Source organism: Macadamia integrifolia, unplaced genomic scaffold (genome assembly GCF_013358625.1).
Source record: "Macadamia integrifolia cultivar HAES 741 unplaced genomic scaffold, SCU_Mint_v3 scaffold571, whole genome shotgun sequence".
NCBI classification, from domain to species: Eukaryota; Viridiplantae; Streptophyta; class Magnoliopsida; order Proteales; family Proteaceae; genus Macadamia; species Macadamia integrifolia.
The window spans coordinates 472,287-544,375 of record NW_024870489.1 but is presented as its reverse complement, the minus strand read 5'-3'; the positions used below and the strand labels follow the sequence as shown (position 1 = coordinate 544,375).

The following is a 72,089-nucleotide window of genomic DNA, read 5'->3' as shown; positions in this document are numbered from 1 at the left end:
ATCAGAGTTAAGATTCAAAATCAAATGATGAACAACCCTGATTTCGTTTTAGCCAGCGATGGGGCATTATTGTTTCGAGGTAGGTTGTGTGTGCCCGATGATTTAGAGATACAAGACAAGATAGTGCGGGAAGCAGATAGCTCCGAGTACTCACTCCACCCAAGAAGTATAAAGATGTATAAGGACCTTAAACAAAATTACTGGTGGCCAAGCATGAGAATCACAATAGCCCTGTATGTGGCGACTTGTCTTACATGCCAAAAAGTAAAAGCTGAGAGGAATCGACCTTATGGTACTCTTTAGCCACTCCCAGTACCAGATTGGAAGTGGGATAGGATTACAATGGACTTTGTCACCAGACTACCATGCACACCTTAGGGGATGGATGCGATATGGGTGATAGTTGATCGGCTTACTATGACTGCTCATTTCATTCCCATTAAGACCACGTTCTCTATGGCCAAGTTAGCACAACTTTATATGGATAACATAGTGCGCTTGCATGGAGTGCCAGTGAGCATTGTGTCAGATAGGGACCTAAGGTTCACTTCTAGATTTTGAAAAAGCTTCCAGCATGCTTTGGGATCACAATTGAATTTGAGTACTGCTTTCCACCCACAGACTGATGGTCAGTCAAAGCGAACCATAAAGATATTAGAGGACATGCTCAGGGCATGTGCAATGGAAATGTGTGGTAGTTGGGAAGAATATATACCCCTTATGGAGTTTGCCTATAACAACAGTTACCAAGCTACAATTGGGATGGCTCCATATGAGGCATTATATGGTAGGAAGTGTAGAACTCCTCTGTATTGGAATGAGGTAGGCGAATGCCGAATGTTAGGACCTGAAATGATACAGATGACTTGTGACAAGGTCGATGTTATTTGAGAGAGGAGTAAGGCAGCTCAGTCACATCAAAAGAGCTATGCAAACAACCGCAGGAAAGACATTGAGTTTCAAGTAGGAGAAAAGGCATTTCTCAAGATTTCTCCTACTAAAGGGTTGCAAAGATTCCATAGAAAGGGTAAGTTGAGCCCAAGATACATTGGCCCATTTGAGATTTTAACCCGGGTTGGCTCGGTAGCCTACATGCTTGCTCTGCCACCTTCACTCGGGAATGTTCATAATGTATTCCATGTATCCATGCTGAAGCGATACGTTCATGATCCATCGCATGTATTACTCGTGAAATCAGAATATCTAGAAGCTGATATGACCTATATAGAGCAGTCAGCGGAAATCTTGGACCGAAAAGTGAAAACCCTTCGCAACCGCTCCATTTCCTTCATGAAGGTGCGATGGGAAAATCATTCACTTGAAGAAGCATCTTGGGAGAAAGAGGATGAAATCCAAGCCAAGTATCCTTATCTGTTCGAACAACCAGGTACACCAATTTCGAGGATGAAATTTTCAAAAAGAGGGGGTAAATGTGATACCCTACTTTTTTAAACTGGTCTAAGTACACGGTTGACCTGGTTTAACCATGCAGGACCCGAACCAGAGAGGGTTAAGGCGGGTTCTTATGGACTATGATGGCAAGGGTGACTTTGAATATAGGTTGGCCAGACAAGTCCGAGTCAGTGCCAGAGGAGACAGGTGTACCCAAGCCATGAACATGCACGTATCATAAGGCCATGTATGGGTAATGCTGGTATGTAGCTGTATCCTAAAGTGCATACGTATAATATACCTTGTGCCGAGAGTCGAATTCCATTAAAATCCCACTTGTTGGCCAATTTTCGGCCCTCAGATGGGCGGTCACAGGTGGGTGCATCCGCCCACCTGAGTGACCCACCCATGTGGTTACTAGTTGTTTTAAAAAGTATAAATAGCATTATTGTGTTTTTCACTTTCTCATTTATTACATTAAGGAGTTTGGTGAGAAGAGTAAAGAGGAGAGAGAAGAAGGGAGAAAAGAGAATAGAGAAGAAAGGGGAAGGAAGAGGAGGAAGAAAAGGATTTAAGCGACGCCAAGGTTTGATCTCCTCATTCCGACGCTAGAAGAGTGATCCCCAATGCGAGAGCTACGATTGGAGGTGAGCAAAGGCTATGCTTCTTAAACTTTCACCAAACCCAAGTAAAACCCTTGATTTGGGTAGAGTTTCTTGAGATCTTGTAAATCCCACTTGGGATGATAAATCTAAGGTTTAATAGAGGGTCTATGTGTTGATTTTGAAGGATTTGAAGAAGTGTTTACCAGATTCGAGAAGCATTGGCGATTTCTTGAATAAGGAAGTGATTTTTGGGGTTTTGATAGAGTTCTTGAGCAAAGAAAGTAAGATGGCTTCTCAATCCTTAAATCTAACTTAGATCTAGGTTAGAATCATCTTATAAGACCTTGAATGTGTGGAAAATGTGATTGTAAAAGCCCCATTTGATATCCCAAAAGTTGGGAAAAGTTTCAAGGAAGAAGGCAAGTTTCTGCCCTTTCAGGTGGGCCGGGACCGGTGGGCCGAACAGCCAGCTTGAGAGCACCCGCCTGAGAGGGCAGGCCCTCGGTCCCCACCGGCAGGCTGACCTACCCGCCTGAGATGATCGGCGGGTCTACCGACGGGTCAACCTGCTCACCTGAGAGGACCGGCCCTCTGTCCCCACCGGTGGGCTGGGACCTGCGGGCTGACCGGGGGGCCGACCCACCCATCTGAGAAGACCGGTAGGCCCTGTCAGGTGGGCTGTCTAACCCACCCGAGAGGCCCCCAACATGATTTTTGTGTCCGAATAGACCCAAAACGGACGTGCAACCTTCTTTTGTGATTCTAAACATGATTTAACTATCAAATATTGTTAGTTTTGACCCTAAGGTAGTGAAATGCTAACCCCCTTCACTTATGATAGGTTCACAAAAATTTACGTTTCTTGCGTCGGATCTCACCCGTACCGGGCGTGAGTCTTTGTACACAACAAGTAAGTGGGGAGAGGACGTTTGACCTTATTTTAAGGCTTGTTTGGCATCATTCAATTGTATCTAGACTAGCCATGTCATCATGCAAATTATGTGTAGCTTAGTCATCCTCATATGATTATGACATGTGTGTTGTGTTTTACTTTCTCAATATTAAATGATTGATGTGCTTATGTGATGAATGATGGGATCACTGTGCATGATGCATTATTAGACTAGATGCCGTAGTCGGCTTAGAAATGAGTGCATTGGTAGCCTGTGGAATGGGACGCGGTGGTACTATGCAACCATACTATGTCATATAGGAGCATGCAGTTTAGGGTTATCATCTTCCCGTGCTACGACCCTTCCCAACAGGGGTTGAGGTGTTGGGTTATCACTTGGGGGAAAGCAGTGGTCACGGGTGTCGGATCACTGTGGCGGTTAGACATATGCCCGGCTGGTCATTAGGACAGTCGACAACCTCAGTGGTATATTCAAGAGGGCCAATCGTACTGCTTTTAAATTGCTGGAGTTAGCACCTTTACTTTCTGTCATTTACTTTTATGTTGAGAGCCGGTAGTCGGAATGCTTTACTTTTTCGAGTACTCATGGTGGGCCTTCTCCGACAGCCCTATGGGCGTATCGCAGGATGGAGTTCACTGCTCGTACCCGGAGCATACGCTCACTGTGGTTGTAGTAGCACCAAACCAAAGACTTAGTAATGTTGTTTAGGTGGATGAGATTTAAAATGAATTACATAGCATATAGTTCATATAGATGTGATTGTTGTGTGGATTGTTATGTGGTCATTCTTTTAACTTACTGAGCTAATGAGATCATCCCACGTGCGCACCTCTTTTAGATGATTTTGCAAGTCACCAGCCTAAAGATCAAGGGTCGGGCCCCACAGTTGAGTTTCCCGATGAGGATTGGTGGGTCTCCGAGGAGTATGAGCACGGTACGGATTGTAAGTACGAGGGCTATGCTGTGGGACCGCAGTATTGACGTCGTATAGAGTTTTACTTTTTGATTCTTTTGATGACCCCTTTTTGTGTACTTGATACGTGAATTGTTATTCTTTTGTGTAAATATTATGCCTGCGGGCCCACATATATTTATCTATATATTACAATTTGGGTATCAAGTATATTGGGGGTATTTACAGGTAAATTAAGTCTTTCGCTGGACTTTTGAACGTTTATCTTAGATGTGTGTATACTGTGGTTGGGTACTGTATCAGATGATCCTGGCAGGTTTGGGTTAACTGGAGTTAACCCGGTCACCGGTCCGGTTCTGTGTGAACGGGGTGTGACATATATGGTTCCTGGAAAAGAAAATAAAGTATGTAAGCTTGTTAAGTCTTTGTATGAACTAAAACAAACACCAAAGCAATGCCATGCAAAACTTGATATGGTGCTACTATCAAGTGGATTTGTTGTGAATGATGCTAAAAGATGTTTATACAATAAATTTCATCTTGGTAAAGGTGTTTTCATCTTACTTTATGTGGATGATATGTTACTAATGGGTACAAGTTTGGACATAGTAAATCAAACTAAAAAACTTCTTATGTCCAACTTTGATACAAAAGATATGGGTGAGGCTGATGTAATTCTTGGAATCAAGATTATCAGAAAAGGAAGGGAGATAATTTTCTCTCAGGCACATTATGTAGAGAACATGCTTAAAAAATATAGTTATTTAGACTCATCTATTATTAAAACACCTTTAGAGATGAGATGCCATTTACAAAAGTATTTGGGTGAACCTATAAATCAAAAGAAATATTCATAAATCATAGCTCTGTTTCATATTTAATGAATTGTACTTGGCCTGATAATGCATTAGCAGTTGAAAAACTAAGTCAACAAACTCACAATCCAAGCAAAGAGCATTGGCATGCCCTTGACAGGCTAATGAGATATTTAAAGAATACAATAAATTATGGACTTCACTATAGTGAAAATCCTACTGTTTTAGAAGGTCATTGTGATGCTAATTGGATATCAGGCACAAATGAATCCTTAGCAATTAGTGGATATGTGTTCACACTAGGAGGTGTAGTTGTTTCATGAAAATCAGTAAAACAATCATGTGGTACAGGATCTACCATGGAAGCTGAATTCATCGCTTTAGAAAAATCCAGAATTGAAGCTGAATGGCTTAGAAGTTTAATGGAAGATATTCCATTGTGGCCTAAACCAGTGCCTTCCATATCACTTCATTGTGATAGCCATACAACAATAGCTAAAGCAAAGAGCAGAGTATACAATGGAAAAATGAGATATATTCGTCTCAGGCATAACCTTGTAAGGCAACATATAAAAATGAAGGAATTATAGCTATAGATTTTGTGAAATTAGAAAGCAACTTAGCAGATATGTTCACAAATCTAATGCCTACAAAGGTTATTCATGATGCATCTAAAGGAATGAGCTTAAAGCCTGTGTCATAGGCCATGTGATGGACACCCAACCTATGTGAAGAGGAAAAATCCTGAATTAGGTTCAAAAGGTACAAACGAAGTCACTGGATGACCTATCTAGTACTACTAATTAAGTGCTCATTTTGGTTAGATAGGAAAGTAATACCACTATAAAGACAAATGGATGAGTTATACTCTTAATCAAGTGAAATCTCATAAATTGTGAGGGTGTGTTAACTGTGGTGCATACTATGCACTGACCTAAGTGGGTGTAAGAGATGTGGCCGCCTACCAGTGAGAATTTTAAAGACGAATTCTTTAAACATCCATGAGACCAAGATAAGGGATAAAGCCTGAAACAAATGTCTAATTTTTGTCATGAAAAGGGAATTACCGAACGTTGACTGGTAGGATATAGATGGTGATCTAGCCAGCTACGATGAATAGGAAAGGTTTAAGAAGTCTGACTTCACCCGTACTCTATAGCGTAATTCGTCAGACCTAGTGTAAGTTCAAGTTCTGAAGATACCTGCAACGATGTGTCCTACTATGTTTAATATACTTAGTGTTATGACTGTCTATCAATATTTTTCGAAACTTGTGGGGAGAATTGTTGGATTTTATATTATAAAGTATAAAATATTACTTTAGTATTCAAGTCTCAAATAATGTCAAAACCCTTTTCCCCCCTTTTTACTTTTTCAAAATTGTTTGTACACAGGTAAGAACAAGTTGAAAAGGAGCTAAAGTAACTTTTTACAAAGTTTAATCCCACATTTGTTTTGGATGAAAGGTGTGAGGGGTATATAAGAAGGATTGTTTCTTAAGGGTGCAAGCCCTTTGGAAAGGAACTCTCCCTTGTCATGTGTGTGTGGGGGTTTTTGGGTGCTTTTGAATCTCACGTGCGTGGATCTAGCTGGGTCGGGCCAGGGTCGGGGTCGGGGTCGGGGTCGGGTATGGGTATGGATATCAAGAGATATATCTTTTTACACCATTAAATTTCAAATTCCATGAAAGAACCCATTTACCATGTGTACATGAAAGTACCCATACATACCTATATGTTAGATTCATACACCCATTGGCGTTAGACATGCACTTGTATAAGTGCAGGCATGTACTTGTACGTATACAGACACCTTCTCCTCTATAATAAAAGAAGTCCAAAATGGAACTGCTCTCTGTTAATATTTTGGAATCCTCTCTGTTGGGTGAAAATGCTCTCTATCAACATTTTTACTTATTCTTCTACAAACAAACAACCTCTATTTTCCCAAAAAAACTCTGTTTTCTACTTTTTGTACATAGTACAAATATTGAGTATAACCTTCATTATTCTCTATTGCAATCACTTATTGGATTTGCACGTTAAGTAATTGGGGAGTTACTTTATCTTGGAGGTGACGACGTGTGGTCAACCTGGTTGCATTCAAATATGGGATGTTCAAATACCTTAAGGAGAGTATTTTAATACGACTCAACTCTACAAATTTTGGAGGTCTTTTGTTTACGTTTCTACATAATTATTGTAATCTGTAAGTGATACTTTCTTTCTTTATTTAATAACATTTATTAAGTGTTTTGTCAAAGTCTTATACCTATTGCCTATGTTCTATTTCTTACAAGGTATGCCTTTATAATTTTGAATTCGAATTGTGAACTTTTGGTTTTGGAGCAAAAAGTTACAACATGTAAAAAGTAAGTTCTCGGACTAACCAATATCCAACCCCAACCTTGGCTCAGTACTCACAATTAAAAGCACCCCAGGAGACCCCCACACATGCATGGGAAGGGAGAGTTCCTCTCCAAAGGGCTTTCACTCTTAAGAAATAATGCTATATATATGTTTAAGTTTTTTTCCCTCCCAAACCAATTTGGGACTAAACATTACGAGATGTCTTAGTTCTTTCAACTCCACAAGAGCTAATGAAAAAAATAGAAAAGACACTTTTGATGGGGAAAGAAAAATTCAAAAATAATGTTGTGAAAAACTATTTTGATCATAGTTTGAAACTTAAAATTCCAACAGTTTTTGTGTCCATTTCCATTTTAATCCAATTGGTTAACTATTCTCTTTTAATTTCAACATTGTTATTGCATAAAATTGTTATGCATCACCTATGATCCACTACTTTCATATGGAATCTCCACCTCGCCCTTCCCTCCTTCCCCCCTCCGCCTTTCCCTTTACCTCATCTCGGTTGAAATTCTACTTGATTAGCTTCTTTGTTCTTCCTTTTTGGACATTTTTTTAAATGATATATAAATGGTTTTCAACTAGAAAGAAAGAGAAAATCGAAGGGAAAGGTGTTGCAGGGATTAGAAAATAAAAAAAAGTATTCTTGAAGTGTGGTATCCCATTCATGGCAATGAAAATCAAGGTGCAAAGGGTAGGGTTGTGGAAAGCTGCAAAGACTGGAGTGACAGAGGGTAGGGTTGTGGAGAGCTGCAAAGACTGGAGAGACAGACTCGATCCAACCAACATAGGTGTTAGGTCGGAGAAGAGTGTGATCAAGTTGAGTCTTTTTCTGTTCAATTTCTTTGATGGTCCTTTCCAGAGGGCTCCAAGTGAAACAAAGAGGAAGGCGGCAATGGTGATGTAGTGACAACACCATTCCCTCCCCCACTCTCTCTCTCTCTCTCTCTCTCTCTCTCTCTAGCGTTATTTATTGCCTGCCCCCAGCCTACACTCCTAGTTGCCACCCCTGCCCCCGTCCCTCTACAACTCCATTCCCCCACTGTCCACACTACGCACCTGAGAAGGAAGGAGCTTGAAAAAGAGCCTAAAATTACGCTGACAAAGGTGGAAGAAGTAGCATTTTATTGTTTTTCTCATTGACTTACGAGTGAGATTTTGATTTTCAATACTACAACCCACTTTTTATTATTTATGTCAAAACCCTGAGTTTACTCTTTAATTTATTTTATTTCTTAAACAATGCGTTAAAAACCGAAGGCTACGAAAAGAAGGATATAAATTTATTTACACATATATAGGTGTCAATTAGAAAATCCTAATTGATAATATCTTTCGATAAACAAATCTGATGCTCAATCATTAAAAAGGGGGAAAAAAAGCTTCATACACGTTCTACCATGCAAACAACTATACTTTCCTTATGTTTAGTTAAAGTCCCGCGGCTTAACTTTTCTTTAAACTTTTACCTCTCATTTTTTCCTCCTATTTTAAAATTTCTCCCCTTGGTTCTTCCTTTTTTTGGGCCTTCTCCCTTTGGTTAACCTAGTGGCTTTGTCTTGTATTTTACCATTTTTATCTTTAATGTATTAAAAAAAAAAAAAAAAAAAAAAGAGAAACTAGATGTTCCACCTTTTTTTTTTTTCCTTGAGTTGCATATGCCACCGGGTTTTCTTCAACCTATGGTGTGTTTTTGGAGAAGAAGGAAAGGAATATTCCCCTCCTAATTCCTCCCATAAATTATTAAAAAAAATCTTATGAGAGAGGTATACATATTTTATTTACAATGGAAAATATGGCAGGGATTGGGGAAGTAAAGGATTTGAAACTGTGAAGGAGGGGATTCCGACAATTTTTTAGGTCAAAGACATGATTTATGAGGATGCAAATGAATTTTTCCGCAACTGTGTCCAATGTTAAAAGGTTGGAAATATGTCTCTACGAGACATGACGCCCTTTAATCCCATTTTAGTTGTTGAGATTTTTTTTTATGTTTGGGGCATAGATTTTATGGGATCCTTCCCTTCATTTTACGACTTCGAGTACATTCTTGTTGTAGTGGACTATGTGTCCAAATGGATTGAAATGGCCTCTAGAATCGATGATCACCAGGTGGTGGTTAAGTTTGTACAAAGTCATATTTTCAATTGCTTTGGATTTTCAAGTGCTATCATTAATGATGGTGGCTACCATTTTTAGCACTGGAATTTTGGAGTTTTACTGTGGAAGTATTCTATTACTAATAAGGTTGCCACACTCTATCATCTGCAGACTAGTGGTCAAATAGAGGTATCTAATAGAGAGATCAAGAGCATTATTGAGAAATGGTTAGGCCTGATAGGAAAGATTGATCTTTGAAACTCGATGAAGCATTGTGGGCCTACTGTACTACTTATAAGACTCCTGTTGGTATGTCCCCTTATCGATTGGTGTTTTAAAAAGCTTGTCACTTACTTGTTGAGTTGGAACATCGTGCTTAGTGGGCCATTAAAACATTTAATTTTGATATGGTCAAAGTTGGTTCCAACCTTGTCTTCAACTCTTAGAGTTAGAAGAAATGAGCAATGGTGCGTATGAGAGCACAAATGTTTATATGGCCTGAACCAAAGCATTTCATGACAAACATAATTGTTTGAAATTCCTTTGCTTTTAAATAGAAAGTGTGATTGTTTAATTCTAAATTACTCCTCTTTCCTGGTAAGCTTCATTCTCTTTGGGATGACCCCTTTGTGGTCACCTAAGTGTCGTCCTATGGTGCTATTACAATTCAAGATCCTAAAATAGGGCACACTTTTAAGGTTAATGGGCAGTGCCTTAAACCTTATGTGGATGGTATTACAGATGGCCAAGTTGTTGAGTCTGTTAACTTGATTAACTCGGTTTATAAGTTTTTTTGAGTTCCACTATTTGTCTGGCTGAAGACGGTAAACTTAGCGCTTATAGAAGGCAACCTACCATTTTACTTTATGTTTCCTTTTAATTTTTATTCAGGTTTAGTGTGGGAACATTGCTGTGGCACTGCCAATGGATAGGAGCAGCACTTCGGTCCATCAGTTGTATTATTCCTTCCTTTAACTTGGCTCTATTCTCCTTGTTTTATAATGATTTATTATTTTTACATACCATTGGGAACAATGTCATTTAAGTTGGGGAGGACCAATTTGTGAACAACCTCCAAAACTTTGAAATTTGATTTTTATGCGATTTTACAATTTGTTTTTCCAATCTAGTGCATTCAATGTCTTTATTAAGAGTATAATAGGTGATTCTAAAGTTGGTTGGTATTTTTAATAGTTAATTAAACTTAGAACACTATTTCTCTTCCACTGCTGGTCAAATTTTTCCTTCAGTCTTGAATTTTCGTCTTTGGTGAATGTTTATGATGATTCATGTGTAACTATGCAAGCATTATGTGGTTGAAAATTTTCAAAAATCATGTATTTATGACTTCCTCCTTAGTAACCAGGTCTCTTTTTTACAAGCATTGAGTTTCGTGTCAAACAGTTCAGATGTCTAAAAAAAATTCCTACTTAGTAACTAGGCCTCTTTGTGATAAACATTGAGCTTCACCTAAAATGGTTGGAAAGTTAAAATAATTTTAACTTTTTATAGCCTATTTGGGTTGAGTAAGTAATCCCAAGGGGTGTTTTACACCTAGTTCCTTAAAGCCCTCTGACTTGGGAGTAATTGAACCAAAGCTCATTGCATGATCCATCTAGAAATCTTAAGAGGCCAAGACATTGTATGAATTGAAGTAGTTGTGAAAAAGTAAAAGAAAAAAAAATAAAAGAAAATAAAGCATGATAATGAATAGTGGGCTTGTTATACCCGAACCCTAAAACTTCCTATTAATGTTTAGGTGCGACACCGGAGGACACCAGTACCAGTGAGTACTGGGTTGCATCTGTCTTTTGCCGAGGAAGGAAGGGCGACCCCACTTGCACCTGCTACCCATGCTTAAGTAATTGGAAGGGATTTCAGACCCGAAGGGAAAGGTCAGTTGAACCTCACACACACTAGAAACCCTGGAAAAGGGCCCACTCAGACAAAGGAGAGACCTCCATACAAAGTGACTAGTTCAGCCTTCAAAGGCTGATGGTCACTGGCGGATGGAGTATCCACCGGTGAACACCATACGGTGAGTGCACAGGCCAATTTTGGGTTATTTCGCCATGGGAACCGAGACCTCACGATCGTGCACCCCAAACCCATCCACATTAATGGAACAATGTGTTAGGAAGTTGATTAATGTGGCAGGACATCTCGAAGCGGGACCGTTAGTGCCGAATAGCGGAATAACCCGGTATTGGGTAAAAACCCATTAATTCTCCAAACAGCCCTTAGTGGGACTTAAGTGGCTATAAATAGGGCTCTTACCATTCATTTCTTCTCCTACCAAAATAGAAAGAAGGAAAGGGAGAAAGAAGAATAAGAAGAAGGAGAAGGAGAGCAAGGGAGGAAGGAAGGAAGAAGGCTAAGGCTCCATTCTTGAGGTAAGCCCATATGCTCATCTCTCCACACACACACACATAAATATCTCTCTCTCTCCCCCTCTCTTTCTCTACTTCTCATTTCTCTCTTTATTGGAAGTAATGGAGACCCAACCAAATTCTACTTACCCAACCATAAAGACTACATAATAGGAGGAGGAAATTAGAGTAAGAGACCTACATTGGCAAGGTTATTCACTCAACCTTGGGTCTAAGGATAAATCCCTATGAAACTCCTAACCAAAACCCTAGGATTTGGGAATTTGAGCAAATCCTCTATGACCTAACATCGTAACCTAATCCTAAGTCGGGGAAAATGAAATTAAACCTATGTATGGTGTGTGAGAGTGATTTCATGAGCCATTAACAACCATTCTATGAGCTCAACCTAAGTCTTCCTCAATTTAGCTTAACCTAGACTTGTGTACTGAGAAAATTGGGTGTATCTTGAAACCCTATGTTGATCCACTCACTAATTTCACTAAATCTAAGCTAAGTGAAGTGTGTGCCCTACATGAAAACCAACCCTAAAATCATAAAACCCAATTTGTAAACTATACAAAAGAGGGAGAAGGGAGGAATGGAGTTGGGAAATGACACCCCACTGAAAAATACGCATTTCCACCACCATACACAGAGGCCACAGGGCCAATAGGGCTGATCTGGGCAAGAAAACACTGATTTTAACTTCACCGATTGATGGTCGCTGACCAGCCAATGAGGGCAGGGACCATCCACCGGTGAAAATATTGTATGATGTGCATTCCTTTCGGATTTGTCCATCGGTGAACTCACCGACAGATGATCATCCACTAGTAAGCATCCACCGGTGAAAATATTACAGGATGTATATTCCTTTCGGATTTATCCACCGGTGAACCATTTAAAGCTAAATTTTTATCCTTTTATTGGGGCACGAGTCCTAGTGTCCCACTCCTCTTTAAATAACCGAATAACCTAAAAACATTATGTAACCTAGGAGTGGAACTGAGAAGTGATGAGAGCACGCAACACGAAACCGTCAACTATCTACTGCCACCTAGAACACGAGGTGAGGGGATTTTGTGTGTTTTTATGGAATGCTTGCATCATAATGCATATGTGGATGAATTTTATCACTTTGCATATTGTTATATTATTCCTTATGTAAAGTGTTGATGTGGATTATGACTATACACGTGTGCGTGTGTGTGTGACTGGGGTGCAGGGTGGCCAACGATTGGTGCCGACAGACTGTATGCTCAAGGTGAGTGTGCATGTGTGGTTGTGTGACTAGGGTGTAGGGTGGCCAATGGTTGGTGCCGACGGCACTGCATGCTCAGAGTGAGTGTGTGTGCTGGGCTGCAGGGAGGCCAATGGTTGGTGCCGATGGCACTGCATGCTCAGGGTGTGTGTGAGTGTGATTGAATTGTGTTGTGGCATATTAGAATGCATTGGGCTAGGATAACCACCTTGGTGCTACAACCCTTGCCTGTAGGGGTTTACGTATTGGCTAATCCTCTCATCCGACGGTCTGGGGTTGGGGATGATTTTTGGTGATTGAGATGCAGAGATGCTAGCGTCATGATAGACCCTCGCGTGATGTTTGATTCGGTGACTGGTATACCCTACATACGATGTTGGATTCGGTGTAGTGGTATTATGGGAGGGTTATTAATAGGGGTTTGTCGGGTAACGATGTGGTTTCGTAATCGGCACGCTCCTGACTCGCAACTAGCTAGTATCCTTGGGGACTGATAACGTACATTCATGACTGGGGATAACATCTACGTTGCGGTAGCACTTATACCCCCTTTGGACTTAGAAATTGTTGCTTTGAATTGCTTGATAATAAATGGATCATGTCATTGCACTCATATAATTGCATTCATATTAATGTGGTCGAGCATGAATATTTATACTATTGCACTTTCTTGGATTTTCATGACTGCTTGTGTGTGTTACCCCTCACTAGGCTTCGTGGAAGCTCACCCCCCATTGTTGCCCCTTTTTAGATGTTGATTCAGGAAATCCTTTGGAAACTGTGATCGAGGTCCCGGCTCTGTATGGAGGTGACCTCTGGGATGAGGAGCTGGTTGCGCACGAGGATGGATGTGTGTGCAATGATTGTGCATTTGGAGCATGCTGAGGATGGGAGTATCATCTTTTATTTTTGATTCTTTTTGTAATTAACAGTTGTAGCCCTATGGGGGCATAACTGTAATTATAATCAAGATGTGAAAACATTCTTTTGTGTAAATATGGTAAATATCAATAGAAATCACCAGTTGATATATTTTGTTTATATTATAAGTATGTGATTTTAGAATTCATTTCATAATCTTATGAACTTAAAGTATTGCATCGTGGATCCTGGTTGGATTGTGGACACGTGTGCGTGTCTATGTCACCGGCCTTCAGGTGGGTGGAGTGGGGGTGTGACAACGAGTGGTATCAGAGCACGATACTCTGCTTTAAGTTATAAACTTATGAAATGTTAGGACTACTGGTGATTAGGTTATAAATAAAAGCTTAAAGATAAGTACATAAATCATAGTTCACACATATGAGACAAGTTGAAGAATGAATCTGATAACACTGATAATTTCATTAATAACAATTTCAGCTTACAACTTTGAGAGAGGAGAATACAAGACTTAACTAGGAGCAAATTACATAGACGATAACTACCTGCTGAATAACTCTCAAGTTAATAACACTAATAACACAAGTAAAACATAAAAGGATCACAATCCTAAGAACAAGACTGAAAGATTGGAGGACCTAGGAAAAACTACTGCTGGTGTGGATCACTGGGTGGTACCGAAGAAACTGGAGTAGTATCTACTAGCCCGAAGTAAGTGTCCCACCTACGGGTCCATACCTCCAGATGACTGACCCTATCATCAATGCTATCCAGACGGGTATTCAGACCCCGAAAACCTATTTTCATAGCCTGCATCACCTGATCCCAACACACTGCATCACCTGGTGCGGTCAAAGAAGAAGCACCACCGGCATATTGAGATGAAGTGTAAGGAGGAGGTGGGGTAGTTCCCCTACGGCCTTGACGCAGTGGAGGTCCATCACCTTCACTATCCTCCCCATCTTCCTCACTCTCCTCGGCCTGCTCGTCGTTTTCCATATCCATATCTTGGTCACCTCCTATAGGGACCATTACCGGCACCCCCTCAGTATCACTACCATCATTAGGGTCAACCTTCATCTTCACTAAGGAGTGTAAAATGAAAGGATACCTCTTGGCTCCATCTGTAGGCTCGTTAGCATAGGGACCCCAAAGTGTACGAAAATATTAGTAAGAAGATTTTCATAAAGTAAATTTCCGTCCTTTGGGTACTTGGCCTGGTATGCCATATGCTGCATCAATAGGTATGGGAGGTTGATCTGGAGACCCACATACAAGCAAAGGGTAACATAGGCCTAGAGAAGAGAAACTTCATTGAAATGACCTCTAGTTGGTAATATGTTTAACTGAGCTACCCTACAAAGCACCTTAGGCATGGTCCTGAAGTGACTGAACCTAGTCCATCCACCGGTGGTTCCAGTCAACTACCGACACATCTCATCTAAACTATCTTGGGGCATGAAGGCTCCCCTTCTAGTCTTAGGAGCACAATATACACTCTCCCCGGCACTTGAAATCCCAGTAATAACACCAAACTCTACTGTGGTGAAGGAGAGGTCTACTCCCATAACTCGGCTCGTGAGACGATAATCATTCTCCTCGACTTCCTCACCCCTCAGATTGTAAAAGAACATTTGGATCAAGCGAGGATAACATCTGTCCCCTAGGTCCAAGAGGGGTGACCAACCCAGTGCTTGGAACTGCCTCGCTATACCAAAGGAAGGCATCTAACCATGCAATATTGCCTTCCCGGAATCCATAAGTTTACTTCCAAACACCCCCCATTTCTATGCACTTTCCACAGAGTTAAACCAAAATCTGTCAAAGTTGGGTTCTGGAGGAGCTGGAATTCGTCCGACAGCATTTCGACTACGTGTGTCTTTTCTAGAACTCATGGCTACATACAAACACAACAAATATACTTATCCAATTAAGTGTATACAAAAGGAAAGGCACATTTGGAAAGAATGCAAGAAATTTCACATAAATCCCTAGTTAGGGTTTCACAAAAAAGAAAATCTATCAAAATGGGAGGAAAACCTTACCTTTTGCACGAAATATGGTGTGGATTGGCGGAAAAAATCATCGAATGATGTTCTTCCAACCTTGGGAGAGCTCTCCGGTCATTCTTGGCAAGAAAAGGAAGAGGTTATGGTGAAAATGGGAGTTCTCGGTCAGCCCTTTTAAAATACAGTAAAAGTGTTCACCGGCTGGCCGGTGAAATAATTACCATCCACCAGTGAGCATCTACCAGTGAAGGTAAAAAGGAAGGTTCACATGGCTCCTAGAAAATCCCAAACACAGGTGGGACGGCTGCCTAAACAGCCACGCAGTGCTACTACATCTACTATGGGTCGGCCACCAACTTTGGAACCAAGTAGGGAAGAGGACAGTGGCACCTAGCAGGTTTGGTAAGGGGACATATTCTAGTGCACTCTCAGGTCAGTATAGAAGACCAGAAACAGGACAAGCACCACCACCACCTAGACCTGTGGCAGCACAGTCTCAGACGATCCCCTCAAGGTGTTTTACCTGTCAGCAAACGGGTCACTTTGCAAGGAATTGCTCATAGAGGAGACTGGGTGACCCCTATGTAGGACCTTCCAGATCAGTGCAGCCATTGTCCGCCACCCGTCTGGCTCAGGCACCATAGGGAGCTAGACTGCAAGGGAAAGTGTTTGCACTAACTACTAAGGAAGCGGAGGCATCGCCTGGAGTGGTCACAGGTACCTTGTTGATATTGATGACCCCTGCATATGTTTTGTTTGATACTGGTGCATCACATTCATTTGTATCCCCCACTTTTGTCGCCAAGATGAATATCAAGCCAAAAATGTTAGCACACAAGTTAGTAGTTAGCACACTGACTGGGAGTGAGGTAGGATTAGAGGAGATTTATGAGCCGTGTCCTATTCAAGTCTGTGGACGGGACATGATTGCTCATTTGATTAAATTGGAGATGCATGGCTTTGATGTTATCTTAGGTATGGATTGGTTATCCGCCTATAGGGCATGTGTTTTATGTTCTGAGAAGAAAATTGTATTCAAACTTCGAGAAGGAGGTGAGTTTGTTTACAAAGGGAGAAAAGTCAAGAAGTCCAAGAAACTAGTGATATCTACACTTGAAGTGAGAAGATTACTAGAGCAAGGATGTGAGCTTATTTGGCATCTGTGATTGACAGAACTAAGGAGGGCAAGTCGATAGATGAAATAGAAGTAGTGAGAGAATTCTCAGAAATCTTTCCTGACGACTTACCTAGACTACCCCCTGACCGGGAGACTGAATTCACTATTGATCTGATTCCTGGGGTAGCACCTGTATCACAAGCTCCATATAGAATGGCACTTTCAGAACTGAAGGAGTTGAAGGAACAATTACAAGATTTATTAGAGAAAGGGTTCGTCCAACCTAGTGTGTCCCCATGGGGAGCACCGATACTCTTTGCTAAGAAGAAGGATGGGAGTATGAGAATGTCCATAGACTACAGGGAACTCAATAAACTGACTATCAAGAATAGGTATCCGTTGGCCAGAATCGATGATCCTTTTGATCAATTGCAGGGTGCAACCACGTTCTCTAAAATTGAACTCAGATCTGGTTGTCATCAACTCAAGATCAGAGAGGATGACATCAGGAAGACAACTTTTAGGACCCGTTATGGACATTATGAGTTCCTAGTTATGCCATTATGACTACCCAATGCCCCTGCAGTGTTCATGGAGTTGGTGAATAGAGTATTCCATGATATGTTAGACAACTTTATCATCGTGTTCATCGATGACATTTTGATCTATTCGAAGAGCTGGGAGGAACATGCTACCCATTTGAGATTTTTCCTTTAGAGATTGAGAGAGAAGCAGTTGTATGCAAAATTCAGTAAATTTGAGTTTTGGCTTACACAAGTGCATTTCTTAGGGCATGTTGTCTCAGAGAAGGGCATTGAAGTTGATCCTGGAAAGGTAGAGGCTATGGTAGAATGGGAGACACCTAAGAATGTAGGTAAAATTCGTAGCTTTCTGGGGTTAGCGGGATACTATAGAAGGTTCATTGAAAATTTCTCACGCATTTCTGGACCTATGACTCGACTAACACGGAAGGGAGTGAAATTTGAATGGTCTAAGGAATGTGAAGAAAGTTTTCAGGAATTGAAGCGGAAATTAATAACAGCTCTAGTACTCACTATTCTAGAAGGCAACGCCGGAATGGTAGTATATATGATGCATCCAAGTTGGGCTTAGGCTATGTGTTGATGCAAAATGGCAAGGTTGTAGCGTACGCATCTCAATAGCTAAAGGACTATGAAGAGAATTACCCCACTCATGACTTGGAGTTAGCAGCGGTCATTTTTGCTTTAAAGATCTGGCGACACTATTTATATGGGAAAAAGAGTGAGATCTACAACGATCATAAGAGTTTGAAATGCTTTTTCACCCAAAGGGAGCTGAATATGAGACAAAGAAGATGGTTGGAACTGATGAAGGATTATGATTGCACTATCCATTACCATTCGGGGAAGGCCAACGTAGTGGCTGATGCATTGAGCAGGAAGTCTCAGACTCTATCCCTAGCAGCCTTGATGGTGAATGAACAGCTGATTGAGGAAGCTAGAAGAATGGATTTGGAACTACTAACGAATGAGGTGGTAGTGACCTTTCCTGCACTTATAATACAACCATCCTTAGTGGGGAAAATCCAAGCCGCCCAAGTACTGGATGAGGATCTTCAGAAAATAGTAAGTGATATCAAAGAAGGAAGACAAAAAGATTTAAATTTCAAGTTGACTAAAGATGGGGTCCTCAAGTTCAAAGATAGACTTTGCGTACCAAAGGATGAAGAGATGAGGGAATTAATATTGAAAGAAGCTCACAGTTCACCCTACTCCATCCATCCCGGTAGTAAAAAAACGTATAAGGATTTAAAAAGGTTCTATTGGTGGTGTGGCATGAAAACAGACATAGCACCCATGTAGTCAGGTGCTTGAATTGCCAACAGATCAAAGCAAAAAGGCAAAGGCCACATGGCTTATTACAAACCCTACCCGTACCAGAATGGAAGTGGAAAAACATTACCATGGATTTTATCACAGGATTGCCACGTACTCAGAAGGGGAATGACACAATTTGGGTAATTGTAGACCGACTGACCAAGGTGGCCCACTTTATCCCTATGAGAATTACTTACTCCATGGAAAAGTTGTTTCAACTGTATGTTGACAATATTATTCGATTACATGGTGTACCGGTAAGCATTGTCTCCGACCATGATGCCAGATTCACCTCCAACTTCTGGAAATGTCTACAGAAAGCAATGGGGACACAACTGAATTCCAGCATGGCATTCCATCCACAGATAGATGGGCAATCAAAGAGGACTATACAGACCCTAGAGGATATGTTGCAGGCGTGTGTGTTGGATATGAGCTATAGTTGGGATGAGCACTTGTCACTCATAGAGTTCTCCTATAATAATAGCTACCAAGCTACTATAGGCATGGCACCTTATGAAGCCCAGTATGGTAAGAAATGCAGAATGCCTTTGTATTGGGATGAAGTTGGAGAAAGGAGGATCCTAGGACCGGAACTAATCCAAGCCACTTGTGAGAAAGTGGATGTAATCAGGGAGAGAATTAAGGTGGCTCAATCAAGACAGAAAAACTATATAGATGTCAGACGAAAGCACCTAGAGTTTGAGGTGGGTGATTAATTTTTTTAAAAGTCTCCCCAGTGAGAGGAGTGAAGAGGTTTGGCAAGAAGGGGAAGCTAAGTCCTCGATACATGGGACCTTATGAGATATTGGGTCGAGTCAAAACAGTAGCTTATCGGGTCTCTATGCCACCTGAATTAGAAGAAGCTCATAATGTATTTCATGTTTCCATGCTCAAGAAGTACATTTCCGATCCAGCTCATATTTTGACATATGTACCCTCGGAACTTGACGCTGATTGGAAGTATGTAGAACAACCAGAAGAAATCATTGACCAAAGAGACCACATTCTCCTCAATCGGACTATTTCTTATGTACTAGTCAAGTGGAGAATCACTCTAGACAAGAAGCGTCTTGGGAACATGAGGAGGAAATGAAGAAGAAAAATCCTCAGTTATTTGGATCACCAGGTACGTCAAATTTCAAGGACAAAATTTCTTGTAAGGAGGGGGGAATGTTATACCCGAACCCTAAAACTTCCTATTTAAGGTTCAGGTGCGACATCGGAGGACACCAGTACCAGTGAGTACTGGGTTGCATTCGTCTTTTGTCGAGGAAGGAAGGGCGACCCCACTTGCACCTGCTACCTATGCTTAAGTAATTGGAAGGGATTACGGACCTGAAGGGAAAGGTCAGTTGAACCTCACACACACTAGAAACCTTGGAGAAGGCCCCACTTAGACAGAGGAGAGATCTCCATACAAAGTGACCAGTTCAGCCTTCACCGGCTAATAGTCATCGACGGATGGAGCATCCACCGGTGAACATCATACGGTGAGTGCACAGGCCAGTTTTGGGTTATTTCACTATGGGACCCAAGACCTCACGATCGTGCACCCCAAACCCATCCACATTAATGGAACAATGTGTTAGGAAGTTGATTAATGTGGCGGGACGTCTCCAAGCGGGCCCGTTAGTGCTGAATAGCAGAATAACCCGATATTGGTTAAAAACCCATTAATTCCCCAAACAGTACTTAGTGGGACTTAAGTGGCTATAAATAGGGCCTTACAATTCATTTCTTCTCCTACCAAAATAGAAAGAAGGAAAGGGGGAAAGAAGAAGAAGAAGAAGAAGAAGAAGAAGAAGGAGAGCAAGGGAGGAAGGCTAGGGCTCCATTATTGAGGTAAGCCCATATGCTCATCTCTCCACACACACACGCATAAATATCTTTCTCTCCCTCTCTCTCTCTCTCTCTCTCTCTCTCTCCTTCCCATTTCACTCTTTATTGGAAGTAATGGAGACCCAACCAAATTCCACTTATCCAACCATAAAGACTACATAATAGGAGTAGGAAATTAGAGTAAGAGACCTACATTGGAAAGGTTATTCACTCAACCTTGGGTCTAAGGACAAATCCCTATGAAACCCCTAACCAAAACCCTAAAATTTGGGAATTTGAGCAAATCCTCTATGACCTAACATCCTAACCTAATCCTAAGTTGGGGAAAATGAAATTAAACATATGTATGGTGTGTGAGAGTGATTTCATGAGCCATTAACAACCATTCCATGAGCTTAACCTAAGTCTTCCCCAATTTAGCTTAGCCTCGACTTGTGTACTGAGGAAATTGGGTATATCTTGAAACCCTATGTTGATCCACTCACTAATTTCACTAAATCTAAGCTAAGTGAAGTGTGTGAGGATGCCCTACATGAAAACCAACCCTAAAATCACAAAACCCAATTTGTAAACTATACAAAAGAGGGAGAAGGGAGGAATGGAGTTGGGAAATGACACCCCACTAAAAAATACGCATTTCCACCACCATACACAGAGGCCATAGGGCCAATAGGGTTGATTTGGGCAAGAAAACCCCAATTTTAATTTCATCGGCTGATGGTCACTGGCCAGCCAGTGAAGGCAGGGATCATCCGCCGGTGATAATATTGCAGGATGTGCATTCCTTTCGGATTTATATACTGGTGAACTCACCGGCAGATGACCATCCACCAGTAATCATCCACCGATGAACCATTTTAAAGCTAAATTTTTATCCTTTTATTGAGGCACGAGTCCTAGTGTCCCACTCCTCTTTGAATAATCGAATAACCTAAAAACATTATGTATTATAGGAGTGGAACTAAGAAGTGACGGGTGCACGCAATATGAAACCATCAACTATCTACCGCCATTTAGAACACGAGGTGAGGGGATTTTTTGTGTTTTTATGGAATGCTTGCATCATATTGCATATGTGGATGAATTTTATCATTTTGCATATTATTATATTATTCCTTATGTAAAGTGTTGATGTGGCATGAGAATGTGGATTATGATTGTGCATGTGTGTGTGTGTGATGGAGATGTAGGGTAGCCTGTGGTGGGTGCCTACGGCACTGTATGCCCAGGGTGTGTGTGTGTGTGTATGTGGAGACTGGGGTGCAAGGTGGCCAACAGTTGGAGTCGGCAGCACTGCATGCTCAGGGTGAGTGTGTGTGTGTGTGCGTGTGACTGGGGTGCAGGGTGGCCAACGGTTGGTGCCGGTGGCACTGCATGCTCAGGGTGTGTGTGTGTGGGTGAGTGTGATTGAATTGTGTTGTGGCATATTAGAATGCATTGGGCTAGGATAACCACCCTGGTGCTACAACCCTTACCAATTGGGGTTACGTATTGGCTAATCCTCTCATCCGATGGCCCGTGGTTGGGGACGATTTTTGATGACTGAGGTACGTAGATGCCAACATCGTGACAGACCCTCACGCGATGTTTGATTCGGTGACAGGTATACCCTACATGCGATGTTGGATTCAATGTAGTGGTATTATGGGAGGGTTATTAATAGGGTTTGCCGGGTAACGATGTGGTTCCAGATTTGGTACGCTCCTGACTAGCAACTAGCTTGTATCCCTGGGAACTGATAACATACATTCTTGACTGGGGATAACATCTATGTTGCAGTAGGACTTATACCCCCTTTGGACTTAGAAATTTTTGCTTAGAATTGCTTGATAATAAATAGATCATGTCATGGCATTCATATTGATGTGGTCGAGCATGAATATTTATACTATTGCATTTTTTTAGATTGTCATGATTGCTTGTGTGTTATCCCCCTCAATGGGCTTCGTGGAAGCTCACCCCCCGTTGTTGCCCCTTTTTAGGTGTTGATTCAGGAAATCCTTTGGAAACTGTGAGCGAGGTTCCGGCCCTCCACGGAGGTGACCTCTGGGATGAGGAGCTGGTTGCGCACGAGGATGGATGCATGTGTGATGATTATGCATTTAGAGCATGCTAAGGATGGGAGTATCATCTTCTATTTTTTATTCTTTTTGTACTTAACAAATGTAGCCCTATGGGGCATAACTGTAATTATGATCCAGATGTGAAAACATTCTTTTTGTGTAAATATGGTAAATATCAATAGAAATCACCAGTTGATATATTTTGTTTGTATTATAAGTATGTGATTTCATAATTCATTTCATAATCTTATGAACTTAAAGTACTGCATCGTGGATCCTGGATGGATTGTGGACACATGTGCTTGTCCATGTCGCCAGCCTTCAGGTGAGTGGAGGTGGGGTGTGACACTTTTTCAGCCACAATTAGGTGGGAATTGTGTTGGATATTTCTAAATCCCCAACCCAACAACTCTAGCTGCTTAAATTATGAGGAATATTGGGAATTTGATGGCTGAGGTTAGCTTTTGGAATTGGAAAGATTGGTGAAGTGAATTATGATCCAAGAGGCTTAAGAAAACCCTTCCCTACTGTCTGGTACAATGGCCCCCGGCCTTGTGCCCAATTATGACAATTTGGGTTAACAAGTAGAGTTATGGAATGCCGGAATTCTACAGACATGCACCGGCGGGTGCTAACGGTCGGCTGGTGGCTGTGTTGCCAACCTGCCGGCGGAGCATCTGTACTCCCAGTTGACTTTTTGCTTTTGCCATAGGTACTATACCCTCATGTGGGGCATGTATACATATCTTACATGATTTTAGCCCTACAAGGGAGGGGTATCAGAGGGGTATTGTGAGAACAAGACTAACTAAGGGATGTGGGTTATAAGTTGTGATATAGTACTTGGGTTCAATAGTGAGCAAACCTAGGGTTGTGTATCTAGTAAATTAATATGCTAATATACACTATTTTCTAGGAACCTAAATCACCGGTGAGGATACTGAGATTGATTATGGGTATTTACAGCACTCGTGATTCCGGTGATAAGGTGAGTGGGTGTTGATCCTTAATTTACAGAGTGTTTAATATTCTTTTTCCTTTATGCTTGCTACTCATGCATGATAGAACTACTACATTTTATTGTGTTACTACTGTTATTGATTTATGTGATTGTGATACTATGGAATTGGATATTGTGATACTATGAAGGTAAGAGAGGTAAGACAGGACACGGTGGGGCCGAAGGGTGAATTTCAGCACCGTATGTTTGATGTTTGAGATTGTTTGGTATGATGGATGATGGATAGAATGCATTATATAGAATGTTTATGGGTTATGTTCTTCACATCCCAGGTGCTACAACCTCTTGTCAGTAGGGGTGATGTACTGACTAATCCCATTATGTGGTTGCCCGATTAGCAATGCACTTTCGGGGTACAACTGACTGTACCTAGTGGCAGATTGCAATATGGTACGATGTACTATAGCGTGGCTGCGGGAGATACTAACCTCGGGGCTAGCTGGGGGACCAAGGTTCTTTTTGAGACTGACTGACTCCTACTTGCAACTAGCTTGTATCTCTAGAGCCCGACATACTGGGTAGGGGATACCACCTACGTTGCATAGCACTAAAACCACAATCATGGACCTAGTAATAGAATAGGAAGTAATGTAGCCAAATGGATTCATGAGCATCATATAAGGTGTGGAGCATGCTTGCATCATTTGTATTATGTTAGCTTGCCTGCTCCTACCCCTCACTGAGCATATGGAGCTCACCCCATTCATTTATTTTTTAGATGGAGAAGTTACTGAATTGCCAGGTACCAGTGCTGATCCTTCGGGACTTACTTTGGACACTTTGGCAGTCATTCTAGATGCCAAAGTAGAGCATGGACCCGACTGTGGATGCGATGACTGTGCTTTTGGAAGCTGGATTTACTGAGTGTCTCAAGATTCCTTTCTGTGTTTATATTATATATATTCCACCACTATAAATTATACTCTCTGATGGATGAAGGATATGTATAAACTTTTGGATATGGATTGGATTTCACCCTATGAGATGTAATATATGGAGTTATCATGTAGTTAGACACCAGAATTATCTACTTGATCTCGTTATGTACATGATTTTAGTTATCATGTGTATTGTGGTTATCAATCTACAACTTTGTGATCCTGGAGAGTCAGGCTAACTGGATACGATCATGTGTCTAGTGCCGTATACCTTAGCTATTTAAGGCGGGGTGTGACACAATTCCCCTATCTCCTACTCCCTTATTGTCTCAACTCTCTCTCTCTCTCTCTCTCTCTTCTTTTCCCTTTTTTTTCTCTAAGTCTCTCTCTTTTCCTCTAACTCTCACTTTCTTACACAATTTTTTTCTTGGTCTTTAATTGGATTGCTATCCAAGGTTTCCATCTTGGTGAGGTTTCCTTTCTTAATCAACTACAACCACTCTTCCTTCCCCAATTTGGACTCCTCCCTCTCCCATGATTTGGCTAGATGGGGTGCTCCCCACCACAAAACTTAAGACAAAAGTAAGAAAAAGAAATGACTAATTAATTAAGGTATTTCTTGACTAATCTTGTATGCCTAGCCTATCTACATATTATAGACCCACAAAAGAGGCCTATTACAAAGAAAACCCTAAGAACTAAAGGTCCAACACATATACCTAATCCAAAGACTTATTTCTACTAAAATAAACCTAATTAGATATTAAATCTACTTTACCCCTCCTTTTAGACTTATAAGATTTGAACCTCTAACATCTTACCCACTCAGGTGACAACCATTTGGCTAATACTTTAGTTATTTATTACATCCATAAATTAAAAATAAATAAAGGACAAACATTCTTTAATTTTCTAAGTACCTTTTTTACCTTTATGCCATCCCATATTCAGTGCCTCTAGAATTAAACTTTATATATATAAGGTTATAAAAGAAAAAATCACAACAATTAATGAAATTACCACTATAATGTAAAATTATGAAAATACCTCTGCGTTGAAAACATACTCCTAGGTTTCTAATATAGTAGTATATAATTCCTACTATATATGAAATTACCACTATGGAGCTTATTTCAAACTACCTTTCATTATTGTTAAAAATCTTATGCAACTGACATCATTGTTGGCAAACTAGGTTTTGACTAGAAAAACTAGGCCGAGTTTGGTCAAAATATTAGAAACCTGGTCAAGAGTCATGGAGAATCGTCCTGTATTAAAAAATTACAAGACTGGGACCAAATCATACCGAGTCATTCGAGACTTGTTTGCTTTGCCCGAGTCACAACAAAATGGCCGACTCTTATCAAAAATTTGAGTCGGCATTTCTAAATAGTTTTGAACTAAAAATATTCTAATGATGTTAAATATCCAATGGTCGAGGTCTTCTGTATTGAGACTATTGACTATTGAGTATATACATCTAAATTTTAATTAAAAAAACATGATTTATGACCATGACATCTTCAAGTCGGATTTTATCACTTTCATTCAGAAGAAAATGAATGATGGGCTTGTCATACCCTGCCTCACATTAGGCCAAGGTATGCAGCACTGGATACCTTATCGTACCAGTTAGCCTAAACCACCAGGATCTATTGTAGAGATGAACTTACATAAGTACAAAATATTCTACCAAATCAGAGTAAGCATGTAAGGGAAAATTTATATTTTACATAACTCATGGTGATCAATCTAAATGATAAATAATAATTATAGACACAATTGAAATATAACTCACAATTACCATAATATGATCACATCTTACAAGCATAATAATTAAACCTTAAAGCAAAGGAAATCACAGTCCTCCACCACGTCTCATTGACGCAAACCTCAAAACCATTGGTGAGTCTCGATCCACTCCAGCTCAAGTTCCACCATCTAAAAACATAAATCCACGAGGGTGAGCTTCACAAGCCCAATGAGGGGTGAGCATGCAATCACACACACAACATCATGATGCCAACACACTCACAGTAATATCTACAGATGATCCATTTTATTTATAAATATCCATTGTAGTTACTAAGTCTCGATAAGTGGGTATAAGAGCTATAAGCAACGTAGGTGGTATCCCCTTCCTAATACGTTGGGCCTCTGAGATACAAACTAGTTGCAAGCAGGAGTCAGCCAGTCCTAGAAAGAATCTCGGTCCACCGACCAACCCCTAGATAGTAACCCCTGATAGCCATGGTCTTGGAATCCCACACCGTCATCGGTCTCCCACGATGTCCGATCATCATGTGTATAGTATGTCGTACCATAATGTGGCCTCTCAGGATATAGTACGTCGTATCTGGGCATAATAGTCCTCCGTGATCTACCATCGAGTGGGATTTGCCAATACCTTACCCCTATTGGCAAGGAGTTATAGCACTAGGATGTGATCTTAACCATATACATCTACATGCATCCATAACATCCATAGCATCCATACACACATCTGTGGCCTTAACTGGAAGATTGACATCTAAGCCCACGGTACCAGAAAGAACTTCGGCCATACCATGCCTCAGATTGTCAATGTTATAACCATCACCACATAACTATAATTCTACGAATCCACAAAACCTCGATCACATCAAAGTCTGTAAAATCATGCCACATGTGCATTATATATATTTTTATACAAAATAAATCCAAAACATAGTTTCCATCACATATACACGAGCATGCAGAACATAAAAGTAAATAGAAACACCCTGTAAAGTAAAACAATTACCCACTCACCTTGATACCCAAATTTGATGCCTTTTCGTTGAATTCCCGTCCACGTGTATCTTTGCCGGTGCCTATTTAAACAATTAATATTGTGAGTTAGTTTTAGTATTCACTATCCAAGGACAACCCAACTTCCTAAACTTCTATTGAATTCCCTTACCGGAATCCAAACCAACAGTTAGACAGAAGCACTGATTCTTGACTGGCGTTTCTCCCAACAACTTACCTACTTGATCAACTTGGCCCCCTAACCCCTATATAGGCCATTAACCTGATCCGCACAATCTCGGGTTTCCTATTTGTCCAAACAGACCAAGCCACATAGTACAGAGGTCATCAGACACCTACCGGAGGCAACCTATGGGTTATCATAGACCTCAACTGATTGGGTTGATTCCCAATGTAGTTTTCTTCTTCATTGTACTATTTTCTGTACAAGGGTATGGTCTTACACTCCCTACGTACATTCCCTGAGTATGGCAGAGTCCTCTCAGCCAATTCAGTGATAGGTTTAGGCTCTGGAATCCGTACCACAATCATCTTTACAGGGCTAAGTTTCACTATGTATCTGTAGGCCCCACCCTTGTACAGGGTGCACCCAGACCTAACCAACAACCATATAGGGGTTTAAAACTCCAATCGGCAGGTATGGCTTGGCCCAACCAGCTGACTGATCGAGCCCACTGGAGCCCATTTTTCGTAGAATCCAATTTTGCCACTGCTACTGCTGTACACTGTAAGCCCATAAATTGATTCCCTTTCTAGCTTAATTGGTTTGTCTTGTATGGAGAGTCTTATATGCTTATGTGGGCAGCATACTGACCCACCTCTGGGAGTAGATTAGCTAACCTAGGTATCTACACATTCCAATTTCAGAAATTCCATGATTTAGATGGGAATTTAGGTGTTCTAGCACAATTGAATCAATTCCCCCTCTTAAACACCAAATTAGAACTATAATGATCAGGTTATAGTCACCAAAGTCCCATGTTATCTCCAATTGAGCTCCATAATTTATTTTTCTGAAAACAATTTTTGATTAAAACCTTCAAAAATCCAATTTTAATACAATTTAAATTTTGATTTTGTTCTACTACAGAATTCAAGCTACAATCAGCCTAATTCCCTCATCAATTTGTAGGAATTGACCCCGATATCTGAAAGCCCTTTGTTCTAGGGTTTACAGAGATGCTTTCAAGCCAATTGGGTCTCACAACCTTGTTAAATTTTGGGGATTCTTCTACTGGGAAGCTGATTAGAGCATATGAATCTGATTACAGTCCTTATTGGACTAAAATCCCTAATCCTAATTATTAATTCAGATGAACCAGTTTAATTTCTGCAATTGTACATGGCAGAATTTCATATTTGTTGGCTGAACTGTTCAATAGCAGCCCTAGGTGCAGAAGCCCTCTTCCTTTCTTTCTTCTTCCCTTCTCTCCTTCTCCTTTCTTCTTCTTCTCTTTTCCTTCTTCTTTTCTTTGCTGCTAACAGTAACCATATGGCACAAATGGGGCATTAGGGCAGATAGAAAATATTTATAGGCCAGCCCAAATGAGACCTTGGGGGTGTTTGGTTGGACGCTATAACTTGAATTAAATTAATCTAAAACTTTAATATCTCATAACCCCATGTAGGCCCCACTGCCCACTAAGGTAAATGGTGGGTTAAAATCCTCAAATAGACCCCTACACATGGTTGGAGTGCAAGAAGCAATGCTGTACAGAAGTGGGCCCCATACAAAAAACCTAATTTTTCAATATTCTGCCAGCCAAACTAGCTGGCCGGTTGCCTTATTTTTGGCCTTCCAGCAGACTAATCCTTTGTCTTACATTACCTAACATGTGTGCGGTCATTTCCACAAATTTTGACTATTTTACCCCTCCTACTTGATTATTAAATTTGTCAATTTCTCCCTTCTACTGCTCTACATGTGTGATCCATAAGATAACAACCTATTTCCCATGTACGAGTTAGGTCCTGACATTGGGCAACAACTGCTTCAAAATTCAGGGTGTTATAGGGCTTCTTAAAAATTTTGAAAGACAAACACTTTTATTCAATCTTGTCACATTTAATTTATTTATTAGTTTATTTATTGATTGCTTGAGAAAGACTAGTATGAAAATGAGAGAGGGAAATTTGACATGACTCGCCTAGTTTTTTGTGACTCGCTCCAACTTGCTAGGTTTTGAAGAGGACGAGTTGGGTCACAAAACTTGGTTTTCCAACAATGGCTAACAAATTAGGGACCACCTTTCTAAATATATTATACCCAATAGAGAAATGGGGTAAGTCTAGTGTATAATTGACAATCAGTGGTCATAAGGTTAAATTTGAGTTTATATAAGAACTAGTGTCCAAGAGATAAACAAAATAAAGAATAAAATCCAAAATAAGAAAATATGTAAGAACTAGTGTCCAAGAGGAAATTCATTACAAAACAATAGAGAAAAAACAAAATTATTCCTAGGTGATATTGCTACTGCCATTTTCCGGATCCCTATTAGCTCTTATAATTTAAATGGCTTATGGTTTTGTCTATTTAGTAAGACAAGGAGTTTTAGCACTAAAATTGTGATCAGAGGGCTAATTTAGAATCAACAAGATAGCGTAGTGAATATTATATCACGAAAGATGTGAAACTTTGTTTGGCATTTGAAAATTCAAACAAAATTTTACATGTTTTTGTGGAAAGTGATCATTGATGTGGGAACTAGGAATAAAATTTGAACTTCTTTACCTATGGACCCTTATTGTCGCTTATGTAATAAAGTATCTACTTGGCACCTTTTCCTATCTTGTGATTTAACTAAAAGGACATTGGCTTCTGGACCCTTGGGCCTAAGGACTGAACACCTCACTTTAAAATCTCTTCATGGTTTGGTTGAACCGTTATTCCTAATCCTTCCCTACTTGAGTCTGAGAAACATAGCCTTGATTCAATCCTCATTTCTTATTTATGGAAACTTCCTGTTATGTAAGTATTCTGTAAAAGAGCACAGGACTATGTTCATGACTTTTTATTAATTTTTTATTTTTTTTCCAATGACTTAGGAAAACAAAGAACAAATGAAAAAGAAATATTTAAAATTTTATGGATAAAAATTGATTTTCTGGAAAAAAAAATTTGTCCAACCAAATGATCCTTCAGGTGGTCCTTAAAAGTTTCAGAAATTGTGAAAGTCCACAAGTACTTCAATTCAATATAATCTTGTTTCAAAATTGGCCAGTGCTGCCTATTGAGTTTGGGACATATATAAGAATTAACCAAATAGGATTGCAGACAATATGCCAAACAGGGCAGCAGTAGTTTATTGGTACTAAGTAATGATAATTGCCAACAAAAAGAGTGACAAATAATCAAAGCAGAAATAAACTAATTGAGGGATTGAAGAAATTAAGGAAATATTTCTTTGGTGAGGATGGTTGGATCCAGCTTTCGGTCGCTTTTATCTGTCAGAGAACCAACCTCAATCCCTAGTATTGATAGATCATGCTGAAGAGAAGCAGAATCCTTGAAATGTACCCCGACCATCCCAACATTTACTGCTGCTTCGACATTTGACATCCTGATGATGTTGAACATTGAAAGCAAATCAGTATATGACTAATAAGAAGAAAACAAATCAACGCCAAACACAAGGAGCAAGCGATATTAAACAGTGTGGATAAAATAGCAGTACCTGAATCAAAGGAATAAGATACATATAGATATCTTCTAACCACATGAGGATTCACCAATTGATGGGTCTCACCATGAGTCTCATGTTCACCCCAGTGTGGAAACAGGTCTAAACAAACACAATCACACTCCCCCTCCCATTCTCCAAAGGGAAAGGAAGGTTGGGGGGAGGGAAAATATCCAAAATGCGTAAGTTGTAAGACTAAAAAGTTCAGTCACCGGTGTAACCTCAAGATCTAATTTTTTTTTTTTCCTTTTCTGATGAATCTGTAGAGTAAACTTTGATGTTTACATTTTTTTCTTTTTGGTTAGCAACACCAAAATTACATTTATCTATATTTGTCAAAATTTCATTCACTGATCGTTACACTTTCGAAAAGAATATGATACTTAAAATCAACTAGTTAAGTTAATTTTCTAAGGCAGTTCTTAGTGTTCCTACCAGGATGTAGGCCCACCTCACTCAGACTCAACATGCATGTATGCCTAGAAACACACTTAGGATTACTCATCAAAACATCATGACCTAATGGTAGCTTTTTCCACACTTCCACTTGCTAAACCTCAAGAGAAAACAAAGGAAACAAAAATTACTGACTAATGGGGAAAAAAATGAAGAAAAGAAAGATCAGTTAACCATTTCTTGCATCAGAAATCGTCAGATTTAGAAGAGTGTTTGCTTTTAGAACCCGACCACACCCAATACATATATTGACATTTTTCCCTGGATTCAGCTTCGTAGAAAGATGGAAAACCCATCAGCCACCTTCCAATTTGCTTGGTCAAGGAATCACTACATCTAATGGTAGGACTGGAGTTTTCATGCTTTTAACTTATAATTCTTCTTCTTCTTCTTGTTCTTTTATTTTTATTTTTTTAATGATATCTACAAAGAAACAAAAAGAACAAAAAAGATTTGATGTTGAGATAGGCCAAAGCAGGCAAATACATAGAAACACATGCAGAAAAATAATATCTGCATGGTCTATGGTAGCACCATGCAGCAAAATAACATCTGTATAGGTGATAAAGTAGCACCAATGTACATGGATTTACTCACATTAGCTAGCCCATCTATATGAGTAGCTAAATCTACATTTTTTGGAGAACAATAGTTCATAAAGGAAATAAAAGACCTAGCTTTTCTAATCAGACGAGTGCATCAAGAGATGTCCCTCCGGTGAAAACATATCCATCAAATAGCCATTGCAGGTTTCCTTCGATTTCAGAGTAGGGAAAGTGAATGGAAGAAGGAATCTTCATGGAAACTCTATTCCCTTAAACGATGGTAAAGTCCAAATCTGTGAAGATTAAATAAGCTAGAAATTAAGCTTAAAAAGAGAATGGGGTAATTTTAGGTTACCACAACAGTTACTTATGATACTGGAATATCCAGGTCTACAGCTTTTTATTTTATTTTATTTTATTTATTTTTTATGAATAAAAATTTCATTACCAAAGGGATAGAAAGAGGGGGAGGGGGGGCACAGGGAACCAACAAACCACCAACAAATACAATACCCTGCCATTACCCAGGGGGTGTTGGTGTATGATGTCTTGTATTCCGTTGCAGTTTAATCCAAGGAGTACTGGTGCAGCACCTAGACAGGCAGGACGACGGTCCCGCTAGCCGATTAGCGGGCCGTGGGGGTTCCTGCCCCCCTGCATAGCATGGGGTGTAGGGGGCGCAACCCCCGCTCGAATTTTTTATTTGAGGGCAATTGTGTACTTTCCGGATTAGAGTTTTTTTTCGCTTATTTGTAGCGAGGGTTTCTTTCTCTGTAATGCAAGCAATACTGAGAGGTGTGAGGACGAGCACTATAACCCTATTCTCCATTGATAGTGAAGTAGGATCTCATCTCACCAGGGACGTAGGCAACCTTGCCGAACCTCGTAAAAATCCGTGTGCATTGTTTTCTTTGTTTTTCCATTATCTTCTGCATCGTTTTAGGGTTGCATTTCTACAGGGGGGTGGGGGAGTGAAAGAGGAAAGGAGAACAACCCCAAGAAACCACAACAAACTAAATAAAGGGAGGCAGTGCACTGGGGGGGGGGAGAGGCCAGGGCAAGCAAAAGCCAAACCAAAACACAACAAACACCCATATAATTTTTTTTTGGAAAACCCACCTAATCATTACAAGTTGTCTCGGCAAAGGACATGACCATGGAATCCCTATTTGGAGGCAAAATCTTCTTGTTGATGGGCAAAGAATAGCCCTTAAGAGACCACTTCTTGGGATAGGGAGGAGGCTAATGTCATGCCAACGGTAGACAAAAAGTGAAGGATGAGGGTCAACAGGGGGTTGAACCATCAGGGGGGCTAGGGTAGGGCGTGCCAGAAATGGGCCGAGAGGGAGAGACGAAGGCATTGAGCCTAGGGAGAAAATGGAAGGAACTGTTAGAGGTTTGTGTCCTAAGGGTATTTTGGGAACTAATTATCTTACTTGTTGCCTTAAATTGTTACTGTTCGTTTTGACTTTTTACCTCCCTAGGGAGGTGTATGTAATTCCTCATATTATATTAGTGAAGCAACAAATGTGGGAGAGATCATTCTATCACACACAAGATTCTAGTACATTCTTTCTTCTTCATCCTCTTCTTCCTCTCCTTCCTCTCTTCCTGTTTTGCTCCCTTGTTCTTTTACAACCTTTAGATTTCAACTTGGTATCAGAGGTACAGGTTTAGGTTCGAGAGTCGTGCTACCAACTCTCTATTCCCATTTCCTCTCTTTGGAAAGTTACAAAGGGGTTCCAAGGAAGAGAATACTAGGTGAAAAATTTTTGAAGATGTCTTGAGAAGAGCTTGAATGAAGACCAATGAAGCAATTAAAGAGGGTCTCACATGAAGAAATCGAAGCTTGAAGCTCAAATCGAAGGAGGACAATTTCTCCCTCCTTTCTGCTAGCCTTGCCTTCAAAAGTCTCTCTCTCTCTCCCATTCGGCCATTGTTGAGGATCCATTTGGATCCCCCTAGGCCTCTTGCAACTCCACATGTCCTTGGTCCTTAAAGGGGAAGGTTGTTAAGCCACTACTCACTTCTTCCATGGTTTACAAGTACTGCTAACCTACTCCTTTGTTTTTGTTTTTTTTTTTATCTATAAAATGTAGCTTGCGATGGCGGCTGTGATAGTTGTTATGTTTTTTATATGATTTGGGTTGATGCATTTGTTGGTTTAGACCTCTTGAGTTGGTGAGAGGTGATGTTACAGTTTGAAGAGTTTGTTTGAGTTGGATATTTGGCTTTCTTGCTGGATTTTTTCTCTCTAAGTATTGGGATAGTGAATTGGGTAGAGGTGTACTCCCCATTTTGTGTGTGTTTCTTCAATATATCTAAAGACAATGGACTTGGAGAAATTTCAGCCAGTACATCGAGTAGTGCTCATCCTACTCAGATGGCAGATTTCTATTGTGAAGTTGGACAAGGCTCGCTTTGTGAAGCTTTCCTTGCGGATTAGGGGGAAGCTAGGTATGTTGCAAGTACCATTCAATCTCCTAATCCAAGTGACACGACGTATCCGAAATGGGAGACTAATAACTCCATTGTTATGACTTAGCTAATATTCTCTTTGTGTTGTAATATGGGTTTTAGCAAAGTTGTTAGATTCCAAACAGGTCCTTAGATCCTTTGAGGGTTTAATGGTCCTTGTAATATTCTAAAACTTTCTCTCCGTTGTTATAAATAAAGAGGGCTGGTGATATATTAGACATAAGTCATTACCCTATCTAACATTGTATCAGAGGCTTTGGATCCAAATCCCTTAGGGTTTCCTCTCCTCTCTCTCACTTTTCCTTTTGTCAATTTTCTCACTCCCAGTGCCTCTATCTCTCTCTTTTTCTCCTGGCGCCTCCCTCCTTCCTCCTCTCTCAGTGGTATTCTCTTAAACCACCAAGAGAGCCACTAGCTTTTTTCCTCTTCTTCCCTGGGCTCTCAGACTCTCCTCTTCAATGATCTAAGAGACCCAGATCTTCACCTTCATTGATTTTCAAGTTTTTATTTTTCCTTAAATCGACTTTTTTGATGCCAAGGTACTTTTCCATATTGGATGCACCGATCGTCTTGATGTTTGTTGCTACTGATCCTTGTAGTGGTATGTACTAGTCATTTTATCGTCTCAGGACTCTGTTCTAGAGCTATCCCCAAAATCGATATGTCAGGGTTTTCACTCTTTATCGATTTTTAAGCTTTTCAAGATTTTTCCTGCTTTTTGATGTTTTTTTCTTTTTTGTGCTTCTTCTACTTCCAACTGGTGCCTCTTCTTTAGTATAGCTCCTTGAGTTGCAACCATGTCTATCATCTCTTCTGCTTTTGCCAAAGGAGACACCTTAGCTCTTCCCACTTGTCCTCCTTATGTTATCAAGCTTGACAGCACAAACTACCTTATGTGGTCATGCTCAATTTGTATCTCATCGAGTCCCATGGCTATTATGGGTACCTCACTAGAACCTTGAAGTGTCTGACCATAGGTCCTGAGATTGACAAGTGAGAGTGTGCCAACTCTCTTGTTATGGCCTTCCTTGTGAACTTTATATAGCCACAACATTCACGTGGCTATCTCCTTGACTCTACTGCGAAGATCTGGAAGTCTGTCTAGGATAATAATTCCCAGGTGGGGAATGATGCTCAGGTCTTCGAAATGTGCCAGAAGTTTTGTGACCTGAGGCAGAGAGGGCTCACACTGGCACAGTACTACTATGAGCTGTGGACATTGTGGATTGAGTAGGACTTCTATGAGTGTACTACTTCCACTCCTACTAATGTCACTAGTTTTCATAAACGAGAGGGCAAGATCCAGGTCTACGACTTCCTTACAGGACTGAATGTGGAGTTTGATTAGTTGTTGTACTAGGTTGAGTCATACTCCCTTTCCTACTTTGGATCAAGCCTATGTTGTGATTCAACTTGAGGATAAAAGTCATACCACTATGCTCCAAAACCTATGGCCACCCCCACCGAGGGATCTGCACTTGCTTTTGGCACTCAATCAGTCAGCGTTTCTATAGTTTGGTGGCTCCTCTACCAAAGTTCCAGTGAAGTGCGATTATTATGGGAAGGAGTGTCACACTAAGGAGCACTGCTGGAAGCTTCATAACCGTCCTACTGATACAACTGACAAAGGGCAATGGAAGGGTCGTTCCGGTACTCCTGTCTAGTGTCAGGAAAACCATATTGAGGTCCACGACTCTAACTCTTGTCCTAGTATCTCAGCACGTTCTGACAAGTTCGGACTCTTCTACACCTACCACTACGAGTTCTGCTCATTCCACCTCTTCTGGGTCAAGTATATCCTTTTGTGGTCATATTATGTCTATCAATTCTACCCCATGGATTAAACGATCCTTTACCATTTCCTTTGATACCAACTAGAGCTAAAAGGTGGTGTGGAAACCGAGACGAAGGCTTCAAGATGGGCGGTTACGTATAGAATGTAATGGATTGCTACTCTCTCACCTCGAAAGCCCACTTGTTGCAAACTTCGGGCCTTTCAATCATATGACCGGTTGCTTGTCTCTTTACTCAGTACATTACCTATCCTAGTAATGGTAAGGTCTCAAGTTGGCTAACGAGACCTATTCCGTTATTTTGGGAAATGGCTCCATTGGATGTACTCCTTTATCCCTTTCTACTGTATTCATATTCCATATTTGCCTACTAACATATTTTTCACTAGTAGTCTTACTTCTAGTCTCTCAAGTATAAAGTCACATTTTTACCTTCTCATTGTGTTATTCAGGATAGGGGCAATGATTGGCTCTGGTAGGATGTGTGGTGGATTGTATCTGCTTGATGATGACTCAGCACTGGTCACTGGTCAGGCTCTTTAGACATCATCTATGTCACCTCCCATCTCTAAGTTACTACAGTGGCATCGTCGGTTAGGACATTCTCCTTCGGGAATTTTAGTCAGTCCTTTAAAAAATTGGAAATTTGAGTCAGTTTTTTTTTTTTGAGGCATATGTATCGAAACAAACTTGAATCACTTATTCTGTTTTTGGAAATAGAAGTGCCACTCCTTTTGAAGTGATACCTTTTGATATTTGGGGACCATCCCGCTATGTGTCTGTTAATGGTTATTGGTGGTTTATTTATTTTATTGATTGTTATTCTCAGGCCATTTGGGTTTATATGATGCAAACCAAGGGTAAGGCCTTCTAATGCTTTTAGCAGTTTCACCTAATGGTTCAGTCTCAGTTTGGTGCATCCATTAAGATCCTTCGAAGCGACAATAGCCATAAATACTTCGGAATGTCCTTTTAGGCTTACCTTTCCGCTCATGGGATGATCCATCAAACCAGTTGTGTTGATACTCTGGCTCAAAGTGGAGTTACTGAGCGAAAGAATCACCACCTTTGTGATGTAGTATGCTCTCTTATGTTTGAGATACTTCCCAATATTGGAGCGACACAGTTCTCACTATCGCCTTTTTTATCAACTGAATGCTTTCTCGGGTTCTCTCCTTCCACTCCCCTCTGGATCTTCTCTAGGGCTCTGCTGCTTATCTAATTCCTCTAAAGGTATTTAAAAATGTTTGCCATGCTCGAGATCAATATCCTCACGGGAAGTTTGATCTTCATGGTCTCCGGTGCAATTTCTGGGGTATTCTCTTACTCAAAAAGGCTATCAGTGTTTCATCCCCCCACTCGGAGTTTGTTTGTTACTGGATGTTCCTTTTCACGAATTTGCATCTTATTACATTGTAGTACCTCTTTAGGGGGAATCTCCTTCCATTGTGGAAGATGTGCCACCTCCTACTATCCTTGCTAGTGTCCCGTTTTTGGGGGGAGAGAGACTCCTACTTCTCCTACTTCGACTCGGCCTCAACCAAAGATGTGTGTTTATAGTCACATACATAAGACTCAGACCACTACATATCCAACACCTACATACCACGCCAATTGTCTCCTCTCGAGCCAAATTTTGTCCCCTTGGACCTAGGTAATTCTCTCATCCTCCCACTTGGCATTGGTTTGTGACTATGGATGCTGTCTTTCACGGATTTGCGTCTTATTACACGATACCTCTTCAAGGGGAGTCTGCATCCATTGTGGAAGATGTGCCACCTTTTGCTATCCTTGTCAGCGTCCCGTTTTAAGGGGAGACTGAAACTCCTACTTCAACTCGGCCTCAACCAGATTTGTGTGTTTATAATCGCAGACAACAGACTCAGACCACTACATATCCAGCACCTACCCTACCATGCCAGTTGTCTTCTCTCAAACCTAATTTTGTCCCCTTGGACCCAGATAATTCTCTTTCTCCTTTTGTTGATGTTTCAGTTGGTAGTGTTGATCTGTCTCTTGAGTTGCCTATTGCTGTTTGTAAAGCATTAGGTCTTGTATTTTACATCCTATTACTAAAGCTGGTTCTTATGACTCACTTTCTCCATCCTAGTATAGTTTTGTGTCTTCTCTATCCTCTGTGTCTATTCTCCATACCTGGAAGGAAGCGAGTGCAGACTCACAATAGCAGACAGCTATGGCTGAGGAGATGCAGGCTTTAAAGAAGAATGACACATGGGATCTAGTGTTTCTCCCCTCACAGAAGAAGATAGTTGATTGTAAGTGGGTCTTCACAATGAAACAGAAGATAGATGGCACAATGGATCATTACCAGGCTAGACGTATGGGCTGAAGCAATCCCCTCATACTTGGTTCGGGCATTTTCACAAGGCTATAATTGCTATAGGCTACTCTCAAATCAATGCTGACCACACTTTGTTCATTAAGAGATCTAGTGGGAAGATTGCTATCTTAATCGTTTATGTATTGTTGGAGATGATTTGGTAGATATTTCTTCTCTCAAAAGATACTTAGGTGAGGAATTTGAGATCAAATATCTAGGATAACTTTGTTACTTCCTCGGCATTGAAGTTGCTAGGTCTTCTCATGGGATCTACCTTTTTCCGCGGAAGTATTTTCTTGACCTTCTTTCTGAGACAAGCATATTGGGGTGCAAGCCAATAGATACTCTTATTGAAGCTAATGGCAAGGTTCAAAATTTTGGGTTTTAACTAAAATTCGATTGAAATTTCTGAAACCTGGTTGAGAACAGGTATCTTTTTTTTTGCTAATTCTAGAAATTTGGGATGAAATTTTTGAAACTTGGAAATCTCGAGGTGGGTCGAAACCTTTCAGTCAAAAATTTGGAAACTTAAAACTATGACTAATGGTCACACAGAGTAGCAAGGAAGGTGATTCTATAGACAAGGGAGATATTTGAGATTAGTGGGATGCTTGATCTATCTATCTCATATATTCCCTGACATAGCATTTTCCATTAGCTTGATTAGTCAGTATATGCATGATCCCTACTTGACACACATGGAAGTTGTGTTGCGCATTCTTCTTTACTTGAAAACTTCCCCAGGATGTGGTATCCTTTTTTCTCATGATCACCTTAGGGTGGAGGCCTACACGGAGGTTGATTGGACAGGTCTACTACTAGTTACTGCATCTTTGTTAGTGGTAACCTTGTTACATGGAGAAGCAAGAAGGAAGCCGTTGTTGCTGGGTCAAGTGTTGAAGCACAATTCCATGGTATAGCTCATGGCATTTGTAAGCTCTTATGGTTTCACGGTCTTCTAGTAGATTTGGTTGTCCCTGTTACCCTTCCTATTAGGCTCTTTTGTGATGGCAAATCCGTCATTAGCATTGCTCCTCACCTTGTCCAACATGATAGAACCAAGTATGTGAGATCGATCGACACTTCATCAAAGAGAAGCTGGATATAGGTCTTATCATTGTGTCATGTTCCCAGTAGTGAACACATGGCTGATGTATTTATTAAAGGTCTTAGTAGTAAGATGTTTCTGCAAGTTGGGCATATATGATATTTATGTAGTAGCTTGAGGAAGAGTGTAGTAATGATGGGTTTTAGGGAAGTTCTTAGATTACAAACAAGTCCTTAGGTCCTTTAAGGGTTTAATGGTCCATGTAATATTCTAAAACTTTCTCTCCATTATTATAAATAAAGAGGGCCGGTGTCATATTAAACACAAATCATTACCCTATCCAACACTACGAAACCTGAACTGGAAGGAGGTTTATGAGAAAGAAAACTGCCAAGGACATTTGAGACAATGTTACCAAAACTCTTGATCGAGTGGGTGACTCGGCTAAGATCTAACAACTATTCCAGAAGGTCATTACAATAAAGCAAGGAGATAATACCATTTCTAAGTACTACAGCACTACCATTGGTCTTTAGGAAGAGTATGATCACTATAAGGACCTCTAACTGTCCAATCCAGAGGATGAATCTAAGGTTTACTAAACACTTGAAAAAGAGTGTGTTCTCATTTTACTTGGTGGCTTGAACCAGGAGTATGAGCCAATCCCTTGATGAAGTGAGTAGCCACTTGCAAAATGAAGAGACTTGGCGAGTGGCATGGAACTTGCATCCCATCTTGAGCGGTCAGCACTTTCTTCTATCTCTCAGAGAGATTGCCGTGGTGGCGGTAGAGTCCAAGGACCACCTCGTGGAGATGACAGAGATAGGCTCTAATGAAATCATTGTGGGAATCTAGGCTCACTAAAGAGAGGTATTGAGTACTTCATGTCCACCCTCTCTAGATGTTTCTATGATTTATCCAAGCTCTTCTCAAAGAGTTTTCAAACTTCTCACATAGTGTTCTCTTCCTTGGAACCCTTTGTAACCTAGGGTTCCAAAGAGAGGAAACGGGAACAAGGAGTAGATAATACAACTTTCAAACCTAAACCTAAAGCTCTGATACCAAGTTGAAATATAAAGGTTGTAAGAGAACAAGCGTGTAAGCGAGGAAGAGAAGAGAAGAAGCAGTAGAATCATGTGTGAGAATGATTTCTCTCACACATATATTGCTTCACTAATATATTGTGAGGAATTACATGCACCTCTCTAGGGAGGTAAAAGGGAGAAAGAAGAAGCACAATTTAAGTTAACAAGTAAAAGAACTAGTTCCCAAACTACCCTTAGCACCAAACTTTAGTAGATGGATAATGGTGGTAGGCATGACATGAGGAATGGGCCCTGCACGAATATTCTGGAGCAGCAAAGGAAAAGTGGGGGAACGGAAAGCTGAATCTCACTTGTGGAAGTCGCAAGCCTCAAAGGGGGGAGATTCTAGGTAAGTTGAGTCCCGAAAAAGTAGGGGAGATGACTGGCTGATAGGTAGAGATGTAACAGGAATTATCAGTGTCAGTGTCAAGACAGGAAAACTGGTTGGAACCAGCAGACAAAGGGGAGGGGTAGCCCAGTGGATGGAAAGGGTGACCAAGGGGTGACCCCCAAGCTGGTTTCTCACGAACTCTAAAGGGTTTCCTTTTTCAGCTATGCCTTCAGCCTTGATTGAGAGAGCGGGGGTTAGTCCCAGGGGTTGGGAAAGGGAGATGAACCTGATGGGGAGGGGGATAAAGGGAGGAGATGTGATTCCTGGAGCTAACGAGAGTGGGATTAGAGGAGGATGCTAGGCCAGAGGTAGATGGAGGCTTGGAGGGCTCAAAAGGCGTTGCTCAATGGTCAACAATTGTAGCAGTAGGAGGGGGAGTAGCTGCGATGCTGGTACCTGACTTGCGAAGATGGTGGAAGTTGTAGTGTGGCCTGCACGATGAGCAAAGAGGGGGAAGCCAGTCGTAACCCACTACCTGATTGAAGAAAAATCCTTCATTGTTCGAGACAGAGGATCCGAGGCAGAGATTTCCACACAAATATGAAAGCCAAGCAATCCATTGTCTTAGTTCTTACCTCAGAATAAGGGGCTTGCCCACCACTGACCTTACTATGCTGAGGTCTTCACACCAAAAGTGCAAAGGAAGACCTGGAAAAGTGATCCAGATTGGGATAGAGTTGAGGTTGGTTCAGAGAAGCTGCAAATGACGATCCCATTATAGAAGAAGAATGGGCTTCTGGCCAACATACCAAGGTTCACCTTTGAGGGTGCGAAGCTTGTCTTCATCAGAGATGAATTAGAGAATGAAAAAGCCATTATCTAGCAGGTAACTGTCCATTGTCCCACCTAATTTCCTTTTCTTGGAGAGGGAGAGCTTAACAATGTTAAAGGGCGGGCGACTATGAAATGGCCAACCAAGGAGTTGAGCCATTTCAAGGCTTCAGAAACTAAAAGATTGTAGGGGCAGAGGGCAATCTAGGAGTTGCCCACAATGGTGAGAGGGACAAATTGGAAAGGGAGGCCTTCTCACTCAGAGGAGAAGGGGACCAACCAAAGAGTGAAGACCATGACATGCTAGCAGTAGGAGGCATGGGATTGGAGGGGACAGAGTGTGGGGAAGATGTGGGAGAAATGGAGGGATTGGGTGGTGGTGGCACCACCCCAGAGCTTCCAGCCATGGCAGCTGGAAGGAGGGAGGGGGGTCATTCGCTCACGGGGAGGCACTCAAAACATAACAGGTTAACTCTCACAGATCCAATGATCCTAAGTTCAGACCCAATGTTTCCTCCTGTGGACCATCTCACCTTATTTATTGAAAGCCTAAAGGTGGGGATCAAAAAGTGAAGGTTTTTGTTGCTTTGGAAACAATTGACTGCAGAAAGAGGTAGAAATACAAAAGTAGCTGGTTCAGGAGAAAAACTATATCCTGTGAACATAATATGACTCAACTCAACTACGTCTTATCCCAACTAATATTGTGAACATAATAATCCAGAAAATATTCTTGTTAATTGATCCAAGCCGAAAGAAAAAATAATTAACCGGTCATCGATGAAAACACAGCTTGCTGGCTCCACTTCCAGATGCCTCAGAGCCTCCCAGTAAAAATCAGCTGCAGGCTTCCTTTTTCCTGCATAATGCAGTGGATGCATTATTCTTATAGAACAGGCCACAAGTCAATCAACAGTCAATAGAGAAATCTGACATTGACACTAATATTTCTAATTGGAAGATGTTCTATTAATTCCATTAGAATAATAACTAAAAACCCGAGTTCATTCACAAATTTCACAAGAAAATAAGGTAAAATCAACACCTTAAATTAGATGTTCTCTCTCTTTATCTGAGACGAGATTTCTGCTGATGGATCTGTGATCTCAGGATCAAATCATTGGCCAACAACTCACCAAGTACTTCCAAAATGAAATCATTGTGATTATATTAAGAGAAATGATTTGCAAAAATAAGAAAGAAGCAGTGGACATGTGCAGCCTGTTAGAATATGTGTATTAGGGGTACATTAGGAACTGTTTTATGTTAAGTTGTCTTTATATGTAATTTCTCTTATTTCCCTTATTTCTCTTTCACCTCCCCAAGGGAGGAATATGTAATTCCCTAAATCAATATTTGAATCTAATTTGGGTGAGATGAGCAAGTGCTCATTCCCATTTTTGGCTCCCACCATATCTGCTCTCTCTCCTCTTCTCTCCTTCTTCTTCCTTCCTCTCTTCCATCTTCTTCCCTCATCTCTAGCCTTGGTACTTCTTATTTCTAACTTGGTATCAGATCATGGTAAAGGTTTGAGAATCGACTCATCTTCCTTGCTCCATTCTTTAAGTCTCTCTTGGAACCCTAAAAGAAAAAGGGGTCCATTAGAGGCTATACTATGTAAGAAAGTATACAAGGAGGTATAATGGAGTTGTAGAAACAAGTTGAAGTCACTTACAAGGAGTTTTGAAGGCTACAAACACTGATTGGAGCTCACATGGAGAGGAGAAGCTCACAATAGCATTACCGCCATGCCCTATTTCGATTCTTTTTTTCTCTCTACTCCATATCGGGTTGAGAGTGTGGTATGGCTTAAAAGAATCGTCCAGGGGTCTAGATTTGACTCCCCAAGCCTTGCTTGCTGATTTGGTGTGCTGTTGGAGCACTACCCCCTTCGCCATTTGCTGCCAGGTATCGTCTGTCTCTGTTTTTTTTGGAATATATGGTCTGAAATGGCTGGTAGAGTATGTGTTGGTTATATTTGCTAGATGATTTCTCTCCGGTGATGCTTGTGTGTGGTTATTGGATGAAGCTCCATAGTTTGAAGTGGATTTTATTAGCTTTCCATCAAGTTTCTATGGTTTACTAGCTTTCTTTTCTTTTCCGGGTTCCAAGAAGAAGGTTTTTGGGTGTTCCCCCTTGCTTTGGATTTCCCCTTGGAGTGATATCCTTACATTAAGTCTGATCTCTCGGAACATTTAGAAGCTACATCGGGTGGGTCGAGCAGTACCAACCCCAGTTCGATTGTCTTTGACAATCCTAACACCCAGATTTCTCTTGTGAAGTTGGATAGTACCAACTACTTGGATTGGTCACATTCTGTGAAGCTATCCCTGCGGAGTAGAGGGAAGCTCGGATATATTACTAAGGCTATCAAGGCTCCTACTGTCGCAGACCCCGAGTACCAGAAATGGGAAACTGTAAACTCCACTGTCATGACTTGGCTACTTTTCTCTATAAAACCTGAGATAGGTAGGAGATTTATAAGGAAGGAAACTGCCAAGGATATTTGGGATAGTGTCTCTAGGACCTATGACAGGGTAGGTGACTCTGTGAAGGTCTACCAGCTTCTTCAGCAGGCACTCTCCATGAAGCAGGGGACTAAGTTCATTTCTGACTACTATAACACTGTAATAGGCCTTTGGGAGGAGTATGACCATTATCGAGATCTTCATTTGACCAATCCTGATGATGAAGCCAAGGTCTATAGATCTATTGAGAAAGAGCGTGTTCTGATACTTCTAGGTGGGCTAAATTCATAATATGAGCAGATCCGGATACAGATTTTGGCACTTGATGAGGTGTGTAGCTACCTCCTGAGTGAGGAAACCAGGAGAGGTGCCATGGATTCTGCACCTTCACTTGAGCACTCTGCTCTTTCCTCCACTACTCACAGAGACTGGCGTGGAGGTGGCCGAGGTCAAGGGACCTCCCGTGGAGATGACAGGGTTAGATGACAGTGTGATCATTGTGAGAAACCTGGCCACACTCGAGAGGTGCTGGGTCCTTCATGGCCGTCCTAGTACACGTGGTGGATCTTCTGGCACACGTGGTGGTCGCAGAGGAGGGGCTATAGCCCATGCTACTATGACAAAGACTGATACTAGAGGCCCTGCACAGACAGATACTAGCTCCATCTCTAGGGATGATATTGCAGTGCTTCGCTGGTTCATGTCTCAGCTTGATAACCCATCTACGTCACAGAATGCCTCAGCTTCTGCTATGCATGTCACCACCACAGCACCTTCCACAGCTCCGTCGTGGGTCATTGACTTTGGTGCCACTGACCACATGACTGGTACGTCCCATTACTATGACTCCTACTCCATTTGTTCTGATAAGGATAAAATCCGGGTAGCTGATGGTACCTTCTCCTCTATCTCTGGTAAAGGCAGTATTCCTATTAGCGCTTCCATTTCACTTGCTTCTGTCCTTTATGTTCCTAACCTTACCTTAAATCTATTGCCTGTGAGCACTTTAACTAAAACCTTAAATTGTTGTATCACTTTTTTTCTCTCATTGTCTCTTTCAAGATTTGGTGACGAAGAGGACTATTGGCAGTGGACGTGAGGAGGGCGGCATATATTGTCTTGAGCCGCAGTTACCTTTTTTTACTACACCACAGTCCTATACATGTGACAGTAGTGATGCTAGTTCTATACTCTGTGATGCTTTGGCATCAGCGTTTGGGACATCAATCTTTTGTTGTTATGAGGAAACAGTTACCTCATTTGTTTACATCTTTTTCTTCTACTCATGTATTTCATTGTGAACCATGTATTTTTACTAAACATTGTTGTTCATCTTATCCCTATCATGGTAATAGATCTGTTGTTCCTTTTCATATTGTGCATACTAATGTTTTGGGACTTGTCCGACTACCTCACTGTTTGGCCATCGCTATTTTGTTTCTTTTGTGGATGACTTTTCTCGTTGTACTTGGACCGTTCTTATGAAGCATAAGAGTGATGTTTATGATGCTTTCAAAAACTCCTATCAAATGGTCCATACCTAGTTTGAAACTAGGATCAAAATTGTCCAGTCTAATGGGGAGTACATGTATGGTTGTTTACAAGACTTTTTTACTGATAATGGTATTATCCACCAGCTTTCTTGTGTTGATACACCCCAACAGAATGGGGTAGCTGAAAGGAAAAATCGCCATTGTTAGAAGTTGGTAGAAGTCTTTTATTTGGTATGCATGTTCCTAAAACTTTTTGGTCTGAAACCGTTCTTGCTGCGGCTTTCCTCATCAATGCATGCCTACAAAATTCTTAGGTCTTAAAACCAAATTGCACTCTTATCTCCTCAGTATTCTGCTTTCCCTCTTCCTCCCAAGGTATTTGGTTGTGTTTGTTATGTGCATGTTAACAAATCCTCCCACACCAAACTGGAACCCAAGGCTCAAAAATGCCTCTTCCTTGGGTATTCTTCCACCACCAAAGGTTAAAAGTGTTATCACCCTCCATCTCGCAGGTGATTTCTTTCCAAAGATGTCACCTTTCTTGAGTCTGCCCCTTACTTTGCATCTCATCAGCATCCTCTTTAAGAGGAGAATGGAAATGAAAGTGAAAATTCTGCTGATGCCATTCCATTTCTTACCCCATTGCCTCTTATTCCTTTTTCCTTTGATATTTGTAAACATAAGGAGGTGGATGATATTCCTACTATGGATGAACCTTGTACAGAGAAGGCCCCTTATATTGTGCACACAAGAAGGACAAAGAAGACCTGCCAAGAGTCCTCTCTGGATCCACATCTTGAGCTTCCCCTTCCTCAGTCAGGTAACATCTCCTCCCCTCATTTGGAGTTGGATCTCCCTATTGCTGTTAGTAAAGGCAAGAGAGCCTGTACTAATCCTATAGCCCAGTTTGTTTCTTATGATGCTTTCTCTCCTACAGGTGTTGCTTTTACAGCTGCTCTTTCTTCTGCTTCTATCCACAAAACTGTTACTGAGGCTATATCAGACCCTAAGTGGAAACAAGCCATATCAGAGGAAATGATGACACTTGAGAAGAACTATACCTAGAAACTAGTTGACCTTCCCAGGGTGAGAATTCCTGTTGGATGCAGATGGGTCTATACAATCAAGTACTGATCAGATGGTGCTATTGAGAGGTACAAGGCAAGATTGGTGGCCAAAAGGGTACAGTCAAGTGTATGGCATTGATTACCAGGAGACCTTTGCTCTATGGCCAAACATAACTCAATAAGGGTTCTTTTGTCTGTGGCAGCAAATAGAGATTGGCCCTTGTATCAGTTGGATGTGAAGAATGCCTTCCTCCATGGCAACTTAGAGGAGGAAGTGTATATGCAGCCCCCTCCTAGCTTTCCGGGAGCCGATGGGAAGGTGTGTTTCCTCAAGAAGGCACTTTATGATCTGAAGCAGTCACCAAAGGCTTAGTTTGAGAGGTTCAGACAAGTTATTCTAAAAAATGGATACTCCCAGAGTCAAGCTGTAATACCCTACTTCTTAAACCCGATCTGATTACACGGTTGACCAGGTTTAACTATGCAGGACCCGAACCGGAGAGAGTTAGAGTGGGCTCCTTATGGACTATGATGGCCAGGGTGACCTTAAACACCGGCTGGCCCGACAAGTCCGAGCCAGTGCCAGAGGAGACGGGAGTACCCAAGCCGTGTACATGCACCTATCATAAGGCCATGTACGGATAAAGTAGGTATTGTAGCCGTATATTAAGGTGTATACGTATATTACATCGTATGCCAGGGGTGGAGTTCACGCCGAGGCCCGAACTCTGTCAAAATTCCAAGTGTTGGCCCTCAGGTGGGCGGACAGGTGAGCGGACAGGTGGGCGCACCCACCCACCTGAGTGACCCATCCATGTGAACTATTCAGTTATTTAGGAAGTATATATATATAGCATTTATGATTTTCTTTTCTTTTCATTTATGACACTCGTACGTTGGTGAGGATAGTAAAGAGGAGAGAGAAAAGAAAGGGGAGAAGAAGGGAAGAGAAGGAAAAGGAAGAAGAGAAGGATTTCAGCGGCGTCGAAGCTTGATCTTCCCATTCCAGCGCCGGAAGAGTGATCTTCAACACTAGATCTACATTTAGAGGTAAGCAAAGTGGGGTTCCTTAAACATTCACCATACCCAAGCATAAACCCTTGATTCGAGTAGGGTTTCTTGAGATCTTGTAAATCCCCTTTGAAATGATGAATCTAAGGTTTAATAGATGATTTATGTGTTGATCTTGAAGGATTTGAAGAGGTATTGACAAGGTTGGAGAAGCATTGTGGGTTTGAGGCGATTTTGAGGGTTTGAAGGTGTTCTTGAGCAAAGGAGGTAAGATGGTTTCCAATCACTTGAATCTAACCTAGATCTAGGTTAGAACCATCCTATAAGACATTGAAAGTGTGAAGAATGGGTTGGAAAAAGCCCCATTTGAATCCCCAAAGAATGGAGGAAGTTGGGAAGAAACAACAGTTTTCCCGCCAAGACCGGTGGGCCATCTGGCCCGCCTGTGAGCACCCGCCTGAGAGGGCAGGGCCTTCGGGCACAACTGGCGGGGCAGACCGGCGGGCTAACCGGCGGGCCACCCTGCCCGCCGGTCTTAGCAGACCCCCTGGCCCAACCGACGGGCCAGACCGGCTGGCCACCCTGCCTGCCGGTCCAAACCGGTGGGCCAGACCGGTGGGCCAGACAGCCCACCTGTCTGACCCACCTGAGAGGCCCCGAATGTGATTCTTACGTCCGTTTAGACCCAAATCGGACGTGCGACCTTCTTTTAACGTTCTAAACATGATTTTGTCATCGGATCTCGTTAATTTGATTCCAAAAATGAAGTACTAACCCCGCTCAATCATGTTAGGTTCACCAAATCCTACGTTCTCGCACCGGATCTCACCCGTACCGAACGGGAATCCTTGAACACTACAGGTAAGTGGGGAGAGGACGTTTGGCCTTGTTTCAAGGCATTGTTTGGCATTCATTAAATTGTATCTAGTCTAGTCATGCCATCATGAATATGCTATGTAGATTAGTCATCCTCACATTGTTATGCATGCGTGTTATGTACTTTCTAAATGCCAAATAATGAGATGTTTATGTGATGAATGTTGACATCATTGTGTATAATGCATTGATAGACTAGATGCCGTAGTCGGCTTGGACACGAGTGCATTGGTAGCCCGTGGTATGGGACGCGGTGGCACTATGCAATCGTACTATTGTCATATAGGAGCATACGGTTTAGGATTTTCACCGTCCCGTGCTACGACCCTTCCCAACAGGGGTTAAGGTGTTGGGTTACCATTTGGGGGGAAGCAGTGGTCGCGGTTGTCGGGTCACTATGGCGGTTAAACATAACGTCCGGCGGGTCATTAGGACAGTCGGCAACCCTGCTGGTATATTCAAGAGGGCCAATCGTACTGCTTTTAAATTGCTGGAGTCAGCACCTTTAATTTCTGTCATTTACATTTCTGTTGAGAGCCAGTGGTCAGCATGTTTTTACTTTTCCGAGTACTCACGGTGGGCCTTCTCCGACAGCCCTATGGGCGTATCGCGGGATGGAGTTCGCGGCTCGTACCCGGAGTATACGCGCACTGTGGCAGTAGTAGCACTAAACCAAAGACTTAGTAATGTTGCTTAGGTGGATGTGATTTAAAATGTATTGCATGGCATGTAGTGCATATGATTGTGTTTTGATGTGTGGACTACTGTGTGGTCCATCTTACCACTTACTGAGCTAGTGAGCTCATCCCACGGGTACCCCCCTTTTTAGATGATTTTGCAGGTCATACATCTGAGGAGCACGGGGTGGGTCCCACAGTCGAGTTCCTTGAAGAAGACTGGTGGGCCCCTGAGGAGTTAGAGCACGGCACTGACTGCTCGTGCGAGAGTTGTGCTGCAGGACCGCAGTTCTGAGGCCGAGCTGAACTCCACTTTTGAGGCCGAGCTGAGCTCTACCATGTGATGCCGAGCTGGGCTCAACCCCTGATGCCGAGCTGAGCTCTAGCCTTTGATACCGAACTGATCTGTGTACTCTGATTATTTTGATGGTTTCCTTTGTGTACTTGATATGTGAATTGTACTTTTATTGTGTAAATATCATGCCTTCGGGCCCACATGTATATAACTATTGTATCACAATTCGGGTATCAAGTATTATGGGATCATTCATAGGTAAAACTTAGTCTTCCACTGATCTGATAAGTTTTATTAGTTGTGTATGCTGTGGTGGGACACAGTATCAGATGATCCTGGCAGGTTTGGGTTAACCGGTGTTAACCCGGTCACTGGCCCGGTTCAGTGAGAACGGGGTGTGACACAAGCAGATCACATATTATTTACCCGGAGAGGTAATGGCACCATCACAACACTGATTGTGTATGTTGATGATATTATGGTGACTAGAGATGATAATAAGGAGATAACTAAGCCGCAAGCTATCTGGCTAAACAGTTTGAGATCAATGATCTAGGACACTTGAAATATTTATTGGGTATTGAAGTGTCAAGATCTAAGAAGGGAATCAATGTATGCTAGAGACAATTTGTTCTAGATCTGTTGAAGGAAACAGGAATGCTGGGATGTAAACCAGCAAGTTCTCCTATTGAGTAGAATCATAAGCTAAGAAAGGAATGTGGCCCTTCTTTTGTTGATGTAGGAAAATACCAGAGGCTAGTGGGGAAGCTAATTTATCTGTCTCTAACTCACCCAGGCATTTCTTATGTAGTGGCAGTTGTGAACCAGTTTATGCATGTACCCAAGAGTGGGCACTTGGATGATGTGTACCGTATCCTCAAATACTTGAAGTCCTTTCCAGGGAAAGGGATTTTGTATGTGAAGCACAATCACTTGAGGATTGAAGGTTATTCCGATGCTAATTGGGCTAGATCCATTTCTAATAGGAGATCTACATATGGTTATTGCACATTTGTGAGTGATAACTTAGTTACATGGAGAAGTAAGAAACAACCGGTTGTAGCTAGATCCAGTACAGAGGCTGAGTACAAAGCAATGGCTCATGCTATTTGTGAGCTCACTTGGCAATGTCGGTTGGTTCTCGAGTTGGGGTATGACACTGAAGGACCTATGAGACTCTACTGTGACAACAAAGCAGCAATCAGCATTGCTCACAACCCAGTACAATATGATAGAGCAAAGCACACTGAAGTAGACCAGCATTTCATCAAGGAGAAGATTGATTCCAGTAAGATTTGCACACCCTTTGTGAGGACAGGTGATCAATTGGCAGATATCTTCACCAAAGGGCTCATTCCTCACCAGTTCAGTACCCTCTTACACAAGCTGGGAATGCATGACATTTATTCTCTAACTTAAGGGGGAGTGTTAGAATATGTGTATTAGGGGTACATTAGGAACTTTTTATGTTAAGTTGTCTTTATATATAATTTCTCTTATTTCCCTTATTTCTGTTTCACCTCCTTAAGGGAGGAATGTGTAATTCCCTAAATTAATATTTGAATCTAATTTGAGTGAGATGAGCAAGTGCTCATTCACGTTTTTGGCTCCCACCGTATCTCCTGTTTCTCTCATCTTCTCTCCTTCTTCTTCCTTCCTCTCTTCCATCTTCTTCCCTCTTCTCTAACCTTGGTACTTCATATTTCTAACTCAACCTTGCTAAAAGAAAAATCTATTACTCTCTGTTTTACCTTTCATGTGGTCCTAACCATATGAACCAGTCATCAGGTTACTAAGTTTTGCCTCTATCCTAGTCTCTAGTACTGCCCTTGTCTGAGTTGCATCTTAGATCGAAGCAGGCATAGATTCCTGGACCATTGTAGAGTTTGAAAAAGTAGAGTATTGGGGAAATACAAAACCCCATACTAGGGGTGTCAATGGGCCGGGCCAGCCCAACCCTAAGGTCTCTTAACTCAACCCAAGTCCAACCCAGCCCAGGGCCAATGTAGCACCCTATATTTTGAAGCAATTGTTCCCCAGTGTCAGGACCTAACTGGCACATGGGAAATAGGTTGTTATCTTATGGATCACACATGTACAGCAATAGAAGGGAGAAATTGACAGATTTAATAGTCAAGTAGAAGGGGTAAAATAGTCAAAATTTATGGGAATGGCCCCACACATGTCAGGTAATGTAAGATAGATGATTAGTCTGCTGGAAGGCTAAAAATAATGCAACCAACCAACCAATTTGGCTGGCAAAATACTGAAAAATTAGGTTTTCTTTGTGGGGCCCACTTCTCTACAGCATTGCTCCTTGCACTCCCACCATGTGTAAGGGTCTATTTGAGCATTTTAACCCACCACTTACCTTAGTGGGCAGTGGAGCCTACATGGGGTCATGAGATGTTAAAGTTTAAGATTAATTTAAATCAAATTATAGGGTCCAGCCAAACACCCCTAAGGTCTCATTTGGGCTCGCCTATAAATATTTTCTATCAGCCCTAATGCCTCATTTGTGTCATACGGTTACTGTTAGCAACAAAGAAAAGAGGAAGGAAAAGAGAAGAGGAAGAAAGGAGGAGAGAAGGGAAGAAGAAAGAAAGGAAGAGGGCTTCTGCATCTAGGGTTGCTATTGAACAGTTCAGCCAACAGGTATGAACTTCTGCTATTTACAATTGCAAAATTTAAACTGGTTCATCTGAATTCATAATTAGGATTAGGGATTTCAATCCAATAAGGACTGTAATCAGATTCTTGTGCTCTAATCAGCTTCTCAGTAGAAGAATCCCCAAAATTTAACAAGGTTCTGAGACCCAATTGGCTTGAAATCATCTCTATAAACCCTAGAACAGAGGGCTTTCAGCAATCGGGGTCAATTCCTGCAAATTGATGAGGGAACTAAGCTGATTGTAGCTTGAATTCTGCAGTAGAACAAAATCAGAATTTAAATTGGATTAAAGTTGGATTTTTGAAGGTGTTGATCGGAAATTCTTTTCAGAAAAATCAAGTATGAAGCTCAATTGGAGACAACATAGAACTTTGGTGACTGTAACCTGATCATTACAGTTCTAATTTGGTATTTAAGAGGGGAAAATGATTCAATTGTGCTAAAACACCTAAATTCCCATCTAAATCCTAGAATTTCTGAAATTGGAATGTGTAGATACCCAGGTTAGCTAATCTACTCTCAGAGGTGGGTTAGCTAATCAGAGTATGCATGCTCATGTGTATGTGATGTAAACCATGTTTTGGATTTATTTTGTATAAAAATATATATAATGCACATGTGGCATGATTTTACCGACTTTGATATAATCAAGATTTTGTGGATGCGTAAAATGATAGTCGTGTGGTGATGGTTGTAACATTGAGGGTTTGAGGCACGGTGTGGCCGAGGTTCTTTCTGATACCATGGGCTTAGAGGTTAGTCTTATAGCTATGGCCACAAATGTGTCTATGTATGCTATGGATGTTATGAATGCATATAGATGCATATGGTTAGGATCACATCCCAATGCTATAACCCCTTACCAATAGGGGTAAGGTATTGGCTAATCCCACTCGGTGCTAGGTCATAGAGGACTACTATGCCTGGATACGATGTAGTATATCCTAAGAGGGCACAGAATGGTACGACGTATTGTAAGCATGACTATCGGACAGCATGGGGGACTGAGGTTCTTTCCGGGACCATGGTTGTCAGGGGTTAATGTTTAGGGGTTAGCTGAGGGACCAAGGTTCTTTCTGGGACTGGATGACTCATGCTTGCTACTAACTTGTATCTCTGAGGCCCGACGTACTGGGAAAGGGATGCCACCTACGTTACATATAGCACTTATACTCACATATTGAGACTTAGTAACTATAATGGATATTTATAAATAAAATGGATCATGTGGCTGTGCATATGTGGATATTACTGTGAGTGTGTTGGCATCATGATGTTGTGTGTGATTGCATGCTCACCCCTCGTGGATTTATGTTTTTAGATGGTGGAACCTGAGCTCGAGAGGATTGAGACTCGGCAATGGTTGTGAGGTTGTATCAATGAGAAAAGTGGTGGAGGATTGGGATTTCCTTTGCTTTAAGGTTTAATTATTATGCTTGTAAGATATGATTATATTATGGTAATTGTGAGGTATAATTCAATTGTCTATAATTATTATTTATCATTTAGATTTAATCATCATGAGTAATGTAAAATATAAATTTTTCCTTATATGCGTACTTTGATTTGGTAGAAGATTTTGTACTTATGTAAGTTCATCTCTACATTAGATCCTGGTGGTTCAGGCTGACTGGTACGGTAAGGCATCCAGTGCCGCATACCTTGGCCTAATGTGAGGCAGGGTGTGTCACCCAACCCTGTCGAGTTTAGCCCAACCCAACCCAGCTCTGATGGACCCTGATTGGGCTAGGTTTAACCTTATCTAGTCCAACCCAATACTATTTATCACTCGGTTGCTTGATCTTGATGCATTGCAGAGGCCAAAGACCAAAGTTTTTGTATATGTGTAGATTGTGGAAAACAAAAGACTTTTTTCTATAATTACCCATTAATAATTATTAGCATATTTGTATGATTATATACTTAATACACATGGTTGGGTTGGATTGGGTTGGGTTGAGACCTCAACCTAGGCCCAACCCAACCTTGCCTTAGGCCTGAAAATCTCAACCCTAACCCACCCTATGGGCTGAAATCTCAGCCTAAGCTCTCACATATTATCTATTCCTTTACCAATGACTTACCAGGACGATAAATTTATCTGGGCTGCCATATCTAATGGATAATTCACTGGTACATCAAAATGTTGACTAGCTTTTCAAGATTCTTACTCTCAATTTGGATGCAGGTGGATGCTAAAGTCGAAAATTGGACAACTACCTACAACTCCGAAAGTTTAGATTTTTCTTTTGGAGATGGTTCATGAATGTATTCCAACATCAGATCTACTTAAATGGTGGGGTTTTAACATTCCCACTCATTGCCACTTTTGTAACTTTCTGATGCAAAGTGTCAAATCATCTTTTTAAGAACTGCTACATGGCTCAAAAATTAGGGCTGGTTTGGGTTGACAAGGCATTTTTGACAACCTACCCTATACAGGTCTTCCTCTGTGGAAGTAGGCACTCTGGCCAAACCACGTATATCTGGTGATATTGCCTCACATTTATTTTCAACATATATTTGAAATGTGTATTGTGTAGCGTGGTGGGACATTGTCTGATAGAGCCAGCCACATTGTGGTGTGAGTTATTTGCGTGATTGGTAATTATGGAATTGCCCTAGCCAATTTGGAATTTGGAAAGTGGGAGTTCTATTATTGGGTTGTCAGTTGGAAATTGCAAGGAATTTTTTTGGAACCACTGATTCACCCCCTCTCAGTGTCAACCTGAGAATATCAAACAGTCTAAGGTTTGAGTTGCCTTCAAGGCAGCAACCTTTGACCCAAATCTCAAAGTCAATCGATGAAGGGCAAGGGTTTAGCAAGCTTCCTTTCAATGTTTGGTATTACCGCCCAGTAGAGGAGGATAATAGTAACCAATAACCGTGAACAGAAAAATAGGGGAAGAAGAAGAAGGGGGAGAGGAAAACACACACATCAAGCCCACAAGCTTTCACAAACAACTACTCAATTCATTTTTCAATCTCAGAAACCTACTCAATAATGTCCATTGGTTACATATAAATAAGAGAAAACATCATCTCAAAAATAGAAACTTGTTCCACTAAGAAATAAATTAAAATACTACTTCTTCGTATTTACTTCTAAAACAAAGAGAATTAAACAATAATAATAATAATAAGGGGACAAACTCTCCCATGGAACCTACTAACCCTTGCCAAACCATAAATCGATTTGGGTTGGTTACATCTTAGCTTAGGCCTCCAAATAGGGTCGGTTTGGTCCAGCCAAGCCAACGAATCTACATCATCTCGCCTCCTCTGAAAAGAACTCAACTCCGGTGAGTATGGATGAGGTCCAAGAATGCCGCCAGAGTCAATACGCCTCAGGAGAAAGGTACCAACTGTCCTCTTCAGTTTGAGAGAAGTAAGATCCTTTGTTAGAAGAAATTTCATCTCAAGTCTGCCATGCTTTAAGGAGTATGTATTCTCATAACCACAGTGCATGGCTTTCTTGTCAAACAACAATGAGTGCCCCAAAAGAATGTGGCAGACTTTCAGAGGGAGAACATCACGTTACATCAGATGAATCAGTCTGCCGATGGAATATGTGAGCAAACAGTTTTAATTAATTTTTAGATTATTGTTATTCACCCACACAACCTTGTAGGGATTCGAATGAGGCTACATCTTCCAACCCAACTTGCGAACATCTCCAGCGAAGATGTTGGTGTAACATCATATTACACAAGGTAACATTACATCGCACCCTAGTCTGAAAGATACTATTACAACACCAATCGTCCTCCTCGGAAACCTTCTATACTCTCAAAAGAAAATAGATAACATAGAACAGTTGACGCTGGCCATCACTATGACCATCATTAATCTCACTAGGCATCACACTCATCCTCCACATTCATCGTACCTGTTTTCTGTTACACTTCTTGTGTATAGGGTATAAAATTATCTTGTCGATGTACGCTAACAACTGATTAGGACAATGAGTAGCCTGATGTCCATATCACTTGCACGTGAAGCACTGAATAGTCTCCTTCGGAAATACCGAGTTCCTATCATAACTACATCGATGTGGGGGAGTAAGGTCTTTCTGAACCACCTCGAGGAGGGGAATATGGATGAACCGGTCGAGTAGGTGCTGTTGAAGAACCACTGTCCTGTGGTTTATTAACCAAAACCGATTTCTCTTTAGGAGAAGATTGTTGTGGGTGTTAGTTGTCTCCTCCTACATTTGTGTCGGGAAAAGTCCTCTGAGTTTGAGGCCTCTTTAGACTTTTCTCAAATTGATAGGCCACCAAAAATGCTTCCTCCATGGTAGACAATCTATTGGCGGCCAATGGGGCACTTTTTTGAATGCAACCCATTGTGGAATTGTGCGACCAAGACTTCTTTGCCCCACTCAAATTCAGATCGAGTGGCTTAGTAGAATCAATCCACATACTTCTCTACTGACATATTATCTTTTCTCAACTGGACAAATTTGAGGTGGACACACTGCTTGTAATCAGTTGGTTGGAATCTTTGGTCCATTGCACCTCGCATCTCAGCCCATGTAGTAACTTTCCCTAGATCTCAAGTATAATTTTGCTACTAGTGTTTCATCCATCAAGCCCGAGTTGTGCACTTCAATTTCCCCTCTACAAATATAAACTTCAATTTCCAAATGGTGAACCCAGTCAAGGAATTGCTCTGGTCTGTGGTCCCCATAAAAATCAAGGACGTCCAATCTCGCTGCCTTGTCTACTCCGTCATCATATTTTCCAGCCCCATAAGGTGGTAGTGGTGGTGGTTGGTGGAGGGGGAACTTGTGGCAATGGGTGTGGGGTAACATGTAGCAAGCCTTATGGGACGAAGTTGGATGAATCCTAAGATAGCATGGGACTCTTTCCTTTCTCAAAAGTTGTCAACTTGTCAATGGACACATGCAAAGAAGCCATCATAGTCTGCAGAGAAGTGACATTGAATGTGTTAACACTTCCCTCCAAAGCAGTCACTTGTTTAATGAGATTGGCAATAATTGTATCAATTTCCTCTTTATTTAAACCAAACCAATCAATTAAAGATGATCGATGTTACTCCCCATAATTGTAGGAATTTTTGGCTCTGATACCAAGTTGATGCGGAACCGGGGTTCAAAAAACCCTATTCGGTTCGCTTATGGGCCCACACGAATAAGAGGACTCAATATTCAAGATGTAGTGGCAATTTGGTAAATATTCCAATGTTCACAAGGGCTTAGTTTCACAATAAACACTCAAATAATGAATACAAGGCAGTCTTGAAACTGAAGCTATAAGGAGAGAGGTAGAATTGTAAATAACCAGATTAGTTATGAGCTACTTGGGGGACGGCACCTAAAGGGAATTACTAATTATTTGGTGGGGATATACTAGGAAGCAAAATAGGAGTATGGGGTACGAGAGAATTAAAAGTAAAGAGAAGGGTATAATAGGAAATCAGATAAAAAAAAGGAATAAAACAGAAAGCTCACGATTGGGGTTGTCTTCAACACTGGATCAAAACAGGGTGGAAGAACAGGGTCTCTGTTTGGCCTGAAATTTCAGGTGAAGGTTCTTAGAATGAAGCACTATCAAGCCCACAAGATAGACACTTGGATCTGCAGGCCGGAGGGCTGCAGGAAGAACCTGAAACAGAACCTGGTGGTAGAGAGGAGCTCAGTCCTGAAATCAGTCTTGTAACTCACAGTAGAGAAAGACTTTGGAGGTGATACGCTAGGGTTTGAGTCGCCTTCAAGGCAGCAACCTTCAACCCAAATCTCAAATTCAATCGGTAGAGGACAAGGATTTAGCAAGCTTCCTTTTGGTGTCTGGAATTACCGCCCAGCAGAGGTGAACAGTAACCGGTAACTGTGAACATGAAAAACAGGGGAAGGAGGGGGAAAATCGCACATGCACACCAAGCCCACAGGCTTTCACAAATAACTACTCAATTCATTATCCAATCTCAAAAACCTACTCAATATTTCTACTAAGAAATAAACTAAAATACTACTCCTACGTATCTCCTTCTAAAACAAAGAGAATCAAATAATAATAAGAAAGGAATAAAATCTACTATGGAACCTACCAACCCTTGCCAGACCAGAAAATCGGTTTGGGTTGGTTACATCTTGGCTTAGGCCTCCAAATAGGGTCAGTTCGGTCCAGCCAAGCCAAGGCATCTGCATCATACCGGACGACCTCTGAAAAAGGGCTTAGAAAATACTTGATGAGGTATGGTAGGCTGACAACTTTACACTAGCAAAACTTCATAAATAGAATCATAGAGAGTCTATGGGGGCGCTCAAGTGGTAAAGTGAACAAGGTAAGTTAACAGTTGGATGGTGAGAAACTAGCATGGACAATTGGACACAAAATAGAAAATCACAAAAACAGAAAAATAGTAAATGAAGAAAACTAATATAACTCACTAACCAGCCATCCGATGAACACAAGATTTATGTCGAATGGAGTAGGGATAGGAGAGTAACATAGTTTATTATCAGGCCAAACTGATGGTATATTCTTAAAATCTGTCCGATGAAATTTAAACTGTTTCTGTACAGCGGTAGGCAACAGCCATAAACAGTGCTGGAAAGAGCTCCACGTTGCATCAGAGTTTGAAGAGGTCAAAGGCACGTTTGTGGACGACCTTATGGATACGTCTGAAGATGTTGAAGTTAAGCATGAGGAATTCGTTATTCCCCCAAGGCCCAAAGTACTTTGATGTATGAGCATCTCATCCTTTAGACTACATCCATGTCTTCAAAGAACTGCCTGAGTTTTACTATGGACTGCAGCTTGATCTTCATCACACGAAAGGTAGTTGTTCGAATGTTCAAAACTCCGAGTTTTTTCTAAGATGGGGGCTAGTTGATGTAGATCAAAGCATGCAGAAGAAGAGGGCTACAATAAAATTCCGTGAAAAAAAAGTTTACTGTTCATGAGTTACTGTTCACAAGAACAGTCCGTGGTTACTGTTCGCGTGACAGTAGTGGGACTAAGTCTGCCTTGGACAGCAAGCTTCTCTAAGGATATCAGCTGGAGGTTCTAGAAGATTTGTTTCATATTTTTGTTTCTTTTTTTATGTTTGCTTTTTTGTAAATACTTACTTGTCTTTGCTCAAGTCCAAACACAAGCAACTAGTTTCCAGTTTTAGCAGTTACCAAAAGTCTTAGTTTCTTTTTTTCTTTAAAAAAAAAAAAAAAGGGTGTACCCGGTGCACGAGGATCCCACATATGCAAGGTCCGAGGGGGAGGTGCGAAAACCACGCAGCCTAACCCCAAGAATGTTGAGAGGCTGTTTCAACCGCATGACCACCAGGCTGCTTCCTTTTTTCTTATGTTTCTATTTTTATTTCTTTCCTTTTTGAGGCAAGCATCCTTGCATATTAATTGTAACCAACTCTTAGGAATCCCCAACAATTTTGATGAATGAAAACTTGGTTGCTAGCCATGAGTGTGAGGTGAGAGACCTCATGGGTGAGATGCCCAAGGAAATACTGAGAGACTCAACCAATCCTATCTTTTCTTACCTTCTATCTTCTTATTTTTTCCCTTTGTTTCTATTTTATTATTCCTGCAATCTCCAAAATCAGAGAAGCATTCAAGGTGCTGTTCTTTCTGCTAGAGGTTGTTACTTGGCTTTAAAACACTGACCTGTTACTACTCCATCGAGGTACCACGCGAAACTACAAGATTTTTCCTGCGGCATTAGTTGTTGGAGTTCTCCCTGTTAATATCTTCAAGTTCCAGAAGTTCAGATCCATCCATTGATTGTGGACCATCTTTCAAGGCTGTAACACCCTAATAAAGCTCTTGCTAAAGCCTGCTGGTTAGACAATATATTGATCCTTCTGTAGGGTCAGTTCTTAGTTGAACTGGTTCTACATTAATTTCTCGCTCCCCTCCACTCAGTTTCTCTGTCCTGCATCTATGGGCAAACATGGAAATATTTAAAAAGGGGTATCTCAAACATGACATTTATGAAACATGAGGTACCCCAAAAGTAACTTTCAAATATGAGGTACCCCACATGTAGTTTCCTTAAACGTTGGGTAACTCAAGTATAATTTACCCCATTTAAATATACAATCATTACATAAATAGTTTCATGCTTCCTTTGTTTAACCATTAACACGGTCAAGAGATTGAAAAGTGCAAATTATAATAATCATCTCGGTGAAATATGAAAATAAGACGCTGGATCTCATATACTTCAATTTGGACAAGGGGATCTTCTCAACATTGCCATGTATTTTAGGTTGTGCATGGCCTCAGACATATTGGTTGCCATTAATTTACAGTTGGTACATCAAAGGGTCTACTGTCATAATTTTCTATCAAAACTGGCTTAACTTAAATGGATTGCTAGCTCTTGAACATCTAAGCCTGCTTTATGAAGTAAAATTGGTAAAAACAAGCAAACAAAAGGAAGATGCAGAAAGCATTTGTTGGAATCTTTATAAAGGCAAAAGGAAAGAAAAGAGCAAAAAGCATTTAGAAATGGTACAACGATACCAGTTATGCATGAGCAGAATGTCCAAGATAAATAGGTTGAGATTTTTAACTTGTCTTCAATCATTGTGTACCTTCAAACAGAATTTCCAGAAAATTAATTAAAAGTGTCAGGCAATGAGATATAAGATCCGGATACAATCAACAAGCTTAGAAAAATTGCATTGAAATGATAAGATAACACTGATATTGTCACGTTGCCCATTTTACGTCCTTCTGTTTTTCCAATTTGTTTTGTCAGAAATATTTATAAACACCCCAGAGACATTAATATATTGCAGGCTTGATAAAAAAAAAATGGCAGAATTTTAAGTATAAAAAATGCACTTTGCCTAGGAAAAACTAAAGCATCTTAGAATAACCATGTTCATGTCCCAAGTATTGGGAGAGGAACAGTACTTTTTTGTGCCTCAGTTTCCATATACAGAGTAATTGGTGAGACTAATAAACTCAGTGACTTTCACAATACCAGATTGGATAGTTTGTAAACGCATGCATCTGATAGTTGTTTCTTTTCAAACAACTAAGCAATTCTTCAACACCATCAATATAGGAATACCCTCTTCTCATACATTCTTTAAGACCTGCAAGGAAAATAGGTAAACTCAATGCCATGTAAGCAGTAAAGGAGACAGATGTACATTAATAAAGAGACTTACCACTTATGAGGTATACCATAAGACATAAGTTTTCACCATAAAGTAGATGCAAAATCACAAATTTGTATATATTAAACAAACCTAGGAAAATCCAGCCTATATTTTTTTGGGGTGAAAATAAAATATAGGGAAAATTACGGCCCCCCATCCCCTGGACTCTATTTGAATGACATTTTTACACCCACTGCTTCAGCAATTACCCCGCCCCCTACGACTTACAGTGTTAGTCTGCTGTTAGTTTTGAAACTCAAAATACCATTTTACCCTTTAAGCAAAAGAGGATAAATCAAGGGACCATTTACCCTTTTTGTTCTTCTACCCAAAGATTTTACCCTTTTATTCTTCTTCTACCCAAACATCCCCATAACCTGCAACTCTCATCAATTTCCGGCAGGAAAAAAAAATGCAACTCTCCGGCGAAGATAAATATTACAGTACTCAATATACACGGAAGAGAAAAGTTCACTTATTAAGATTGAAAAGGAAGAGAAAGTTCAGTTATAAAATTATCAATCTTACCTCCTACTGTTCTACCCGTGCCCTAATTTCCCTCGTGGGCTGACTACAGATGAACCACAAGGGGGAGGCAGTATTAAAGACTACTGGCTAGCAGCAGTTTTCTACCATGAGGGAAGGACTAATCCCACTTGCAAGTGTTATTCATGTCAGGACAATTGGAAGGGTTACAAATCTCCAAGGAAGTCGGTGTAAGTCTTCTACCATTAAGGGGAGTTTTTTTTTTTTTTTTTTTGTGAATAAATAATTCTTACAAGAGAAGTATATACCGGGGGAATTTTTTTTTTTTTGGCGGGGGGGGTGGGGGGGAACGCTTAAGCCAACAAGGAGAAGCCAACCCCGGGGGAAACAAAATTAGAACAAAAACAATACATCGAAGTCCAAGGGGACAACAACAAAAAGGGAGGGATTATATAGCCATCAAGAGGAGGGGATGAGATCGACCTGCAGGTTCCATGAAGTTAAAATGTGGGTGTTCCTAAAGGAGTTAGGGACAGGACCAGCATAGAAGGCATGGGTTTTGGAAGTAACATCTAAGTAGATAGCTTTCCAAATCTTATCCGGAGACCGAGATTTGGAGGTCCATCTACGAATGTTATGCTCCATCCAAAGGTGGTTAATTGTAGCACAGAAAACCAATTTACCAATGGTGTCACAAATGGTAGTACCAGAGAAGGTCATGTCTATCCAATTCCATTCCCTATGGAAAGGGAGGACACATCTCCTAGCCGGCCAGCACTTGGTAAGGACAGATTTCCAAACAATGGGGGAGGAGAAGAAGAGGTGGGGGATGTCCTCCCTACCTAGGGGATAGAGGCAGCAGGAAGGGTTGACGAGGATATGGCGGTGGATGAGAAATGATTGGGTATGGAGACAATTGGACAAGCAATGCTAAAGTGAAGCTTTGGCGGGGAATATGGCCTTTAAACCAAACCAGCTTATGCCACGGGACCATTGAGGAAAAGGTTCAAATGAAGGACCAAGCAGAGGCTGAGGAGAAGATCCCGTTTGGGGAGGGGAGCCAGATGCATTTATCTTCCCTACCTTGACGGCCAAGGGGAGAGGAGGGAGGGAGGTCCAAAGATCAAGGGGGGGATAAGAGGGAAGGGACCAACCATTAAGAGAAAGGATAGAGGAGATAAAAGCATTGGCAAGGGGACTGGAAGAGTAGATGGTTTTGTGAGAGATCAAGTGAGACAAGCTGCTTGAGGATGCCAGGGGTCCTTCCAAAGAGATGTGGTCCTGCCATTGCCAATGGAAAAGGAAATACTTGGGAGGGTAATGGGCCTGTGACTAAGGATCTTCCTCCAAATCCATGAGGCATCAGAAGTGAGAGGGGTTGTCCAAAGAGAGTTATGCTTGAGTAACCCGGAATAGATCCAGTCAACCCAAATGCTTTTATGTTTGGAAATAATTTTCTAGATGAGCTTGAGGATTCTCAAAGAATTGGCATCTTTGATTCTTCTAATTCCGAGACCTCCTTCAGATTTGGGAAGGTAAACCTTCTTCCAGCTAAGAGGCCGGAGGAAATTGGAAGAGTCTGAGCCCTTCCAAAGTAAGGAGCAAAGGAGTCTTTCAATGATTATAGTCACCGAGGTAGGGAGGACAAAAGTGCCGGTCCAATAAAGATACATGGACTGGAAGACTAACCTGATTAGGGTAAGGCGGCCGGCAAAAGAGAGGAGTTTTCCTCTCCAAAGTTGGAGCTTTTTTCAGAGAAGATCAAGCAAGGGAGTACAATGGTGAGAAGAAATCCTGGAGGGAAGGAGAGGGAGACCCAGGTATTTGACAGGCAAGGATCCAAGCAGAAAACCCGAGCTTCTAGAAAGGATGTGTTGGATATCAGGGGTGACGCTATAGAGGAAGATGTTGGATTTGAGGAGGTTAATGCTGAGGCCCGAGAGAGATTCAAAGGAGCGAAGAGTGGACATGATATTGGTGATGGAGAGGGGATCAGCCTTGGAAAAGATCATGATGTCATCAGAAAAAGCTAAATAGGAAAAAAGAAGAGATTGCATTTAGGGATGGGAGAAATGAGATGAAGATCAGTGGTAGATTGGATGGAGCGGGAGAGGATTTCCAATGATAAGGAGAAGAGAAGAGGAGAAAGGGGGGCATCCTTGACAGATACCTCGACCCAAGGGGAAATAACCGGTCGGACTGCCATTCATTAAGATAGAATCGGGAGGATGAGATACAAGAGTGAACCCAGTGGACAAAAGATGCCGGAAAGGACATTTGGAGCAAAACATTAGAAATAAAGTCCCAATTAATCATGTCGAACGCTTTATGGATATCAATCTTGAGGAGGGCAGCCGAGGTATGAGACTTGCAGTCAAAACTACGAACAATCATGTGACAGAATAATATTGTGACTTTCTGAATACGATTAGCAAGGATTTTGGCAATGAACTTGTATAGAAGAATACAGAGAGAAATGGGATGGAAGTCACACATGGAAACAACACCTTCCTTTTTGGGGATGAGACAAAGCAAAGTGTGATTGATCCCTCCAATTTGGTTAGGGTTGAAGAAGAAACTGCAGACCGCAAGAATAAGAACATTGCAGATGATGTTCCAACAGGATGAGAAGAAACCCATGCTGAAGCCATCAAGTCCCGAGGCTTTGTTGGCCATATGGGAAAGGATGGCAGAGAGGATTTCCTCCTCACTTGGGATGGATTGGAGGAAACAGAGCAACTCATCAAGACAAACTTATTGAGGATATTGGGGGGGATAAGGGAAAAGGGAGAGGAGAAGGGGGAGGGCAAAAGAGCCCATGGAAGTGGGAGACAACTTCTAACTTGATGAGGTCAGGAGAGAAAAGCTCGGTACCAGTGGAGGAGATAAGCTTAGGATGGTATTAGCCCTGTTCCTGGCTTTGAGAGAACGATGGAAATAGGCAGAATTAGAGTCTCCCAAATCAAGCCATTTAATGCGGGCTTTCTGAAGAAGGAAACATTCTTCCTAGTCCAGAAGCAAAGAGAGATCTAAAGCAGTTGCTCTCTCTTCTTCAGCCAGAGTAGGGTTAAGAAGATCAAGCTGGAGTCTGGATTGAATGGAGTGGAGTTTGTCCCGGCAAGAGGAAACCTGGGAGGAGATGTTCCCAAAGGTAGAAGAATTCCAAAGCTTTAATAATGCTTTAACATTCTTGAGCATTTTAGCAAAGGCAAGAAGAGGGGTGAGGGAGCAAGGAGTAGGAATGCTCCAGGCATCTTGGACTAAAGGGAGGAAATCAGAATGGGAAAACCATATATCAAAGAACTTAAAAGGTTTAGGGCCAAAGGAGAGGAATGGGAGGACATGGAGAGAGATGGGGCTATGGTCCGAAATCCCAAGAAGGCCAAAGCACGCATGGGAGGAAGGGTAAGTGTCAAGCCATGCTTCATTTACCAGGGCCCTATCAAGCTTGCAAGCCACGTGGAGATTACCAGATCTTCTATTACGCCAAGTAAGCTTAACTCCCGACCATCTAAGATCAGTGAGATTGAGGTCATCAATGCAATCATTGAAAGAATCAACAGCCTGGGAGTCAATGGAGTTGCCCCCATGCTTCTCATGACTAAAGCGGATCACATCGAAATCTCCCATAATCCTCCAGGGGTTGGAACCAGTGAAGGGGGCAAAAGAGAGCAGATCGGACCAAAGGGGGCCCCTAAGAGGGCCCAATTACAGGCATATATGATTGAGAGAAAGTAGATGAAGGGCCAGAAGGGTGGGAGATAGAGATGTGGATGGCTTGGGCAGATGAGGATTGAATAGAAATGGTCAGGAAAGAGGGGTCCCAAAGAATCCATATTCTACCATTAGAACTGTGGAGGCAGTTAGATGCAAAGGACCAAGAAGGGGCTATCGAGGAAGCAATCCGAGAAGCATTAACCACCAGAACACGGGTTTCCAGGAGACAGCAAAGATTGGACTGAGAGGAGTGAATTCTGGATCTGATGTCAGCTTGTTTGGCTGAGGAATTGAGACCTCGAACACTCTAAATAGTCCAAGGAATCATTAATTGCCAAGGGTGGCGGGCATCGACCATTTGGGCAAGCTGTAGGGGGTTTTGGGGATAGGGAGACCCGATGTAGAGGGAGGCTGGCGGCTGTAGCCAATGACGGGGGGAATAATGGGGATGGATGAGGATTTAGTACTGGTAGAGGAGGGGCTGGTGGAGGATGGTTTTTTTTTTTTTTTTTTTTTTTTCTATGAATGGATATGAGAGCAATGATTGTGATGGGAATTGAAGTAGTAGTGGAGGTGGTGGAATTGGTGGGTGTGGGTGTAGGAAGGTTTGCAGTGATCTCATCCAAAGAGCCGACAAGAGCAGCTTGCAAAGAACCTGCAATAGGAGCTTACGAAGAGTCAACAAGAGGAGCTTGCGAAGAACCAGCCAGAGGAGCTTGCGAAGTGCCATGATGAGCAGGAGTGCCAGATCATGGAGAATTTCCCTCAATGGTCTGGGGATTGCTTCTGCTATGTTTTTGAAGAACCAATGTATCATTGTTGATGTCCAGAGAAGGCTGAGAGCCAACAGAAGGGGCTCGAGAGGGCCCTGAGGGGCAGGGCAGGGCAGAGGCATAGGGAGAGAAGCAGTGAAGAGGACTGTTTAGGGTCTTCGGAGGCAGACGATTGCGTGTGGCAGCTAAAATTCAAAATGTAGTTGTTAGCAGCGTGGCCTTCCATGGCCAGGAGAGAGCTGAAGCGATCGTCGGAATCATGCATAGGACCAGGGAGTGGAACTGTCATGACTAGTTAAGTGGTAGCAGTAGCAGCAGCAGTAGATGACGAGGTGGTAGCAACAGCAGACGACAACGGAGTGATAGCAGCAGATGATGGAGGAGTGGTAGCAGCAATAGACGTAGACAGAGTGGTAGTAACAAAAGACGACAGAGTGGTAGTAGTAGCAGACGACGGTGGAGTGGTAGCAACAGTAGACGTCATCTTCAGAGACGACGACGGGGGGAATGGCCAAAGGGAAGGCAACAGACGGGGGCACGACTTGAGCAGAAGGCGACGGTGGGTGAAGGTCTACTGACATAAAAATGGTGGTTGGTAACAAGAGCACCAGCGTCGGGCAAAGAAGATGGATGCCGAGGGTTAGGAATGGATGGGTCAGGTTGAATATTGGAAGGGTGGGTTTGGCTGGTTAAATCGGTGGGTCGAGTTGTATAGGTTACCAGGGTATAGTGGGTGGTCTGTAGGGTATTTGGAGAATTTTTTAAGAAGATAAACCGGTAGGAATTGGTTCAGTGGAATAAAAGGTGGTTCAGGGTTGGATCAGCTTGGACGGATGGGATAAAAGGAATTTAGGGCCGAGGAACGAGGCAGGAGTATCAACAGCAGGGGCAACTAGAACAGGGGAGGAAGACAGGGATTGAGGCTATCGGGCATGGGATCCAAGGGGTTAGAGAGACTATCCTGGCAGTCTAGAGGGAAAGAGCCCTCAAATGGAAGAACAAAGGTAGCAGCAATTGCGTGTGAGCAAATAAGAGTATGATCTTCACCATCAGCATCGTCAGACGTTGCCAACACCGAGAAAGGGTTTGGACCAACAGATAATGCCTTTAATGGGGGACCAGTGGTCCGAGAGGTCAAAGCTTCAGTAGATTGGGGACCAGTGGTGGATTCCGGCAACAAAGCTTTAGCAGATTGAGCATCCCGATTTCCTTTTTTCCTGTTTCTTTTTGTAATATGATCCTGGAATATGGGATTCAGCAATTGATCACTGGATGGAGCTTAGTCTTTGTTGGCAACATTATCATTAGATGGGATTTTCAAGCACAGTGAAGTATTATGTCCGAAGCATTTACAGAATGAATATGAGGGGGGCAACCAATCATATTTGACCTCTTGAACAAAGGAGTGGCCTTCACCGTCCATGATCGTAACCGAGGATGGGAGATCATGGTCCGCTTGGACTTCGATGCATATTCTTGGGAAAGATAATATGTTCATAGTCTTTATACGCTTATCAGAATAGAGGGGCTTTCTGATGATGGATCTGACTAGGCTGAGGCCCTTTACACATCAGAAATGAAGGGGGAAAATGGGGAAGACAACCCAAAGAGGAATGGAAGACGACTCGGTTTGAGTGCACGATGTATTAGTTTCCCTTTGCCTAAGGAAAAAGGGTTTTTTCCCAACGTACCAAGGTCCTCTTAACCGACCCCATTAAGTTGGGATAAGGTTTTGGTTGTTGTTGTACCAAGGTCCTCCATCAATGGCAAGAGTTTTGTCGGAGTCAAAGTCGGAGTCGGAGTCAAAGTCGAAGACAAAGGTCCCATTGTCTAGCATGTAAGTGGATAGGGAGCAAGAAGGTTTCCATTGTTTCATAAAGGAAGCTTTGACAATGGAGAATGGGGGTCTACTGCCCAGAAAGGAGCCTACAACACAATTAAGGGGGTTTACCTAAACCCGAGTAATGAGTTACACTGAAGTCGGGCCTACACCCTTGTACAGGCATTTGAAACCCCCAGTGCAACAAGGTGAAGTTGTTCCAACTATGTTGGGAAAAATTGACACACACCGGTAGGAGTATTGTGACAAAATAGGTTATTTGGCCATGGAGCCCGGGTCCGCACATCCGTGCACCTCAGACCACCTCCAATAGTTGGTATTACCTACCAATGAATGGATTAATGTGCTAGATCACTCAAAGGTGGGCCCACTAGCGCCGATTGAGGAATTAACCCAGTAATGAGAGAAAATCCATTTAATTCCCAAACAAGCCTCAGTGAACTTAAGTTACCATATAAAGAGTTATAAGCAAAACCCATTTGTTTCCCAAACAAACCTCAGTAAACTTAAGTTACCATATAAAAAGTTATTAGAGAAACCCATTATTTTCCCAAACAACCCCTAGTTCACTTAAGTTACTATAAATAGAGCTACTTGCTCATTCATTTCATTCCTACCAGACTAAAAGCCAGAGAAGGGCGAAAGGAGAAGAATAAAGCAAGGAAGAAGGAAGAGCAAGGGAGGAATTCACCTCCATTCACCTACCCCATTGAAGGTGAGTTACACTCTCTCTACCTCTCATTAGTACTTGCCCTCTCTCCTACCCTATTCCTTAATCTTAGTTAATTGGGCAACCCCAACCGAAATTCCCATTGTTCACCTACATGATTTACAAAATTTAATTGGGACTTCTGTGTAGGAGACCTAATCTAGCTAATTGAGCCACTCACATTCGACCGGGGAGACCTCCCATATGAAAACCCCATCTTGAATTCCCAAACTAGACAAGCTAAACCCTAGATTTGGGAAATTGACCAAACCTCTATAATCTACCATCCTAACCTAACTATATGTTGGGGAAATAATGTAATACACCTAAATATAGGGGACTTGGGGTGATCTTAAATGAAACTGGAGACCAATGCATGAATCCCACCCAAATTTCCCAAAATGGGTAACCTAAACCCCAAATTTGGGAATTTGACCAAAACCCCTATGATCTACCACCCCAACTCAACTATAGGTTGGGGAATTGATGAAGGAGACCTAGACTAAGGGATTGGGGCAACCACATTTGGTTCTAGGGACCCAATGCATGAAAACCCCAATTTGATTTCCTAAAATTTAGTAACTTAAACCTTAAATCGTAGAAATTGGACAAACCCTTAGAATCTAAGCCTTATATGTTACTAATCACATCATTCCTAAGCTAATTAGTGTGAGCATATGTTACATGCATGAATTCTAACCCTAGAACACTAACCTTAACATGTACAACCTACCTAAAATGGGTAAACCATGAAGTGGTGGGTATGATTAACACCATAAGAAGAGAATTAGTATTTTATATAGTTTGATCTAAAAACCCTTTGTGTTACCTATGAATAGAGCCGTCAAGTGGTGAGGCAACTTGGCATGAAGTCATCGGAAATACGCAACTCATAGGGGCAAGTGGTGAGTGGGTGTTGTGAATCATTTTGAGGAATATTTATAACATGTTATGTATGCATGTGCTCATGAGCTTTGCATTAAGAACCCGTTACTATTTGAGAATTGAACTATGCATATTAGTGTTGATATTGATGTTGGTGACGGTGTGTGTGTGTTGGCGTTGATGAATGGGATACAGGGTAGCCGAAGGTTGGGTTCTGGCATTGCATGTCCACAATGAGTGTGTTGGTGTTGATGAATGGGATGCAAGGCAGCCGAAGGTTGGGTTCTAGGACTGATGCCCATAGAGTGTGTGAGTGTGGGGTGCAGGGTAGCCGAAGGTTGGGTTCCAACATTATATGCCCATAGTGTGTGTGAGTATGACTGTGATGTGATATGATTTCATATTAGATTGCATCAGGCTAGGAGAATAACTCAAGTGCTATAACCCTTGCCAATAGGGGGATAGGTATTGGCTAATCCTACCGTCCGACGGACTGAGGTTGGGGGAATTTCCTATGACTGAGGTGGGGGTACAGGCATCATAACAAATTCTTCACCGAAAGTTGGATACCGGTGTTGTGATATGCCCTTCACCGAAGGTTGGATACCGATCTTGCGGTATATATGGGGGATTATTAATAGGGGCTTACCGGGTACAGAAGTAGCTATGTAGGGACCGGTATGCTCTTGACTCGCAACTAGCTTGTATCGTCGGGGACTAATAACGTACATTCGTGACTAGGCATACCACCAATGTTGTAGCACTAAAACCCAATATGAACTTAACATTTGTTGACTAGGCTTGTGTGATAATAACCGGATCATGACATTGCAATCATCTAATACGCATTCATTTGATGTTGTTGAGCATTGTTATTATTGTTGTATTTCATACGTGATTGTGTTGCTTGCATGTCCGCCTCTCACTGGGCTACGTGGAAGCTCACCCCAGTTGTTGAAATGTTTTTAGATAGTGAGATAGGCAACCCTCTAGAGACTTTCGTAGAGGTGCTAGCTCTATACCGAGATGAGCTATAGGACGAGAAATTAGTTGCACATAAGGCAAGCTGTGTGTGATGATTGTGCCTTTGGGGCACCTTGAAGATGATAGTGGTCGTCTTCCCTTTTTTATTCTTTTGTGTACATACTTGATGTAACCCTAGGGGCAATATTGTAATTACGCTGTGACATGGTAAACATTCTCTTGTGTGGATATGGTACATATCAATAGAATTCACCAATTGTGCTTATCTTACTGATTACTATAAGGTATTGGGGATCATAGATTTATTTCATAATTTTGTAACCTTAAAGTACTGCATCGAAGATCCTGGATGGATTTGTCGATACAGTTATGTGTCCAACTCACTAGCCTTCAGGTAAGTGAAGGTGGGGTCTGACACCTACACTTCAATTTGAAACAGAAAACATGGCTTGATTTTTCCAACAAATTACTAAACAGTCATTCTCTTCTTTGATCTTCTACCCATCACAACCATAGGTTTGCAATCAAGGATATAGTTATCGGTATCGGTACCATATCGACCGGTCTTAGCCGATACCAATACGATAGTGATCTGGATCAATCAATATTACCCCTACTTTTTATAAAAAAAAATATGTTTTTGTATATATACGCTTTTACCCTTGATACAAATAAGATACCTGGTCCTGGATCATCTAGGCATCGAGATCGATCTCATCTGATACCAGTACAATACGGCCAATTCGATACCGATACCTAAAACCATGTTTGCAATAGTATCCTTCCTTGCAACAGAGCATGGTAGCTCAAAGCCACCCTCCCAAACCTTTCAAAATCCATCCTCCTAATCCATTTATCAAGCTTCACATGCCTTTCCTTCCTCTCAGTACTCGTTGACCAAATCTTTATCAAGCAATCCACCCAAACTTCTCTAGTTTATCTGTAGGTGAACTGAACTTGAATTCTTGGAAGCAGATAAGGATTTACTGGATCCAAAGCAGTCTGGGTTTCAGGTTTACTTTATCTATGTTTGAACTTTCCGGGTGATTTAAAGTTTTACAAAGTATTTGGGACACGACCTTGACGAGTGGTTGATGAAGACGATGAAGCACCATTTAACCAGAATCAATTATAATCTTCCTTTCTGTATCGAGATTTATGATTATGGAGTATTTGGGACACGATCTTGGCAAGCGG

General features: G+C 41.5%; 1 protein-coding gene across 1 annotated transcript; it reads right to left on the bottom strand.

The window, feature by feature from the left end:
- Positions 1-30,361: 30,361 nt before the first annotated feature.
- On the bottom strand, positions 30,362-61,465 carry LOC122069291 (flavin mononucleotide hydrolase 1, chloroplatic-like). The gene is made up of 4 exons (XM_042633283.1): positions 61,318-61,465; positions 60,852-60,922; positions 42,565-42,652; positions 30,362-30,765 (listed from the first exon to the last, which is right to left on the bottom strand). The coding sequence occupies exons 1-4, from the start codon at positions 61,461-61,463 to the stop codon at positions 30,594-30,596; spliced, it is 477 nt and encodes a 158-aa protein (XP_042489217.1). The 5' UTR covers positions 61,464-61,465; the 3' UTR covers positions 30,362-30,593.
- Positions 61,466-72,089: the final 10,624 nt, after the last annotated feature.

Coding starts and splice junctions, on each gene's coding strand:
- LOC122069291 (XM_042633283.1), bottom strand. CDS start 61,463: ATGGCATTGAGTTTACCTATTTTCCTTGCAGGTCTTAAAGAATGTATG. Junction 60,923..61,317: donor TTTACAAACTATCCAATCTG/GTATTGTGAAAG, acceptor TTCTGTTTGAAG/GTACACAATGATTGAAGACA. Junction 42,653..60,851: donor ATTCTGCTCATGCATAACTG/GTATCGTTGTAC, acceptor TGCATTATGCAG/GAAAAAGGAAGCCTGCAGCT.